The sequence below is a fragment of the Lepeophtheirus salmonis genome, chromosome 14, assembly GCF_016086655.4.
Source record: "Lepeophtheirus salmonis chromosome 14, UVic_Lsal_1.4, whole genome shotgun sequence".
Lineage (NCBI taxonomy): Eukaryota > Metazoa > Arthropoda > Copepoda > Siphonostomatoida > Caligidae > Lepeophtheirus > Lepeophtheirus salmonis.
The window spans coordinates 23,649,012-23,714,823 of NC_052144.2; the positions used below are offsets into that span (position 1 = coordinate 23,649,012).

General features: G+C 30.9%; 2 protein-coding genes and 1 pseudogene across 2 annotated transcripts; all 3 read left to right on the top strand.

The window, feature by feature from the left end:
• Positions 1-28,345: 28,345 nt before the first annotated feature.
• On the top strand, positions 28,346-29,390 carry LOC139907251 (uncharacterized; annotated as a pseudogene).
• A 1,204-nt stretch (positions 29,391-30,594) lies between these two features.
• LOC121129879 (uncharacterized) lies at positions 30,595-43,510 on the top strand. Its single transcript, XM_040725585.2, has 9 exons — positions 30,595-30,679; positions 31,915-31,945; positions 32,869-32,984; positions 33,106-33,244; positions 33,297-33,417; positions 33,480-33,610; positions 34,034-34,162; positions 34,422-34,597; positions 43,164-43,510. Exons 1-9 carry the CDS (start codon positions 30,602-30,604, stop codon positions 43,380-43,382), a joined length of 1,140 nt encoding a protein of 379 aa, XP_040581519.1. The 5' UTR covers positions 30,595-30,601; the 3' UTR covers positions 43,383-43,510.
• Positions 43,511-54,086: 10,576 nt separating this feature from the next.
• Positions 54,087-60,303, top strand: LOC121128944 (ATPase family AAA domain-containing protein 2). The gene is made up of 6 exons (XM_040724566.2): positions 54,087-54,471; positions 54,533-54,646; positions 55,649-56,268; positions 56,478-58,566; positions 58,631-58,700; positions 58,760-60,303. Exons 1-6 carry the CDS (start codon positions 54,263-54,265, stop codon positions 59,528-59,530), a joined length of 3,873 nt encoding a protein of 1,290 aa, XP_040580500.1. The 5' UTR covers positions 54,087-54,262; the 3' UTR covers positions 59,531-60,303.
• Positions 60,304-65,812: the final 5,509 nt, after the last annotated feature.

Genomic DNA, 65,812 nt, shown 5'->3' on the forward strand with positions numbered 1-65,812 from the left:
CCTTATGAATTGAGTGTCTTCAATATATACTTATTGATATGATCATATTTCAATGTGGGTGGGGAAAAAATGTAAAACTCAGTCTTAAATTTTATTAATAATAACAAACAAATAGCCCTAACTAGTCTGATAATAGCTTAATCAAATAATTTCTTGTCTAAATTTTACGTTTTTTAGTAATATGAGTCTAAGAAAATATATAAAATTTATATAATTCTGATTTTTAAATTGGTATTACAGAAATTATTCAAAAATAAGAAACTGAGAGAAATAATCTATCGAAAATATTAATAGCTTTTCCCCAAAATTTAGTTAGATATAAGATAAAATAATATTGAGAGATGGGAACTTATACCATTTTAATACTGATGTTTGTGCAGCTACCTGTTTCTCTTTACCTTCTTTCTTCTAGGCAATCTTGGTACTTACTTATATAGTAAAATATATAAAAAGTATTATTTAGAAATAATCATATTTTGGTTTAATGTATTTTTTTGGTAATCAACCGTGAACAAAAGAGGACAAAGTTAGATCCCTAAAATAATATTTTGGAGCTTCTCACATCTTAGAACATAGAGAAAAAATGTCAAAATATATGTCAAAATTTAAAAAAGTATTATTTTGAAAAGGTCTTACCTATCATATACCTTTTTTAACATTTTTTTCTTTTGTTCCAAAGCCATTTTTTGATACAATCTTCCAAGTTTCCATAGTTCACTTTCGTATAGTTTAGTATTTGAAATCTGTAACAATCATTGAGAGTTTTGAAATTGTTTGGTTTAACATGGGAATACGTTCGAACCCCCAAATGTTTGACAATTTCAAATAAATTTATGCATGTTAGTGAAGTTGAACAGTAGATCGGATCACAAAAGAGTGCTGGATTGTTTGGATTGTTACATGAACATTGCTCCAGAGCAGGTGGAGGAGTATTGTGAGGGACAACTCAAGAACAAATACAACAACGTTCTCTACATCCCCACACAAAAAAAAACTGCAATAACCCTCATCCCATATCTCTTTCTTCTTCTTCACTCAGGATTCATTTCTTTTATCATTTACTAGTATGCATCTTGGCTTGGATGACAACTTTTTATTAATAATTTAACTTCAAAATGAATTTCGAGAATTATTCTCTAATGCCGGGGTCGGGTAGCTTTTTTTAGCGTTACCCCCAAAAGAACTTGTGTATTTAATTTAAATGCCAGAAAGTTTTTGGTACATACCAAATGAATTAATTGAAGTTTTATAGTAACTAACTGATGACGAAAGTATTTCTGAATAATTTATTTGTACTTTGAAGTACGATATAAATGAAAATTAAGAGAGAAATGAAACAAGAGAACTTATGAAAATATTCTCCTTGGTGTCCTATTAAATTATGGAGTGTATTTCAGCGGACTAAGGACATAAATCCACGAACAAATAATGGAATAGAGGGCTTCCAAAATGATCCCAACCATGGGATTGGAAGTTCACATACAAGTTTCTCGGAAATTATAAATGCCTTCAAATTAGAAGAATATTATACAAAGTCCTAAATTATATAAGGTGAAGAGGTGATGTTTTTCCTGAAAAAATAATTAAGAAATTTATACAAGGATCAATAATATTTTTAGTATGTTGGTTATAAAAATTGTGAAAACTTGTGTATAAGTCAATTACATATAATACTTAATCATTGTAGTATGATTGCAATATATTTTTTAAATTAGTAAATGAAAAGAGAGACAAAAGTTATACATAGAAGTAATTAAAAAAAATTCAGTACTTAGATACAAAATAGACTTTCTTTAACAAAGGAACTAAGTTGCATCATTTTATTTTGGATTTCGAAATGCGTAGAAAGAAAACAAAATATATATTTTTTTATGAAGAAGAATATATCTTCGTTTGGTATTTTTCTTTTTTTCCGAAGCTCCCTTAGGATAAAAATTTTAGCGTTCTGCCTTTGGATATTTTCTTTCGGGCAATTTTCATCCTTGACCATTTTAAATTCGAACAATTTTTCTCCTAATGCAATATTCTTACTAGCGCAATGTTCTTAGTACACAATTTATTACATTCTACCGAAAAACTATATTTAATGTATATGCGATGACACATTTTAATTCAAATCTAAAATGAGATTATAGTAAATAGGAATTGTTCCTACTCTCTTATCTTTACTAATTTACTATAAACCAATTCAATTGTTTCATATCATATAGGTAAATTGATTAGTGTTCTTTCGTAGAAAAATATTTTTAATTAATTATATAAACACAATACAGTGGCATATGGTTCAAATGTAGTTCAAATATTTTAATGCTCTATTTTCAAGAACAAATATATTGTATATCCGCTAACCGTTTCCCTTACAAGCTACATACAAATAATTTTTCCAGGGGAAATTGACCTGAAATGTTTTCTTACACCATGAAAACAGAAGAAAATTCAAATGAAGCATCACATCTACCATACACGAACCACCTCCCCATTTTTCCATTTGCAATCTCCCATGTCCTATGTATTTTGGTACATTTACGTAATCAATGCCCATTTGATTCTTTTTCTTGGCAGACTCCTCGTTATATGGTAGACATCTCATAATGTGGGTTATGCTTGGAACTATCATTGTATTCCAATATTTGATTCTGTCAAGTGTTTCAAGCTTATCTTTTCTAATTAATAAGATCATTAATTCTATTTTATTGTCTATTTTTTTTTTTTTTTTTTAGTGTCATTTTCCATAGTGATGATATGGCCTAATATTGCAGGCCTCTTTCATCAGACAGGACTCTTGGAATAGTTTCTCTGGCGCTTCCATATTTATCTTGACTTGAGTCTTTTCGCCATTCATTTTCAAGCCCGATCTTTCTTCAAATGATTTAAGGACTCTGCTGAGGTATCTGCAGTCTGACTCAATGGACTGTTCACTCTCATCATCTTCAAATAATAGATTTGTGACCTTTTTTTGTCCTATTTTTGTTCCCACTAGATGTTTATCTATCATCTTTTGTAGGGTACTGATCACTATGGAGAAGATAGATGTGCTGATAGGATCTCCTTAGCGTAGGCTGTCCCAATATATATTTATGGTTCACTATCAATATCTATCACTGATTTCGCGCTTGTTAACTTATTCCTGACTGCCTCTATAAATACAGGAGCATAATCCCAAAATTATATTTCTCTCCAGAATGCCACATGCTCGAAGGGATCGAATGTTTTTCGGAAATCCAATAAAACAATGGCCAGGGACTTTCTTGCAGCATTTATTTCCTCTATTGCTGCTTTGTGGAATATAACGACATCATCCGTTATCCTACCTGGTCTGAACCCAAAATGTGTTTCAGGATATTTTTATGGCCTCATTTGTTGTGTTAGGATCTCAGAATATATTTTGAATCTTACTTTCTGGATTATTATGGGTCTCCAGTTTTTAATATTCTTATTTTTCTTCGGAAACAAAGATATTCTTCCCCTTCTTTGAGCTTCGTGAAACCCTTTTCCAAAGAACTTTTCGTTAAAAAGTTCTGCTAAAATTCCTGACAACTCTGGCAGAGCTTGTTAGAATTATCCAGTGCACCCTGACAATCCAGGGGCTTTGTCTTTCTTAAACTTTGTTGAAACGTACTCTCATACTTATTTGGCTGTGAATAATTTTGAATGCGTTTATCTATCTTTCAGCTCAATATGATATTTCTCTACTTTCTATGAAAATCCGATCTCTTCGATATACATAATTCCTAAAAATATCCCAAATTTTTGCTTGGAACAATTTCTCCTTCCCATCTACTTCAAATAGTATCCTTTTCGTTGTTCCTCTCTTTCCTTCCAGGCATCTAAGTAAGTTATAATTATTTTAATTTATATCACGTAAATGGCATCGTGTTCTTATTTGAGCTCCTATTATTTTTATATCCATCCTTTCTTCCAACTCCTGATTCCACATGGTGTCTTCTTTTACTGCTAGTTCCTTCCTTATTTCCTTCTCCCTTTACCTTCTTTTCTCCGCCTCACATCTTCCGGCTACAATTAGTATTTTCATGGCCCTCAGGTAAAATATATCCATTGCCTCTCTTACTTGATAACCACCACTTATATACCCTTCGACCCAATCTATGAACTCCTTTAATGCTACCATTACTCTTGTGTGCTTGAGTAGGTCATTATTTAGTTTTCATCTTGTTTTCCAATATGAAGATTTTGTTGAGCATATAGTGCCCAGCAAAAGAAGTGATCCTACAACCCATTTGATGAAATTTTTTGTAAAGAAATATCAAAAAAAAGTACTTTGTCTGAAACATACATGTGGTCAAGTTAACTCATAGTAATTTGATCGTTATATTTTCGGATAAATGTGGGCTTGTAGTTATCTGTAACCTCTGCCCGGTCATTCATACAAATACTTTCAATACATACTACAAGACTTTTTGAATTTTTAACCATTTAATGATGTGTAATCTCTTCCATAAATTTTATATACATTAAAATATCCCACCACTATCGCTTTCTCTTTCCTGGGATTCACTTCTAACTCCTTTAATTTCCCAAGCATTTTCATGTCTCTTGAGGGAACGTACATTACAATAATATAGAACTTTTCTACCATATCTTCTATTGCCAAGATCTTCATAATTCCATCTTGGTCATAAATATTTCCTGAGCGTCCAGAACATTTAGGGTTAAGATTGTCATTCCTCTAGCCGGGAATCCCTTGGCTGTTGTCTTCGCATCTGATTTGTATGCTTGGTAATTTCTTGAGACCAACGGCCCATCCTCGTCTATCTTCATTTTAAGTATTGCATCATACAATATCTGGTAAATCAAAGACTTTTAAATATGTAACCAAACTGTATTTCTTATTTCTATCCGAGAAAGATTTGATGGGCATTTGAATGTTACGAAGCTTCTTCATGTATAATGTAATAGTCCTGTATTGTTAATTACATTGAAATGTTTTATAGTGTGCAAAATCTCTCCCTTGCCTAAAATATAGTCAATTCTGGCTGGAGATGGGTGTATTTATGGAGTTTTTAAATTTCCATCCATCTTTTCTAGGTCATTAATTTCGTTTTTCAGAATTCAAGCCTCGAAAAGGTATGTCTGTGTTGAAATGTTGATACCAACCAATGTAGATTGCAACTTAATGAATTTAATTAATAAAAATTATTATTTGTAAAAATACACAACTGAATTGACTTATATGACATATATATTACATACACAAAATCAAATATGCCTTCGCATACTATAACAATATATTAAAGATAATTTTGGGCCAATTGTCCTAAATTGTCCTTCGGGAAAAAAAAAAAAAAAGATTCGTCAGATATTCCTCTCACGTATAAATTTATATTAAAAAATTTAAGACTCAGAGGAAAATTAATATCACAAGGAGAATTTTTTTTTAAGTAAATTAGTAAAAAATTAGTAAAATTTGAGAATGATTCTTTGTTTCTTCGGCCAGGTCTTTATTCCATTAAATATTATAAGATAGAAATAATTAAAAAAAGAAAATAAACAAAATTTGTGTTATAAAAAAACATAAATAAATATTTTAGTTAAAAATAAATTTCCCTTTGTACGAACTCTTTATCAATGTTACGAACACTTATACAAACTTATGTAAAAACAAATCTTTGCACTTACTAATACAATCTATTTAAAACTTAATGTAGTTAACAATAAAAAAACCACCAAGAACAACTCAAATAAATAAAAAAACTAAAGAAAAAGAAAACTTGATAGTTCTTATACTTACTATCGATGAATAATTCACCAATGAGTACTGTCATACAGAGTGATGCCGACGGAAAATATTTAATTCCCTCGGCGGTATAATTTCACGATAGATCTTGTGATTAGGGAATCCTTACAGGTTAAAGCGGTGTATCTAATTGCAGCCAATATCAAGATAGTCATCAGATTTCTTCTGTCATTCACACTATTTTATGTGAGCTGTTGAGTATTAAACGCTTAACAGTTACTGATAGCTGCAATATATGCTTTTCCCTCATCTGAACTCTGCTTTCTGTAAGACGGAATAACAAATAGCAGAGACGCTTCCCAATAGCTTGGCTCAAAATCTACAATATATTTGAAATTAAGTAATCTAAAATATTTTAGAATTTGAATAACTGGACAGCAAAAATAGGCGAGTTTGATATCTTTATATATTCGTCCACAGTATTTGCAATGTAGTGAAAAACAATTTAAACTAGTTGATATCTGAGCTTTTGGTCATCATTGATGCCTTTCAAAAAAACAAATAATCCTTCTCTCCCATGTTGAGAAAGATCTTTTTATAGTCCTTACGATTTATATATTACTTTTTGCGTTAATTAAGAATCTACAATTATTATTTTTGGTACATACAAAGTACAAAGTATTTAAAGAATATTTTCACGATTCCTTATTTTTACTTTTCAATTTGCAACAAAAATGCGAAAATATATTTTTTTTTCCGGAGAAATTAAATATTATTTCTTTGTATGAGTTATTTTTCATGTAAGACCTAAGTTTTGAAAGGTTTTTGTTCAGGAACAAATAACTTTTTCTTAATTTTTCAACTGTTTAAGAGTAAAAGAAACTCATTTAAAAAATAAACAATTGATTTTTATTTTCTAAATATTGTATAATAGTCTGAAGTGTCTAGTTCAGTAGTAGTGTTGATTTTATTTCAATTTTTTTATGTACAAATTACTTTTGGCTACGTAATGATTTTTTTACTTTGTAACTAGAAAAAAATGTGTGTTTTTCTTCTTCTTTTCTATTCTTACCGTTGGAGCATATGCAACAATTCAGCTGCCCCAAGGTCACGGAAACTCTACTTTAATGTAGCAAACTGAGCGTATAGTATATACCCCAGAAGTTGAGGTATATTTCAAATTGTTACAAATGAATTAAAATGCCAAAGGGAACACTTATATCAAAGCCTTCCTATTTGTCTCAGTCCCTTCATTCACATTTTCTTCCGTCCTTGTCTATAAAGAGTAGCATTGCTAAAATGCATTGAGATTAGTTTCTTTAAGTTTTCTTCTACGGAAAAGTTTCCTGGTTCATTTTTTAGGATGCCCAATCTAGGCTTATTTTTTCCCTTTTGTCGCTTAATTGCCGCCATTATAGCCTGATGTGGGTCCAATTCAGTACATTTCTTTCTCCAGTGATGACGCCTCTCCAAGTCAATTGCTCTCCTATATTATCTCTTTCTTCTATAATAAGCAAACTCTGTGTTTTGCGTACATGTCTTTCAACACTCTTGACAGCCTTCCTCAAATTGCTTAATTCCTTCGTCCACCAAGGAACAGTCTTAATCTGGGACTTTATTCTCAGAGGTGCCACTGTATCAACCGTTATTTTAATAGATTCGGTGACTTCAGATGCAAGTTTTTCTTTTCAAGAAATTTCGTCCTCAGAACCTGTGAGAGTTGTTGTCCTTAAAGGTTGTAGTTTCTTCGACAATTCAGACTATTTCACATTCCTGAGGTTTCTTATTAATACCGGCTCCATTTCTAATTTCATTCAGAGCACGATATGTTTATGGTCCAACATAGTTGACTTATTAGAAACTTCCCATAATGATATATGAGGAAGCATATAATGATTTGTAAAGGTTACATCTATAATCGATTATCTAACCCCTCCAATAAATGTGAATTTTCGACCCTCATTACAAACATTTATTTGTAATGAGGCACACATTTCTTCTATTGGTGCTTCTGAGCCCCACAAAGAACTGTGAGCATTGTTGTCCATACCTACTGTAATGGGTACTTTTTTTCCTTAGGTTTAGTTAAAAGTTTTTCTTGCATAGGGAACCTGCACGTAATTTTTATATCTACATAATACGATACCATTATTACATATTCCAAAAGCTCTATAGCATCCTGATCCTTTGAAGCCATTATGCTCACCTTTGCAGCAGTGCCTATTGGGCACCTGGGAGCAAATACATTATAAAAATGGTTAATTTATTGGAAATTATCATTTTTTCTAGAAGGTTCCGTTATCAATACAATTTTAATGTTTTCTTCATTTAGAAGCTTGAACAGTTTATATCCTTGCAAACTTATTTTCCTTACATTTAATTCCACATAGTTAGCAAATGCAATTTTATATTAAAATATACTGAGAAATTACAAGCTAACTTAAACACTTGTTTACTTTTCATAACTTTTGAAACCGAAAAAAAGAATTGTAGATACAGATTTTAAACTCATTAAATTCAATTATTCCTTGTGAGGAGGTTCTTCTTCAAGGTGCTGTTGATTGATTTCCCGTGTTCCTTTCTTAGATTCCTCTTTTGGGCTCTCCAAAGTTATTCTACTTATTTTTTTGATTGGGTCTTTTTTTCTTGATCCTTATTTTCCAACGGCCTTCTCCTCAATACTTGTTTCCAATCCTCTCTCAAAGGAAGTTCATTTGGGTTTAATTTGTTCTTATTCGTCTTAATTTTGGGTTCTTTGATTATCACTGTAACTTGATCGTCTTCTTTTGCATTTGTGTTTTGACTCAAAATACGATAATACATATTTTGTTGGTCATCCAAATTGCAACTCTCTTGCTCTAGTTCTTCTTGGTGTGTCTCTCTCTCCATCATCAGTCTCTCTTCCAATCCTCCAATTCTCAGCGGTAGACTCAATTCTGTCCTAGAATATTTTTCAAAATCCGTATAAGTAGTTTTACTACTTACTGGGCACTTTGATTTGGTAAGCCCTGACTTAAGACACCTAAGCATTGCACTAGCTGCATATCAGATATTAATTAGACTTTTTTTCCCTCTATCAGGTAGAAAGGTTTGGCAATATTCATTTGGCCTTTAACTTTATTCGCAGTTTACCAGACATTATTTTGCTCAAAACTCTTGAAAATTCAATATTGTCATTCCTTTCAGATGTCACATTGTGTGGCACGTCCTCTATATCGCCAATTTTTTCGCCAAATTCCGTCATGATCTCACAAAGTCCAGGCAAATCAACTTCTGAACCGTTTTTAACAATAACTTCGATTGGGTTTTGGACTTTTCCATTCGTCTAATATTAAGGAAGACTCCATCATCGTTCTCTAATCGAGCCACTACCTCTGAAAATATGGTGAGGATGCTTATAGGTTTTTTAAACGTGAATACTAAATACCTCGCTCTTCTTTTACAGTCATTGACTCTTTACAAGTCATCTTGACTAAGTGATAGTTGCTCAAATATTTTTTATAGTGTTTAATTTTGGATAAAATCCTTTCTAGTTTTTATTTTCAAAAAATTTCCAATTTAAATAAATTTTTCTCCATTCGTACGAACTATACGTCTACATGGAATATCTCTTTTTTTATTCTATTAGAATATAATTCTTCATTATTCTTATTATAATATAGCCCCAGCTTTTCAATCACCGGTCGTTTAAAGTTTTTCCTTTCCTTCATTAACCTTCTTCATACACACACCCTCATCACTCACGGTGTTACCTCGCTAACACAGAAATACTCTGTGTATTTTGTTGTCAGCTATCGATTCCCTCTTCTCCCTTGATACGTCATGGCTATTTCATAATTTATTCTTTTTTATAAATACACAAAGTAATAAGTTATTCCATACTTATGCTCCACTTCTAAAAGAACAGGAATACAATTTCTTGTTGATCCCTCGTCGTTTATATAATATATATATTAGCCATTTTATTATTTCTATGAAGAAATAGCCAAAATGTCTTCATAGAAATAATATAATAATTTATCTTCACTACTCTTTTAATCAAATATTACTAAGCAATATTATAATACAGTATCGAATAAAATACTATGTAGATTTTTATAATATGTAATTTATTTTAAAAATGGGGAAGAAATAATATGAGAGTGATAGTCTGCGAGTATATAAGATAAAATAGCAGTTGGTAAGATTGACTTATTTGGCTAAGTACCATTTAATTTTTGGCCTTTTTTCTATTTCTTTTTGGATGAAAGGTTGCGTGATACAATAAAGATAACGACTTGTACTCCCATCAAGCGGGTTATCTGGTGGGGGCGCTATCATTCTTTCCGAGTCAAGAGAATACTTCCTAACTTTGTTTCCCTTATACTGTCTATAGTATCAATGACGTAAACTTAAATCTTACGTCATGTATTACGTAGGAACCCTTTCCAGCACTCATCCTCATACATGTTGACAAATGTTCCAATTCTAACAAAACTGTGGAACAACAAGATGGTGAATTAAATATCAGAAGCAGATCCAGACGAGCTTATTTTCCCATTGATATCCAATTTCAATACAGTAAGACACTGTTAAATTATTTATTTTGTTTCACGATGAGACCAATAATAAACATTCTCCGTAGCAATACATAAACAAAAGAAGAAAATGTTATTATGTTAAGAAATAAATATATAATTAAAATTCCCGTAGTTTATATATTAAAAACGGAATGTCAAGTATTTTTTCTTAGAGTAGACAACTTTTAATAGAAATTGTAGTCAAAATTAATGATGTGATATTACATATAATAATTGATTATATATGTAATGTTTTATACTGCTATCATAGTATTTGTGTTAAATTTTTAACCACATACATCAGATAATAACGTATAATTTATCATATTTATATTTACTTTCTCTAAAAACCCTTCATTGGATAAAATGATTTATGTATTGGATTTTTAGTGCGACTATTACTGTTTTATTCATAAGTATTATTTATATTTAAAAACCATAAATTACTTTAAGGCTTTAAAGAGAAGAATATGAAAGCAAAAGACCCAATAAATTATGCATACGAAGTATCTTATAAAGAGTCCAAACTTTGTATTCCTTTATTTCTTGTATTTTGTGGCCTAAAAACAATTTTCTGCAAAGATCTTTGGTCATTCTTAAAGTTCAGGTCTCAAATAAAGGGGTTTCTCTTCTTTTTTCACCTGTTCTATGTATGTCTATGTTTGTAATGCGTGCGAACCTGAACTTGAATAGTGTATATTTTTATTTTCTAAAGCTGCTTTAATTATTATTTAATCATTCTTGAGGAGAGATAATTTAAATATAAAGTGTAATCACGAGTCGGTGAGCTCATGAATGACGGAGAGTAACGCTGGTTATTTTGTTGAGGAGTTATAAGTAGTGATGTAAATCATGTGAATTTTTTAAATGGCCCGTTTTTTCGGAGTTCGTAATCTGAAGAATTAATTTTCTGTATATCACCCGTTGTCATTATTACTTAACTCCTAAATAGTGAGCTTCTTTTCCTAATACATGCAATTATATTCAAAACCTGCAAATTTTCAGGGTTACCATGTTCATTTTCGGTTTCTATTTTTTTTAACATGTTTTCATAAAGAGTTTTATTTTCAAATTTTTCGTCCTTTTCTTGGAATATTCTTGATTTCAATCAAAGTAATTACTAATAACTGATAGTTTTTTCCCCTGAATTATTGTAGAAAAAGGAATTTTAATAATTTCTCCTTTATAATTCAGCCAAGCATATAATCCTTTCTTATCATATAAAAATAGGACAAATTTCTAAATTTATATTGTTATGATTTTATCCGATTTGACTGCTCAAATTGAAAGATGGATACCATATTTGGATTCAGTACAAAAAAATGAGTAAGATAAAATAGTTTGTTTTACAAATGCGCAATTGAGCAGTATATCCTTGTATAATCATTCACTATAGCATATCCTCGATTTTGGGCTCGATACTTTAATAATCATGATAGAAAGTTATAATAATTTAGCTGTTTTGTTGTTTTCATAACCACGAAACAACGTCATAATAACTTATGTATGATTGTTCTAAGTTATTATTAAGTTGACTTATGGTTATAAAAATTACGAATCTATTCGTTATAATTATAACCATATAACGTTAGTTTCTGGTAAAGTTATAACAAACGTTTTTTTAACCATATTCTAACGTTAATATTATGTTATGTGTTGGCTGGGAGTAAGCTGAGGAGTTCAACTTGAGACAGTTCTGAAAAATTTGACCCAGCATGGCATTCCTGTCTCTGGTGATGAACCAAACTTGGACAGGAACTTGATCTTCATCACGGGAGGAACATTAACTCTGTCCTCTCATTCTTGGTTTGTAGGTAGAGTCCAAGGTGAGGTTTGACTGAATATCTGTATGATGCCTGGATTGGATTTACAAATCCCCCTGATGTAGAACTTTAAGCCAAGGTAGTCCTTGACGGCCCTGGCCACCGTCCTCCAACTGATAGACCTCCTTTGTGATTGAGCAGCCATTGAGATGCCAAGATTTCCTTTGACCGATCTCTGTAATTTGGAATTTGCGAGACACCTTTTTGGCTTTGCGTGAAACACATGAGGAATGGGAAAGCCCCGTACCCACCTTCAGTCACTTACAGACGTCATAGACGGTGCTCCAGGCATATTTTGTTACTTTTATTTACTTTACAGGTTACCTGTCTCAAACAATTCACAATGACTTTACGTCTTTTCTATTGCTGCTTCATGGTGAAACTAAACAGATTAAGTATAAAAAAGAAAAATAATTGTTTATGGAGAGCTCCTTCAAATGAAGTTAGAGTTCTGCCAATCCCTGTATATATTATATATAAAGTTAATATGTATGTATTTACATCAGCTATCAAACGGGAGATTAACAATCTATGTTGAAAGTTTTGAAAATATTGATATTTTTATGTAAAATATTGTGGAAATCTGAGAAATGCAAAGTATAAAATGTGCTTTGAAGTCTTACAACTTTGATTTAGAGCTATGAAACTTCATTTAATATCGGATTTACAAAATTCAACAGTTGTCTATAAACATCTAAATGAGATAACAGAAACAAACTCCTTTTTTATATTTTATTTCCAAAAAATGATAAAATAATTTAAACATTGAAATTTGAATAATTTAGATATTAGTTTATTCAATTTTAATAGATTTATAAAGTACTTATTTTCACAAATCATTCCAATCATTCTTTTTTCATTAATTTAATTTGTCTAAATATATTGATTAGAGAAATTATATTATTCGTTGATAACTACATCTCAAAAAATTAAATATTCACATTATTTGTGATAAATGCAAATTAATCTATTAATTGAATAAAGCGAAGTGAGTGAAGAGTTATATAAATTTAAAAAAGGATTAATGGGATGAATTGATTTTTAAAAGGCCATTTTATATTCATGCATTGAATAAGAATGCAAACTTTTTTTAATTTTTCAAAGCAATGAAGGATAACATTTTTTTGTGGTAAATGATTAATTTTAGAGATGTACTGATACCCAAAATTCACCCGATTCTGATACCATTTTTTAACGATACCGAACCATTGCGAATCCAATTCCTTATTATGTTAAAATGAATTTCATAAATAAATTCAAAATGATTTACTTTTTTTAATGTTTAACTTTTTTATTAATTAGGGCTAGACAATAAAATACTAAAATATATCAATTCTGAAATACTGCATTGTTATTGATAAATCGTTATCAACTTTAATTTCTATCTACATGGTTCTTCCACGGCAGAATATGGCTATGAATCGTAAAAATATCCTAAACATGCGAATTTTTTGGAACTTAAAGACCAAACCTGGATATGTTACAGGGTTTTAAATGTATTTTCGTGTTTTACAACTAATAATAACAATCATAAATATGATTTCAGACCAAGGACATCCAATGACCTGATTTTTGTTATACATGTCTATTATTATTGAACGTAGTATATGAAGAAATAAAAATAAAGGAAAAAATAATTTTATCTTGGGCGCTACAGGGAGGAGCCCCTAGTCTTAAACCTAGGTTAATCAATACTATGCCCCTTACTTCCTTTTACTGGTTGACCAATTGAAATAATTAATTAGTATTTTTTACTTAACAAAGTGTATAAATAAGCAAGGGAGATGCTAGCTTTAATTATTTGGGGGAGGGGGGGTTAGCCCCAAAAGTTTAGTTATCAACACTGTTATATAACTAATAACCTAATAAATATATTTATTTTATATATATGTTGTGTACAAGTTGTAATGACAAAATTGTATAACAAATTGTACAAGCTACAATTTCTTCGTTTTAAAATGCATTATTTCATTTGAATATTGATCGCTCTAATTACCATATTTTAATTTTTTTTTTGATCGATTAAAATTACATGGTTTTTATGTAATTATAATTAATATAACCTTGGGGAATTGAGCTTTATAATTCTGCTAAAAAATATTTTTGTAGTTTTTATAAAATTACACCATAAATATGTCGATCATCCATGGAATATTCAATTATTGCATGCTTACCATCTGAAGTATTGTAAATCCTTCATTTAAAATTATTCATCTCATTTTTGTTTGAAACTTGTACAATTTGCTTATACAAATAGCAACTTCTACAAAATCGGAAGTGATACAACATATAAAAGGTTGGTCTGAAAAATTTCCGACCTAAAAAGGATACAAGACATTTTTCTACATTGTTTCTTTGTAAACACTTCTCCCAGCAATGCTCCCATCTCTATAACCCATATAAATAGTACTCTTCATTTTTTTCTGCACATAGTACATAGAAAGACTATGCAAATTCGCAGGTTTGTACATGAAATTTACATGAAAGTAACGATTTTGAAGTGGACACTTTTTTAGTGCCCTGTACATTTTAATTGTATCATGAATCGTTCAAAAACTCCACAACGGTAGGAGTGGGATTGAACGGTTTACTCTGAACAATTAACGAACTTTTTCACTAAATAATTATTTTTTTATGACTGATGAATAATAATGTTTATAACAGAACTGAAGTCGAGTCCATATTTTCTGAGTCAAATTCGAGTAATCAGTATCCGTACCGGGTCCATAAAAAAAAAAAGTCCAGAACCTTCATTGATTTATACATATTTCGATTCCTAGGGCAAACAAGTAAAACTCAACTAATAGCTGGACACAGTTCAAGACCATTTGATCTTATGTGGGCAGAACCAGTAAAATAATAGAAAATTGTCTGTGTCACAATTTTTTTTTTTAGTAGCGAGGTAGTTGAAATTAGATCAGAGGCGGAGGGACGAGGAGGTTGACTTTAAATATCGAACAAAGGAAGGACGTCAAACTACTTAATATGAACAAACTGGATATAAATTGACTCCTTAGCATGGTGAGTAGTGACGTTTTTAAAATTAAAATTTATGAAGAACTAATTATGATTGATAAATTAAAGTATTTTTTTTCCTATCTGTAGTTAATAATAAGTTAAACATTAAAAAAAAGTAAGCAATATTGTTATTTTTTTATTAAATTAATTTATACATAATATGGAATCGGAATTGTCCAAAATAATGGTATCAGAATGGGATAAAAATTTGGTATTGGTACATCCCTAGTTTAAATAATTTGTTCATAGAAGTTTGACAAAGTAATCCTGACTCAGTTTTGAGAAAAATCTTTTTTGCTTGCTTTTGTTTTGACGGGCCACAACATAATATGTACCATTAAAAAGTTAGGCAATTAACTAACTGCTATATTTATTTTTTTGCTTGTAAAATAGCAAAGAGACCAGGTGGTAATGCAAACTTTCCTAATTTTTTTTTTAATAGCACTTTCTATCAATGACACCAGGGAGCAATTAGGCTGTCAACATTTCCATCAATGATTTGAATCTAAAAATGAAATTCATCTTTATACACATCATCCGAAACGGATCTCAATTTTTCACTGCGGCATCAGTTTTCAGACAAATCTGGGACTTTAATCCTTCAGAGTCATTTTTACTATTAAGAAAATCGCCAAATTAAAAGTTTAATAAATAAAACTAATGCCAAATTGTTTTTTTATTTTGTATTTTGTTATGAATTCGAAATTTTTTCATTTTTAAGCTGAAAAATGATGAAAATGACTCTCTTCTTTAAGACCCTAATAACTTATTTATCAGTGATAGTCGTAAGAAATATAATAGCTTATATATTTTTTCAAATATCGTAATTTGATTTAAAAAATGTGCATCTATATGTATTTTTGTTCAAATCTGTATTTTTCTAGTGATCCTTTTTTATGGGGGTATATTAGCAAACAGACACCATTATCTTAATACTTTTTACGATTTCAATGTCATATAATGACCTCAAATACACTAATAGTTAATATCATAGTGTAATACTACGCCTCGTAAAAATTCAAATTAAATCGTTATTAATAATTAATTAAATTTAAATTCCCTACAATACGTGAATTTATCCTATGTTTGTTTCGAATCTCATATGCAGGGAAGTAGTGAACCCTACTCTCTTATAAGGCCTGGTAGTTTTCCTTGGAGGAATTTTTATCCCGTCGTTCCTTGTGGAATACACAATTCCAAATTCGAGCATCTCTTGTGACTGTTGATGAAGTTAGATGTATTTCCCTTTGGTTATCTCTATGTTCCTTTGACCCTAAGTCTTGGACAACACAGAAATCCCCTTTTTTTATGAAGAATTATCTTAGGCATATATAATTGTCGAATTAAAGGTACATCTAAATTTTAAATATGTTTCAGTGCTAATTACACCATTTAAAAAAAATGTTTTTAAAAGTTTTTAAGTTTTATGGTTCATATTGTAGTAGTACCTAATTAACATATCTTTATTCTATGTTTTCCAACCAAAACCTTTTATCTGAATCTGACAGAAAATAGACCATTCATAGATTCAGCTCATGAATATATTCATTGCAATACATGAATGAATAGATTATCATCATCAGACGGAGTCTACTCTACTTACTGATGAGGTTTAACTTGGTTAGGTTTTCTTCCTCAAATCAACTTTCATCCAATTATCATCACCGTAGTTATTAAAATTCGAGGATTTCTTGTTGAAGATATCTTTTTTTCGCCCTAATTCTTGGATGAACGAAGATAGATCTAAGCAAATGAAAAGCACATCTAAATTTAAAATATGTTCTTCTATTTACTCAAATGTTTTTGTGTGTCAAATTTAATATGTATAAATTTTAAGACAACATTATATATATCATGTTCTCACAATCCGAAGTAAACATATATACTTTAATATATTTACAAATGCCACATTGCCACATCCATTCTCTTATTTTATTCCATGACCAATTTAAAATATCAACTTTATCCAAATTTATGGATATAACTTTTCTAAATTTTGTAAGTTCTTTTTGGCAACTATATTGGAGTTAATTGGTAAGAAAACCCACATTTCATTATAGTCCTCCATTAGTCTTTGAACTAACTCTTTATAATTTATAGTTTCTTTTGGGTTCCCAGGAAGTTATTTACAACAGCTTTTAAACAAAGCCAAGTACTGATGTATTCAAGCATTCCTATTCGAGGCAAGGATATATAAAATATAGGTTTCCCTTGTATTTGTTTGTGTAGATCACAGAATGTTTCAATCATTTACTTTCTGAGTAGGAACTAAATATACTTTTTGTACAAAGCTAAGTTATCTAAAGAAAAAAATTATATCTTGAATTTCAATGTACTATCACTAATCCCCTTTCAATCAGCTGCTGCATATATTTCTTATGTATTGTTGAATATATTAAGAATATGTTGATTAGTCTGAAAATACTTGATTTTCATTGTACCCCCAATTGAATTTATAACTATGTATTGTCCATATCAAGCCATAAAATTATATATCATTTTCCTGGTATTTAAAATGATTCCCTATCACGCTAATACGTTAATAAAATATATGTATACATTGAAAAAACGAATGAGATAAGTCTTCTTATGGTGCCGTGGTACCTAGTTTATTCATTTTGTAATTAATCAATTAAGCACATTACACGTCCAGTAATTATTATAACTTGACTTACATCTTAAACAACTAAATACATTGCACGTTTTTGCTGAAAGCTTAGAAATTTAGTTTTTAAAAATACAACGTAGGCATAACTATAAATTATAAGAATGAACTCGTCTGTAAAATGTATTGAAGTTGGCAATTTGAATACTGTTTTATTTTCCAACGCTGTTATCATTATTTTTTTCGTTCTTGATAAGAGAACTTTTAAAAATAAAGTAACTACTTGTGTTTCTGTTCATAAATGACGTAGAGTAAGACGGAGGATTTATTTAGGAGTTATAAATATAAGTGTCCAATAAGTATCCTTGTTGGATACAAAGTAAAACTAAGTATCGACATTGGAGTAGTTCAATGTGGAGAGGGATTTGCGTTTTTTCACTTTCTCTCACGCTTGCAGCAGTTCGAATGAAACATAATGACTGCTAAGCTTTTCTCCTTTCAATCATTCTTCAAATTGGCAGGGTTGCCAAGTCAATTCGTGTTGTTGTTTTCTTAACAAACCGACAAGGCTTGGAATTTAAAACTCAAAACATTAATTTTATAATATTATATAATGTATTCCAAATTTAATTTAATTTATGTAACCCTATATATTGTACGTTTATTTCTTATTCATAAAATATGTTTCTTATGTCATAGATATTACTTTTTTTCTAAAATATGTAAAAAAAATATTAACTTAAAAAAGTTCAAAGAAAAAAAAATGCAAATTTTATTTTTTTAAGATTGATATTTATAAATTTTTTTACTATAAATTTCATTTGATTAAATCTATTAAACTTTTATTTAAAAGATGCATGGATTTGAATATTAGTTCTTTACTATGCATATAAATAAAAATAATACTAAACCGTCTTCTTCAGACGATCCCTTTACAGAAATAATATTGTTGTAGATATAAAATTTGGAATTGATAATGAAATGAATATCGTTTGGATTAGCCGATGTGTCACCATTAGAGACAACAATATTATTCTAAAAAATGATTGGCTAAGAATTTATTAAACAGTAGTCATTAAGTGTGTAAAGATAACTGATAATTATTACCGTATTTTTTTACTTATATGAAGTTACATTAATGGTTACATAACTATAATAATAAATTAATATTTATACAAAAATGTTAATAACATACACTATAATATATATAATAACTCACAGATCCTATTAATTATTAAATCATTATTTTATTTGTAATTTTATGTAAATAATATTTTACTTATTTTTTTGTTCTGATCTAAACTACATAAATTGATTCTAGTTTTTTCAAAAAAGAAAATTTATTTTCTTTGTTATTACAATTGTCCAATTTAAAAAGATCACTATCAAATACATTTCAAATGAATACGTTTAAGTAAAATAATAGAGGTTTTACAGAAAACCAAAACCGACAAGTGGTTTATGGGCTAATAAAGTTTGAGAACCTCCGGTGAATACTAGTGTACGACATTCTCAGCAGGCTTTATATTCATTTAATCCTTTATGATAACCGTTTAACGCATTATGACAAATAATTTACTTATTAACTCACCATTAAAAACACATTGTTGTGTTTCCTATTTTTGAATAGGTAATTGTTATAAACATTACACCATGCATTCAAATAGAAGAGCTTATACTATAACATTTAAACTTCGAGGGAGAAAGTATACCTTAAGAAATGATAATCAACCAGCCCGAAGAAGATTTACAATAAATGAAAATCTCCTACGAGATTCCTGAGTTTGGGGAGTTATTCTTTTGTGTTTCTGATGAGGAAGAATTCAATGGTTTAGAATGATTTATTTAGTTTAATCAGGGTGTCCGAAGAGATTGGGCTATAGCCCTTCTCAATTATTTTTTTCTACTTTTTTTTTTAAATGTAAAAATGAGGTCATTTGGTCATTTGTCAAATTCAACCTCTTCACCAAAAAAAAAAATATGTAAAAAGTTTTTTGTTTCTTTTAAAAAAAGACCACCCCCCAAAATAAAATCCTGCGGATGCCCCGGTTGACTTTATTTCTTTTATATGGATTATGAATATATAATTGTTGATGAAAAATACTTTCTTTGTATATTATTTAATTGACGCAACTTATACTGAGGTAGCATTTATAGTAATTAGTTATTTATTAATGAAAAAAATCGTCTTGAACATGTCTTATAATTAGTTCAAGATGATTATCCCATAATATAAATATATTAATATAGATCGTTATAATACAATTAATTATACCCCACACTTATAATAAAACATAAGCGTAATAAATACAAAATTATTATTTAACTAAAGGTGGGTTCACTGAATTACTTACACATACATAATTTCTCCCTTTTTATTATTAGTAGTATTTTTCCCTTCATAATCTTTTTTTTTTTTGAAAATTTAACTGCATAATAATAAAGAGATAAAAGATATACGTGCTAAATGGGTATGTAAGCACTTCAGAAAACCTACCTTGACACCACATTAGTATAAATATAACATACAATAATTAGTGAAGAACAGTGATGCAAATTGGGGGAAATTTGGGTATATTAAAAAAAAAAAAAAAAAAAAATTCAACATGGTAATCATGACAATTTGAATTTTTTTTTTGGAGGAGAGAGCAGTTTACATGGTGGCCCATAAGTTTAGGACAGGAACTTGAAGCTCATATTTCTCCTGTACGGGTGTATATATATTTTTATTCTGTTTGTTTTATATGATGTACAGCAACCTCTATCTTTGTTTCATGTTAACCAAAAATTTTTTTCTATAACGTGTTCTTGAGCCTTAGTTATGCAGTCATAATTTTGGGAATATGACAATTAAAGTTGTTTACTTTTTAGACTAAAATAGATGTCACCTGTTTTAAATGTAGGGTTGATTTTATTTAGTAGAACACATTTTATTTTTTTAAATTTTTCAAGAGGAAAATTTCAACGAGAGGTTTTGTGTAATTTATGTAAAAACCATCTAAAAATAATGACTGGTACAAGTTTTTTTTCAATATTTGAGCCCTCAGCTCTTATAATTGCTTAAAAACGAGACTTAAATCCCTCGAGACCTTGACTATGTAGTAAGAAGGAGCTTGGTCCACTCCTTCTTAATGGAAGGTTCTAGAGACTGGACAGTCCTATGAGGAGTCATGCACACCCTCTCCTCCAGACACACTAATGGAGTAGTCCAAGGGGTTTGCGTATGGAGAGTAAATAAAATCCTCTAGAAATATATAATCAAGATGTGTTTTGCTAAAAAATGAACACAAAATGGCATAACAATAATTAAACTAATTAAGACAGACACACTTACAAATGTTAGGAAGTCTATCAAGGTTAATAGAAATACAAGGTTAGACCATCATGTAATCGGGCTTGCTAGAATATTCAATATGATGTATCGTACCGACTGCTGGGCAAGAGAGGGAGATTTTGACGTCATAGTGAATAGAAAGGGTACCAAATACAAATTCACAAAAGGCCAAAATTAAGAACTGTGACTACGCTGTGGGCCAAGAGAGAGAAGCTTGGTATCCTTGCAGTATATTATTTAGATTTTCCAGTATATATATTATTACTAACTGATTATTATTATGACGATAATAATACCTATTCGCCATTCCGAAAAAGTATAATGTATTCGTGCAATAAAACTGAAAGTTGTGCAGTTGCCATGTGTGATTCTCTTAACAACATAATTTATCATGATTTTCCAAAGGATTCCTCAAGGAGGAAAAAATAAGAAAGTGCTTGTCATCGAAAGTACCCCTTAGGAAAATACCCTAGTATTTGTGAGAATCTTTATAAGGAAAATGCGTATAAAAGAGATTTAAAAGTTGAATTGCTGGGATTACCTTTAAAAAGAAAATTGAAAGAGGATGTTATCCCTTCCAAAAGTATCATACCTGGAGAAGGATTTGAGTAAGCTCCAAGGAAAACGAAATGAATTAAGATAGTAGACCATTTTGAAGAAGGTTCTAATGAAATATATTTTGAGACATTAGACAAATCATCCCAAACCAACGTAAAATCAATGAAAACACTTGTGTTAGGAAAGATAAAACGCATCTAGTAATGCATATGTATCCTGTAGTCGTAGTATCACTAATCCACTAATGTATATATACTAATCCTGCATCTCCTTTTAGGTCTTATTTTGAGAGAAGCAGATTCAGAAGATAACATAAAATTTTATCAAGACTTTGATGATATAATTTATCCTCAAATCATCAAATCAAAGGTGAGATTGAGGAAGATATAAATAATGATGAAAAAACAATAGAACAACCATCTAATGATTTACATCTTCCTAAAATCTGTGAAGATGAAGGATTTATTTATGTTGCTGGATATGTGGCCAAATCGTTACATCAAAAATTTCCCACTCTGGGGTGTAATACTCCCAACATCTAAGTTCCTCCAATGCCATGGCTTAAAACATTGTCAAGAGGGGGACTACTTCAACCATCAGAATCTTTTTTGGAATTTTGCAAAAGAATAGAGAAGCATTTCATTAAGTTTCATAGGATTTTTTTTATACCGAACCATATGTGATGGATCGACTCATCAGCATAATTGTGAAAAAGTATCCTATGGAAGAATATGAAGTTATAAAAAAATTTATTCGCACTCGTACATTCATTAGACTAAAGTATATTAATATTGTAAACAAAAGTAGCATAAAAAGAAAAATTGCAAGTAATGTGCGAAAAACGGCTCATTTCATTCGTTAAAAAATAGAGACGGAAATTATATATATATTTTTTAAGGCTCATTATTTAATTTTAAATAATAAACTTTATATATGTGAGTGTCTGTGGTCTAGCTAAGTCTAAAAACCTTGTCAAGGAATTCCTCAGAAATTGGATAGCCAAGATTTTTTTCAAACACAACTGTAATGCTATTGGGAGCAAAGTTTTCTTCTTGTGTCAAATCCACAAAGAGTCAATATGGGAACTGTTTGACTGTGGATTAATCAGTTCTATTTCAGTAAAGTATTCGTTTGAAGATACTTAAGTTTAAATAAATAATTACATAACAATGCACAGTATGATTTTTTTTTAAATTCATGATCCCTAGTATATGTAATTATGTTGCACTTTAGCACAATGACCTATTCTTTAATGACGGGAGTGACGAAGTAACACGATTCTTCGTTAGATTGAACTCCACACATTCTCCCAGGAGTCTTCATCTAGTATCTTCTATTTAATGAACAATGCTTATGATAATTTATTGTTATCCTAACAAATGACAGACAAAACTAATAACTTATAAGTAATTACAATATATATGGATTGAATATATTGTTCTTGGATTGAATGATAGAATTGATGATGACAAGGGTGAAGAGTTAACACAGAATAACAAATAAGCCTTCAATTTAATTTTCCTAATGGATTTGAGAGAAATCCAACAATCTACTTCGGTCCTCGCTGTATTCCACTATGGCAAAGTGATCTTCTGTAGAAACTGAGACTTAGCTTCATATGCTTCACTACGACGTGGAAGATCCTCAATGGGTTTGAATGTTTTTTTAATAAAATGAAGACCTTGTCAAATTATAGAATCAAGAATATAGATAGTTTATTTTTTTATACGATGGAAAATGGAAACAAAACACGCAACTACTTATACACTATGACGTCACTATTAAAAGCGTGGTGTAAGTCAAACATGAGTCGTAAACACGTTATGGTTAAGGTTGATAATTTTGGTAAGAATAGAAAAGTGTGCGAGGAGAAGAGAAGAAATACTTATGGCATCATTGATTAAATAATACTCATCTTCTTCTATCAATCAAGAACGTTACCATTCCCGCCTTTATTATTCAATATTAATATAATATTAGATGGTGATAGTCGATAGAGAACTGAATAAAATGCCTAAAATAACGTTTCCTTCTGTCTGGATTTCTGGAAATTGAGGCCCAGGAATTTGGAAATACTTACCGGACGAGAAACAGATGGATTCTCGGATTTGTTGATACTAATGTGCATTTAGTCCCCGTCTAGAATTTATCGCCACTCATTATTATCCTCATATATCAAGAGCAGGGATATTCATCTAAAAAATTAAGTTAATGATAATACACCAAGTCAGACTTTAACTCTGATTTCACAAAGATGCTTATTACATGTAATATACCCTTATCTATTGCTAATCACCCTACGTTTAAAAAATTTAAGGAGAAATCACTTCAGCTTCTCCCTTTGAGAAAGAGAAAGAAAGGATAAATTCAGCGTCAAAAGCTTTTCTTGAAAGATAATTCATGAAACTGGTTACCATCTTTGTTTTTCTTTAGAATCACTTATTGATTCAAGAACAGTCTAGTTGAAAGTTACGGTTTTTTTTCTTCATTTCATAAGGGAACATTTCTCTACCCAGCGGATTTCAAATTCTTCAAATCAAACCTTAAAACATAGATACTCTCCAATTTTGTGAGGGTGAAAATGCACTCCCTGTGGTAGAAAAAGGAATCATTGTAAAAGAAAATCTGAGCTTCAAAGCTTTTTTCCAAGGTTCCATTGTACCTACTCATCGTCTTAAGCACATAGTTAAAAAAGATGGAATACGTACAGAGACGTTGCAAATTCCATACATATTGTCTCTTGAAAAGCATAGGACTATAAAAAGAAGAATTTTTTTTATTAAAGATGCATTGAATAACATAGAACAAAAAGTCAAAGTGGCCGTTCTTTCGGCTGCCTGGGGCAAATTATTTCATCTCAATTAGACCATTTCTTCAAGCAGAAAAAGCACTTCACTTTAGAGCTTTTTCAAAATATACCAAAGTTCCAATAACTGAATTGTCCGGAATATTTGTAGACACCAATGAATTGGAATGTGAAGGATACTTAGATTTGGTGTTCAACATCTGTAACACCGAAGTTGGGTTTACCAATGAAGATACCGAACTCAATGCTACTCTGTACTACATCGGTGGTTTCACTGCAAGGTCGGTCTCTAAAATAATTCTTGTTCCAGCTCCAAGAATCATTTAATTAAAGAAAGTTCCTTCGATGGCAATAATATTCAAGCTACCACCGAAGAAGAAGCTGATAAAACTGTTTAATTGAGCTGATTAATAGATGAGGACCCCTTCGAATGTGTTCTTTTGTCAATTCGCTACATAAACAACTTCCTTAGTAGCACTTTGAAGAGCCGAGATTTAATCAAAGAATTGTTGAAATCTTCATCTGGTACTAATATTTTCAATTCTGCGGTAATCCAATGAATTGATGGCGATGAAAGTGCATTCTCACTTCTAGATAAAAAATGTGAATCTGGTTACTAGTAACAGGATTTATTGAGCAAGAGTTCATGCAAAGTATTCAATGTCAATATCAGGAACTTTGTAAGATCAAAATATGATGAAATTCGTTGAAGTCTGGCGCAGAAAAAAGAATCAACATCACATCAATGAAGAAAAGCTGCTAAATTATCCATCTTCGGAAAAAAAAACACTTTATTTTTATATTCTTGATAACCCCCTTTTAAATCCTAAAAATACATTCCACATTTGATTAAGATTAATATTGGTGATTCATTTTTTTTTATTGATAATGCAGAATTATACCTTACGTTGTATTAAAAGGTCTCAATCTAAGGAATATAAAAAAAAAAATACTGCTCAAATATATCAATATGTATTTGGTTATTCATAAATTTTTGATGATATTTCAGCACTATTGACTTTATTAATCTTTTTTTTTTTTAGAACTACACTTGAACAGGTAAAAAATCGGTTGCTATCCCAGTCTATAGCTACCCTTGATTATTATATATTATACAATATATATATGTATATATATTCACGAACTGGGCTCGTATATTATCTTCTGTTTGCTTCTTCTGGACGATTGTCTTCGTACTGTGAACGTTGAGGTGTTTCCTTTTTCTTTGAATCCTTGTTAATTTCGAACAATATCTTCATTTTTGTTATTCAGAGCCCTTATTGGATCATAAATGGACGGTGGAAACGCCTATTCATTAAAGTCAATCTATCTGATCCATCAACCTCCACCGTGTATTTGTAATTATCCCTGACTTCCATTATAGTCCTCGTCCTATCCCATCTTTTAGCATGAAGTCCATATTGATTTTGTAGTATTACTCTATCCCCAACTTCCAACACCCTTCTGCTTTTAGAACCAGTTCCAAAAGTATTAAAAAAGTAATTGCTCTTTCCCTTCATGTTTTTATCTTTCAGGTTCCAGACATATCGCCTTTTTGGATCAATTTTTGGGTTAAAAAAATTATGTTCACATTTATGCAGGTGAAGTAGACAGTCAGTCATTTATGTCCTAAAGATCATCATAGCTTACAATATTCTAGTAACAGGTTCTAGAGTATTTCTCACAATAACTATTGCTCGTAGGAATTCGTCCGTACTTAAGGTTCCATTTCGACCGACATTATCTTGTATCCTTCTTTTCACTTCTTAAGAACTATTTTAGCTCTTATGTTAAATTGAGAGGAATATGTCGACGATGTGTGGTGATTGATGCCCCATTTTCGTAAAAAAACTCTTTTGTTTCGTGGGATGTGAATTCCGGTCCATTATCACACGATATTTTCTTTTGGAACCCCGAACGTAGTAAAAAAAGCATTCTTAAACATGTCAAAAGGCATTTTGACCCAATGAATACATAAACCTCGGTCCACCCTTACAATCTATCAGCAACTACTTTTGTCCTTTAATATCGCAATAATTGGGAACTACGGCTTCAAATGAAGAGCTTAGAATACAAGGCATAACTGGAGGACATTTAGCTTGTGATGGAGCAATTGAATCACACGGTCGGTATCCCTTTCTAGTCTTATTTGAGTTTGAAATCACTGCGTTGATAGGCATAGAGAACAAATGATCGATTGTATTATATTGTTGTAAAACATCCCTAGATAAGTACAAATTTTTAGCCTGGGGACTCACTTATACCATTGCCCTGCTTCTTTCCTAACTGTTCCCATAAAATCACGCCATAAATATCGATCGGGTTCCCATTCCCAACTGTTGCACATTCTTGAACCTTGATCAAGTCTTTGAGTCATAATCCACATTTAAGAAATTATTTCTTCCCCAAAGATAAAACTGAGCACCCGTGTCTGCAATCGTTTCTAATATAACTGGACACATTCGATTGTAATTAACTCCTAAATTTATTTAATCCAACTTTACTTTGAACAACCTGAGTCGTAACTTTGGTTGTCTTGAGGTTTCCCTTTTACCCAAACATACTAGATGCCTCTCTGTATTTATGTGAATACTAGATGCCTCCCTGATGTATGTAGTTTTAAAATATGAAACTCACTACCTTCAAGCTCACGTTTATTGTTTCTGTGTACTCCTGATATAATTTTCCCAGTGGTACTCCTCGATTTCTTCCAACAATCCAAGCACTCGTTATGAGGTATTTTATTCAATCCCTGAAACCCTCAGTAAATATTTTAAATACATTTCCACATTGAGGACATTTTTCTGATTTAATTGACCTTTCCTGGCTCCGATTCATATCCAACTGTTTTTTAAAGTAGATATTCCTGCCCAAAATCGATGTATTACTCATGACACTTTTAGCCCGTTGTCTGCATTCAATCATTTGTATGAGCTCGGATTGTCTTTTGTTATCCACATCCGAAATTGTAATGGTTCCTTTGAAAATTTCTGGGTTTTGAATACCTGTCAATATCACGATACGAATTATTTCTTCTGTATAATCAACGCTTTCTTCACAATGACACTTCATTGAAACCCCCTGCGTATTTGCCTTACTTTGGACCTTCACTGCAAATGATTTTACGGACTCCTCAGGAGATTGCTTTGTAGAGAATATATCTGTCTGTTTCACATATTTTTTCTCTTGTATTACTACAAGTGATTTTATGACATCTAAGAGAATCTCTTCGTCTTTATTTAAGATACCAGGGTTATATTTAAGAACATCAGTACCCAATATCGTTTCACAGCACTGAAATAACTGGTCCACCTTTTCTTCATCCCCGACCTTACTGACTCTCATGAGTAATTCCCATCGGTCCGAAACCCCACTCTTTTCTTCCTCAGAAGTTTCCAACGAGACCACTGGTCCATCATATGGAGGAATCGACTTGCCTTATGACATTTGTCTTTTAGTATTATCAGCACGTGTAGTGGTTTGCTGATAACACAAACTATGTGTAACTGCCTCTCATATTCTACGACAAAAATACAATATGTACATAAACTAACCATGCAATTTAATTCGCAATTATAAATAAGAGTAAAGTAGGAAAAAATTGCGGTTCGAAAATGCATACACTTTATGAAAACAGTTTACTGTTAAATATTTGGAATTCCCTTAAAGATATTTATTTCTTTGAAATATAAATAATTTCAAGAACCAAGCATTGTTTACTAGTGGTTTATCATATTTTCAAAGGTAAACGAGGAGGGAGGGAATCCTCTAACTACACTACATGGAATTCCCTAGGTTATTAAGAAGGAAATAATATATTTTTTTTTTTTTGTAAAAGTGTGCCAGTTTATTTCTGGGACATACCCATTCTGATTATATTAACTTATGTATGTATATAAAAGGAAAGATGATCTTGAACTCATTCATCAAAGCATCTTTAAATTTATCATAGCTTGTATAGACATACATACTTGGGCCGACGAATATATTTTACAAAGGTTCAATAACATTCATCGATATGATTGGAAAGATTTTGGTTGTATCTTTTTTTGTACCCATATCTTCAGCTCAAGACATTACTCTCAATGCACCCTCTTTAGCCGTTAACTGTGGAGGCTAATGCTCTAATTATGCATTTCAAGACATTAATGGAATAAAACAAGGAAATTCCAATTCAGTGGATAAAACAGGGGCAAAAGGGTGTTATGTAGAACCCGGCCACACTTATCAAGACACGAGACGATCCAAAAGGAGAGACAACATTGGTAGACTCCGACAAATTTCTTATGAAGCTTGTGCAACTCCAAGATGTGGAGGAGGAATTTTCGTAGGGTTCGGAAGCAACAACAATAATGGGTTTGGTAATAACAACGGATTGGGAAATGATAACAACGGATCCGGAAATAATCACAAAGGATTCGGGAACAATAACAAAGGATTTGGAAATAGTAACAACGGATTCGGAAACAATAATAACGGGTTTGGAAACAGTAATATCGGATTTGGTAATAACAACAGACGTTTAAGAAAGCCAAGTCGTGGTGGAATTGGAGGTTCCATTATCTTGAGACCAAGAAATAACCAAAAATCTAACTCTAATATTGTTCTATAAACCATCTACCTCTTCATAAGCTGATAGAGTTTTATTTGAGGTTTTATATAATATGTATATTTCTGAAAAATATAAAATACATTCTTGAAAACAAAGAATAAATTCATTTGTCCACATAAGAAAAAATATGACCATTAGTATATGAGATAAAGACGCTTCAAATTTCATTATCAAAGCAGTTTTATTAGCATTGCAAATAACAAAAAATTAGAGGACACTCAAGAATCGATTTTGTTTTAAATAAATTAAAATTAAAATACATTTAAAATATCATCAATTATTATTAAACGTTCTAGCCATTATTCATTTTTTCCTTTTTTAGAGGGCCAGTGTATCGCTGCAATTAGTCTGTTGATGTTGATAGTCTACTAAATTTTGAAAAAAAAGAGGAAAAATAAGTAAATGTGTTGATAAGTTTTACATGCCTATATACTTATATGATTACTTTACATTTGGATATATTATTCACTTTTAAAATCACACAACCTCTTTAATATCACCAAGTACTTTTTTGATTCGATTATTTAAAGGAATATAATATTGTAACTATTTTATGTAGTTAAGAATATATGTATTAATTTTCATCCATGGGTTTCATTCTAATCCATTCCTTTCCGCTTACGTGCTTGTAGGTAAAATATTATTTTTTTTAAATTTTGTTTCCGTAGGGGCGTACAATTTTAGTTTCCCAGGTTGATATAAGAAGGCTAAAACACCATCTATAGAACTATTTAGCTATTTAGTTAAGAATATTCCTCACCAACTAAAATTGATTATATTGATGATATCGAAATTCGATTTAAATTTCAAATACCGCACGATAAAATTGACTGAATTTGTATATAATATGTTTATATAAAAATTGAAACAAGTATCATTCATTATAATAACTTGTTGGACAGTTTTTCAGTGGTTTAATATTGTTTTTGGCTCTTTAAAAATTCCTCTCTGTTTTTCATTGAAGTAAAAAACTTATATTGCGTTTTCTTCTAAAAAATTTCAACCTTCTTTTATGTTATCGGCACATATATGTGCATAACTAAAGTAAAGATAAATGTACTAATCCATTCATTTTCCCCGTCAGTAGTGGTCGAAAATATGAGAAAAAAGGTAAATAATAAAAGTTTAAATATCGACAAATTATTGGGAAACTATTTTGTATCAGTAGTCTATTTTCTATTTCTTTTATCTCTTATTATTATTCAGAACGTTGAATGCTTAAATATGAATCAGCTGTTACTAAGCTTGAAAGCAATTACTTTTTTATTTAAATTAAGGAGAACCCAATAGATGGGAAAAATGGGCTAACTAAAAAAATATAATCCTGCGGACGCCCCTGGTTAAGTATGATTGAGTATGTACGTAGGTATAATTAAGTTATAACATACTCGTATATAGATAATGTTACACATAAATATATATTCAACTAATTAACTTAATTAACATCATTTTAAGATTGATTTATGTATGTATGTTAGTACCAAGAAAATTAAAAATTGTGAAAGTACTTAGCACCTGTTCCCTCTATGAACAGACTATATAAATATACTCATAAAAATAGAGGCTCTACCAATCATTTACACATCTACCTATGTATATGATTCCAAGAATGCTATCCATCTTATATATACTTATGGTATGCTTCACTGTACAAGGAGTTATTATAGAGGTAAGATTGTTTATTATATTTTCTAGAAGCTTACTAAGGATTTCTTTTCACTCGTCTTTCCTAGGACCAGTCATATCTGTCCTTAGGACTGACTGTCCTTGGCAACGATCTTTAAGACTGTTAGTTCTTAGAACTGGTCCTTAACTCTCGGTCTTTCGATTTTTTCCTATAAACTTCGATTATTTATTAAGCCAAATAAGATGTCTTAGATTTTCATGAAGAGTATTCCACATATCTTGTAGAAACATACCATGCAACATAAAACGAATATTTGTACTTACTTATATAATCTATAAATACGAGGTGTGTCAAAATTTTGCGGGCACGGTACATTTGGTATACGTGATTTTTTATGTTAGTACCCTCGCCATGAACATGTATTTACTGTTTCAGCTAAATCATATGTTTAGTTTGTTTGTGAGAGGTATTAGAAATGTCTTGATTTCAAGCAAATTTTCATTCCTGAGTCAATCAAAGAAGTTTAGTCAATCTCACCATAGATAACGCCTATGTAAAAACTACTCTCCTTATGACTATGCAAGGTAATCTAACCCGTTGAATAATTGTAAGGGTCTATAACCTATGTTTATGAGTGATAACTTATAAACATAGAAAAAAAAATTAAAAGGAAATAGGGGAAGGTTTACAAACTTTTCTATCACTTGAAGCGTATGTAGCCAACGTGTTAATATTTACAAATTGTGTTCTTCTTTTTGATTATTTGATTGGGACATTTTAACAGTTTCATTATTTTTACCTTCTTAAAAATATTCGAATATAGTTAATTAATAGAATATGAAGGAAAGATTAGCTCGAGAAATGTCATAAATTGCTTGCGATATCTTTTTGTAACGATATTAAACTTCATTTTGCGGTTCCTGAGGGTGTAAATAACATAAATAATAAATCAATTTTTTTTCTTTTTTAATCTAATTTTTGGTTTTATATATATATAAAAAGTATTTAAGAAATTTATTTCAAGAATATGTATAAGAATAATGTCAATTCGTATACATCTAGCAGCAGTCCAGGTCCCTCCCATAATTTGGAGTACCACCTTATAGATATTAAATATTGTAACGAGATTGCTAGCCATATTCTATTAATATATATATATATTCTTTTTTCATTCAATTAATTAATTGCTCACAAAAACACATAATAAATCGTATTTATTTCCTTCAATGTAATCAATTTGTATAAACATAATATTAATTTTATTTTTATTATTTTAGAATAGGGATGGACAGAAAGATTTGGAGAATGGTAAGTCTTTAAATCAACTCTATTTAATGGTTCATAATATATCAATTCTGAAATAATATCAATACGGATTTTTTTTATTAACACTATTTGCAGCAATGCAATTTATATACAAAAATTTATAGAAGAATGTAGCTCAATGGACAACACGCTTAGGAGAAATTATTATCTTGAATTCAATGTGTGTAGGTTCACACCTTGGTTGTTCCTGGAGAAGATATTTACATTATGTATTTTGAGTTCAAAGAAGAATCCTCGATCAGATGGAGTAATTGTAATACTACATATAATGTTTAAATCAGTGAAACTCCATCTGAGCAATTAAAGGAACATTTAAAAAAAATATATAAAAGTTCTTCACCAGCTCTATATATATTGATTATGTGCTTTTAAAAAAATGAGGATTAGGGTACAGGGGCGTCCGCAGGGGGTGGACAGGAGGAGTGTACCCCCTCCCCACCACCCCCAAAAAAGAAATTTTTGCTTTTTATTCGAATTTTTTTCGTCAGAATGAAAAAATTTTACGCGAAAATAAGTGTAAAATTTTTTAACAATTTTTTTTCTTAGAAAAAAGGCCATTCTGGCAAATTATGCAACAGAACAAAAAAAATTGATTTGTGAAATTTTTTGTGAATACCTATGGATTTTCGAGAAAAAAAACTCAAAAAAAAATAACTTTTGGTGAATATTGAGTAGAAATTCAGGGTGGAATTCTAGTACTGTGCATGTCTAGTTATTGATTAAACTAAGTACCGAAATGCCAAACTTATTCTTATTAAATATATTTTAAATATTACTTTCTAATTCCAACCCAATACGTGTCATTAAATTAAAAGTAATTCTCGTTTGGTTAATCTTTTATTGGAATATGGAATTTTGATTATTTTTGTCAATTTACACTGATTTGATTTCCTTTCTCACTCCAGGTACACATTATAAAGAGTATACATGTGGTTCAACGGTGGATGATAAGATTTTTTTCTTCGTTAATCCCTTATACCCTGATTCCCTACCAAACGAAACTCTTGATTGCCATTTGGTAGTAAGTATTTTTCATATCCTCTAAATAAATTAAATTCGATAATCTCATATCAAATAGATTTTATCAATCAGATAGCATTTATATCAAACTATAAATTCCAATGTTGTATTATATTTTTCAGATTTCTCATGATTGCTCAGAATCAACATGTCAAATAAGATTGGATTTTGAAGAATTTGAAATTAGTCCTCCAGTTCATGGGGATTGCTCTAAAGACAGGTTTGAAATTGACTCTGAAAGTCCAACTCCCATCCTTTGCGGTAAGTAAAGAGCTATATTCTATAATTGTATCATTATTATTAGCTTTTAAAGGATCTAATTCCAAGCATCATTTATATGCTGATGTGCAATCCCGAAAAAAGACACAATTACGTTTTATTATCAAGCCCTTGGCTTCTCCAAAACTAGTGATAGAAAATAATGGAGTCAAGAGGTTTGTTGGATCGTTTTCCTATCATAAAGTAACATTTCATTATCATTTCATTCTACTTGTAGCTTTAAAAGTGAAGAAAATTCGAATAAAAGATTTAAAATCCTTGTGACTCAAATATCATGTGGCTGTGCAAAAACCTTTAACGAAACAAGCTCATTAATTAAGTTTAACAATCCGCATTTAGCTCCAATAGGTAAGATAATTAGTTAAATAAATCAAGGAATATTTTATACATGAAACACGTACACTTTTTTTCTTTCCCTTCTTTAGACCAACAAAAGACTATTTTTCTAATAATAGAATAGTTGGGAAATGAAGGTAGAACTGAAATAAATCAATCGTATATGTAATGATAAAGGAATTAAAAGGACTATTTTTATGAATTAATGTTCTGATAACATAAAATAAATAGATCAAACAAAAAAAAATATTAAATCCTTAAAACACTCATTAAATAACTTTTTTAATGCAAATGCCAGTTTCTTTTGTTACTTATTTTACTTGGGCAAAAAAAAATAATAATAAAGTGAAAAAAGAGAATACGCTTTTGATGTACAAAGTATTTTTTGAGTAAATATGATTTTGTCTTTAAAGTTCAGAGTTATTTTTTGAACAGGGTGTACCCAATATTTCAAAAATCTTCACACGGGTTATATCAAAACATTTAATTATGGTGGAACTATTAGAAATTATGATCCTTGCTTTAATTCTTCCGATCCAATTTGTGGAGAACGAGTTCCTACAGGTAATAATGGCTGTTCCAATGTATATATATATATATACACGTTTTAGTCCATAAACTTCTTTATAATATATGTGCTTATAATATGCTTTAATCAACATAATATATTTAAAAAAATATTCGGATAAAAAATTAAGTGAAATGAAAACATTACCTTTGGTTTGAAAATAGTTGATTTGTAATAAGCAAGTAACTTTTTATTTGATTTGATTCTTATATTCTAATTTTATGTATTTATTTCTTATTGTTATGTCTTTCTCAGGATATTTGAATAATTTGGATTACTCAATTTGTATTGAGTTACCAAAGGATCATTGTGGACTAACATTTACATCTTCGAGTTTTGATGTGGGCATTTTACCAACGGGACGTCGATCAATTATTGAAAAACAATGTGAAAAAGACTATATTTATATTCCCCAAGGAATGCATCCAGAAGTAAATAATTATCATAATATAGTTTTTTAAAGACCAGTTTTCCATTCATGTACATTAAACTTTTTCTTATTTTTATTTTTTCAAAATGTGGGAGATACATAGTAACGCAACCTTACAATTTTATTATATAAATATTACACTTAGTCTAACAAAGTGGTCTATCAGTGGTCCATATGGTTCTGGCGCAACTGAAGCCGTATTAATCAATATTAAAAGGCTACACATAGCCTTTCGAGTTTTAAATTTTACAATTTTATTAAAAAATATATACACTTCTTATCAAAAAAAAAAAAATGAGGAGTAAACATATGTCAAAATTGAACAATTTATACAAAAGCTATTTCAAGGAAAAAAACAATTTTTTAAATGTTTTTTTTTTTAAATCATTTCCTCTGAAAAGATTATTTATTGTACAAAAAAGTCAATTTCTATCGACAAATTATTCTTATTAGCCATTTGGTGGCGCTGCAAATTACACTTGAATTAGCCAAAATTGGTTATCACAATAAAAGAATAATAAATTCACTTAATACATTTGAAAGACCATATAGTGACAGTATAGATTTATATAATCAAATATAAGTCCCAAATCATAGCTTAAGTTCTTGGGTACTTTAAATCATCCCACACATTTGAATACAAGGCCTATAATTGACTCAAATATATTTATGAAATATTGGCCTGTGTATATCAAGTCAAATATACATTGGGTTTTACTCCTTTTTTGATTTTTCAAGATTGTTTTTATTTTGACATGCCACATATGTGTCATTCGTATGATGACAAAATAAGTACTATTATAGATCCCAAAATTTCATTATACATATAACAAAATGAGTATAATATGATGCAATGGCGTCGCTAGCTTCTTTCTGAAGCCCCCCTATATATATAGAAAATCATAATCATGGTGTTATATCTTTTGGGGCTAAGCCCCCCTCTTCTCTTGATATGAAATAACTTTTGTTTATTTTTCTTATATAAAGTATAAATTTTTCAAAAATCATAATATGCAATCTTTTAATATGACCAAGTACTGTTTTGATTCCATTATTCCAAAAATATATAATCTTTTTTTGTGTTTTTTTTTTATGACTTTATTTATTCAAAGAAGTAACATATAAAAAAGGTATATATATAAATAAACATACTAGCTTAAAATTAATTCCCTAAACCAAAGTCAAACATCTTCGAAAATTGCTATAAATGATGTTAGTAATCAATCCATTTACAACAAAACGTTCCTACTATAAAATTTGACGATAAATAAATAAAGCCACAAAATAGCTAAAAATTTAACACAAAAGAATTAGAAGTTGTTACAGAATAAAAAGAATAAAACAATAATTATTCTGTAGATCCGGAATACTTTTTAAATTTCTTATAATTGCACATGGCAAACAATGATTGGTGGTAGTGTTATATGTCCCTAGCATATTTCCATGAAGACTGATACGCCCTTGGAATCCTAACAGAGAAAGCAGAATATCGGGATGAAATCAAAATACCTCTGATATCTTCGACACTGATGAGCTCCACTAGTGCCAACTTCTCTGTAATCATGCTTTTACAGCTTGATAAGACCAACTCTGTAGCTTTGATTTTTGTAGGAGCACTTTGGATTTTTAAGGAGAGACCAAATAAAATTAAAGGCGTTTATAATTTTTTCTGTAATTCCAGTTATAATCAGAGTGATAAAATCTCTCAAAATTTGTAGTGCCAGGCAACTCGCAAATGCCTGCATAAATGTGTTGAAAATTTTGCCGCAGACTTTACTGGGAGTATTAAAAAGTAAACAACCCGAGGATATTTGAAATTGGGCAGTAAATCGCTTTCCATCCCTGATTTTAGATATGGAACTTTTGATCCTCTTCTTCCATGTTTTGGATAAATTCAAACAAATAAAATATCCATCACAGATATTACTGGCCTGTTCTTCAGAGTTCGGAGGAAAATTCATTCTTAAGTGCCAAGGAATTGGAGTGAGATGGATGGATGATTGGAGCTCTTTTTAGTAGGAAGAAAAAAATTAAATTATTGAAGGAAGAATTATGTTCAAGATCATATATATGAGATTATATTCTTATAAAACTTTGTCCATTCCAACTTTTTTGGGTCAATGAGGTTTTTATACAAAAACTTCTAAAACTATTGGGACGCACAATGTCAATAATAGAAGAGGATAAAAAGACTGGTGAACCTTTCCAAATAATCCTCTGGACAGCAGCCCAAGAATGAGAGAATTCATCAATTTTGGCATTAATAAAATCTTTACAAGCATTAACCAATTGAAGGCAGGATGGGACGAAATAAATGCACGCCACTCAGACTCCGAGTTCTGGAAAGGTCAATTAGAATCTTTCGATAAATATTCTGAATAATTATAGAGAGCAAAGTCCATCCTCCACGCAACTGACTTTTGGGTCTTTTTAAGGAATGTAAGTATCTTCGATAAAAAAGATTATTGAGCCACCAATATCCTTCGTCGATGACCTTCTCGGCTAACAATGGAATATAAGTTGCGTTATAAAGAGTAGCAAGAACAATTTGGTAATTAAGAGGTCGATTCTTTTTTGGAGATTAAATTTCTTCCATTTGTAAATCGAAAAATTAATGAAAACGTTTAGATCAGTCCAGTTTGTATACGAGGTTCCTTTACTTTCCCACTTAATTCCTAAAATATTGATATCTCCAAGATCTTTCATCCCTGCTGCAAAAAGTAACAGAGCTGAAGCACGACCCTGGCGACAACTTTTGTTTAAAAGTATGTTGATCACTTTCCAAATCATCCAATACAATAGTCGACGTACCATGGTATAGAAGAACGCTAATTGGGTTGAAAATCTTTTAGGAAGGTGTTTATTTATTGCTCTCAAAATATGTAAAAGGATATCAAAGGCCTTGCAGAAGTCAATGCAATTATTGCACCAAATCTCCCCTTATTTTGTACACTCTCAATTCCAGTTGGAATATTTCTTGATACGTCCGAAATCGTACTCCCCTTCAGGAATCCTTTCTGTTCCAGACCAAGCTTATAATTAAAAATTGGCTCAATTTCGGTTACAAGAATACCAGAAAGGATTCTATAGCTTTCATTAAGCACAGTTATTGGTCTCCTGTTCTTCGTCAACGACTTAGGGAGATGCCCATATATTTTAATGGACTTTCCTATCTCAACCTGGTAAGAAGCAACACCATCAAAGCACTGAGTGAAAAAATTTCCATTAACACCATCAGGCCCCGAAGCTTTCCCATCTTAAAAGTTATTTTTGATAAAAGAAGTTATAGCTTATTTAGTAAAAATCGAGTGCTTAACTAATTAAGGCCGAAGAAAATTAACTCTCTTACTACCAAGAGTATTTTGGAGGCGCAACTGAAAAAGATTCAATATCTCCCGAGAGTCTGTAATCATATTGCCTTCAGTCAGGATTTTCTTGATGATAGATCTAGAAAAAAATTATTTAGGAAAAAGGTTTTTAATCTTTTATAGCGTAATTTTCAGTGTCGATTTTGCTTTAAATTCCAATCCAGCAGTTACTGAGAATCAAAATAAATTTATAATATCTGAAGTAATAGAACGTAAAAATAAGAAACCTTTCCCCAGTATTTCCTCAATATCTTTTTGAAACGACATTTATCTCTTTCTTTCTGTACGAACAAACTCTAAGGGTCTCTAGATTTAACTGTATAAAACAGATGAGGAACAAGTTTTTTTTTAAATTAAATGAAAGGTTAAATTGTTTAAAAAACATTTTTGAAGTTTGTTGATATTTTTTTTGTTTTCCAATACCCATTTAGGGGACTGAAAGCGTTTTTTAGGTCTATAAAATTGGAAACAATTACAATAATGTTTAACTATTTTATGTAGTTAAGTATATTTATATTTCGTTTATGTGTCTCTTACTAATCCATTTCCTTTCTGCTGAGGTTCTTATACGTATAATGTTATATTTCATTTTGCCTCCATTGGTATACATTTGTAGCTTCCCAAGCTGAGACAAAATGCTAAAAAACCTATCTCATTTGCGATTTAAAACATTAAGATAAACCTTAAAAGTTGACTTTCTTCTCAAAATGAGCATATCTTTAAAAATCACTTGTGTACATAAAAAAGTTAAATATAAAGGTACAATTTTATTTATATATATTTACTTTCACACACAGTAGAAATCGAAATTAGGAGAAAAGAGATACATTATAAGAGTCAATAAAACCACTAAAATTCTTGCTTTATAACTTTACACAAATACAGTTTTGCCTTTATTTTAAAGGCGACCATATCTGGCAATGTACACATACGGGTATATGTACATTTAGTAATGAAAATCCTTTGTATTTAGGACATGTTAAAAAAAAAGAAGTTTGTTGTGATCAATTCTTTGATTTCATCATCGACCAAGACTTTCGACTCAACTATAAATGAATACATTTTTTTTTAATTAAAAAATTGATTGCTTCAAGGTTTTGTTATCTAAAATATTTATGTACCTTACATTTCCCATCATCTTCAAAAAATTATAAAAACCATCTCTAAGACCAAAACCTCTTTTTTTCCATTTCATTTTCTCAAATACTTTATGCGCCATTTCAGAATGGACTTCGGCTTTATCCTTCAAGAATGTAGACATATTTCGAGATAACTGGCGAATTATAAGTGGTGCATACCTTTTTCTTCTTCCATTGTAAAATTTTTTTCTTTTTTTTCAAAAATATTTGTTACAAGTATTTAAATCAAGGGCCTTTCTCAAAAATTCGCCAAAACGATTTAAATAACATAATTTCCTAAAAATCTTTAAAGAGCAGCAATCTAGTCTACGTTCCTTTTGGGGGGGATTGATCCGTTTCCATGAGATGGTTTGAGTGCGTCCTTCAGGGAATTTAAAAAAGTCACAAAATTCCTCAACTTTCCTGCATTAAATGTTCTATAGGTGTGTTAATTTTAAAATATGAGTTGTTGTTTTTGTTTTGTTTTTGGTAAAAAAGGATTAATTATATATTTGAACTCTTGCCGGTTTACTTTTTCTTTAAAACAATAATTATGTTTACTGGTAGCCTTTCAAATTTTTTGCTCGGTACTTGTATAATTTTAAGAACATCTCCCTCTCCTTTCACTTTCATAAAATGAGTCACATGTATGCTATCTAAATTAAATAAATTTGAAATTAGCAATTTTATTAGTTATTTAAATTGAGAATTGATCCCGATTCTTTCATGTTGATTTTCAAAGTATTCAATATTTGCCTAAATTCCTGTGTAAATAGTAGCAATATCATACGCTAAACCTTCTAATTTATACACCAGAACAGCTATTTTTATACTTTTATGTATCTATATGAATTTATTTCCTACAGCATAAGATTTCAAGAAATAATAAATAGCATAGGAGAGTTAGGGTCTCCTTGTAGACAGACTCTATTCACTTGAAAAATATTATCATCCCTTTCATAGAAAGTGAAAAGGTCACAAAGACTACTACAATTCGTATAAATTTATCTACTAGGCCTTGTGCCTACAAACTTTTTAAACCCCATTGGTGAGATTTACTGTAGAATTCTTAAATAAAATCAATAACAATTGCTTCCAAATCGGAATATTTCCTTTTTGCTTCCGGAATCGAATCTTTAATTCCTCTGCTCACACCTTCCATAACTATATCAGGAAGAAATCCCTTTCACGATGGATGTAATATGCCGCTAAAATTTGTTTATATTCTTTTTGCTAAGATACCACTATTATATGATGTGTTAAGCACTGTCAAGGGACGGATATTACCGTCAAATCTTGGATCTTTATCTTTCTTGGGAATAAGGGTGAGTTTGCCGATTTAAATGTATTTCTCTAAACAACTATAAGTATTAGCTTTTTCATACAATTTTTCCCCGCTAAGGGAACAATGATAATTATACTTCTAGTAGTAATCTATTAAAAATCCATCCGAACCTGAAGACTTATTTCTTTTATTGTACATCTTAATATAATATATTATTTCTATGCAACTAACAAAGGCTTATATTAGCATCTCAAATTTGAGAAAAAAACATCATTCACACTCCATTTTTCAATCGTACTAAGAAAGTCTGCTGATTTAAAGGAATACAATATTTCGTTTCTCTTAAATGCAACCATCACTTCCACAGTACATAAATAAAAAAAATTAATTTAAAACCCTAGAAATATCAACCAGACTTAAAATGTAGCGTGGCTTCACTTTGAGCTTTGTCACTTTGCACCAAAATGTATGTCTTGGAATGCCCTTCGGATAAAACCTACATTTATTATTGTTATTTCAGTCGCAGAATACGAAAATAACTATTAAAAATTTCAACTGCAATAGATTTGGCTTTTAGAGGCCCTTTTTTTTTAAAAAAAAAAAAAACTCTCATTTTTAGAGTATAATTACGATTCAGATAATCATTTCCATGTAAAATAACTAAAAATATATTTAATCGAAGATAAATGAAATATTTTATTTAATAAATATCTTTTGCATTTCTTTTTTTTTAAATTTGCTTTAAAATAATAATTAAAACTAAAGAATACAAATTATATTACAACTTAAAAAGATTTCCCATCAAAAAAGGTAGATTTGGATTAATTTTTTTAGTTTAACTTTTAATTTTCTTATGGAATATTTAATAAATGAGGAATAAAAAAGTTTGTGTGAAAAGTTCCGTCATTAAGTATCAATAAGTCGAATAGATTACTTAATTTGTAATGAATACAAATCCAATTGCTTAAATATGAAACATATTTAAATTGATTTTAATCTTCTGACCTCTAAAATTACGTATTAGAAATTAGTCAAATAATGGACATAATTATATTCAATTTGGGAACATTTTTTCCTACAAAATTACATAAATTAAAAATAAAAATGTCAAAAACTCAATCAATATCAAACTTTTCTTTACGGCAAATCCTTTAAACTTTTGTTATAGAAAATGGATACAATATAACTTTATAAATAATTTATCGTTCCACAGCATGAAATTTTTGAAATTCAACAACATCTAAATATATATTTTTTACTCAGCTTAATTTTTTTTCATGAATTAATATTACTTTTAATTTTCATTTATATAGTTATTTTATTTCAAAATATGGCTCTGAATCGAATTGGTTATAAACTGGATTTTTATAAAAATAATTTATAGTTTAAATTATTTATAGTCGGCTAGTAAAAATACTGTTGCATACTGTAATGACTTATTTAATTAAATTAGACTAAATATATTCTAATTACACTAATGTTTTTAATGCATAATTTAACTTTAAATTTCCTGAAGTTGATGATATAGAGCCAATTAGAAATTATTTATGCATGCATGTTCAATGTATATCCGTAGTGATGTACAGTGGGCATATTAAAAAAGAAACCGAAATCAACATGGTAACCCTTATAAACCCTTACAATTTGAAGAATGCTTTTGTGTAGAGAAAAAATAATGCTCATTACGTTTCATTAGATCAACTAACTAAAATCAGCTGTGACAAAGGAGGAATGAGATAAGGAAATAAACAAGGGCATTTGGTAGAATTACTGCGATGTCGATCCCTAATTCTACTTTGAGTCGAACAAGAACTTACAATTATAACTCCCCAACAAGTACTCAAGGTTACGCTCCATCTTTTATGAGCACACACGAATATTCAATCAGGTTTTGAATATAATTGAATTTATTTAGGAAATGATGTTCATTACTCAGGAATTAAATAATAATAACATCTGCTAAGGAAAGAAAAACTGATTCTTCAGTTTACCAATTCCAAAAAAGGGACCAGCTAAGTATAGACACAATTTGGAAGTTCAATCAGTATCACAATTTTTTAGCACTTGGATTAATTAGAAATATCATTTTCTAGAGACAATAATAATTTCATAAGAGAATTTCTTCTTCGATACAAGAAATAATATGCATAACTATGAAAAAACTGACAGTTTAATACACATATGGATAGATGTCTCAGTAAGCGGCAAAGCTATTTGATGTATGGATTCTCCCAAATGATTACATTTTGAAAAATATTTAATTTATAATAGTTTTTTTTAATCAAAAAAATCCATATTAATTATTATTTAAGTTATTAAAATTGGAAAGTCCCTAGTTCTGGACTCCTAGTGGAGAAAAATTGTATTTGATTGGGCCTGTTATCTTTTTTTTTTTTTTAGGGCTTTGGTTTAATTTGTGTATACTATATGCGACTTTCTGTATATAATTACATATATAACCATCATAGCTTTATAGAAATCATTTTCTGATATTTCCAGAAGTGTACATTTATAATTATATAACGTATATATATATATATATATTTTTTCCATTTCAAAAACTAAATAAGCCTAATTCAGAAGATCCAATGTTATTATTAGATATTTTCCAACAAACTTATATGACATGCTGTATTAATTATATAATGTTATATTTGCCTTTTGAATCACATAATATAAATGTTTGAAAAATATAATTTATATACGTAAATGTCTTTGGTGGGATATTGCATTCATTATATTTTTCAGAGAAAAAAAGTTCAAACTAAATCTTATGTATTTTTATTATAATTTTAGGATTTTAAATCATCTTTTCCGGCAAGTCGTTTTTGTGGACCATTTCTAGGAATAAAGGAATTAAAATCTCCAATAGTTACATATTCAAAACCATTTGTGATTCATTTTCATTCTGATGGATTTGAAGAAAGATTTGAGTCAACACAAGTTGGGTTTTTGATTAAATTTAATAGCATACCTTGTTATTTATCTCGATTTGAAGTGGGTTCATTTGTGTAATAAATTCTTTGACATATAAGATTGTTATTATTTATATTACATACAAAGTTTAATAGATGCATCAAACATCTAAGGAATAAATATGATATAATACATTATTTTGTAAATTTTTAGAAAGAAAATGGCTTAAAAATATCATGGATGCAATTAAAAATTTGTAGTGTATTGATAATTAACAAACAGAAAATAAAATAATCAAGAACTCATCGTATTTAAAATTTATTCGCTCATCAAACCGGTGCTAAGTCAAAATAATTTTTGAAAAATTACAATACAATAAATAATTTTAGAAGTGATAAATTAAATGTGTTTTTTTTTAAAGAAAATTCACTAGCTTGTTTTGAAAAGAATTAATCATATTTTCTAACCAACATCTCAAAAATCTTGATTTTATAAAGAATCGGAAATCCTCGATATTTATCTTTTTAAATAAAAAAAAATCGAAGGACTATTATTGAAAATATTCATGATGAGTGGAGCAGATGTAATACGTGTCATAGAAGCGACATAAGATAATAGTTCATATTATTAGGACTTCGTAGAGTTCATACTATTCCTTTCCTTAAAATATTAATATTTTTTTAGCTACTCTCAACGACTACTTCAATATGGTTCGTGTTTTTAGGATTCATTTTTTCATACATTCATTTTTTTTTTTAAGATAAACAAGCCTATTAAATCAAAAACTTCTTAGGCGTAACTAAAATAGCCAAAGGCGCAATGTAAACAAAAACTCAAACTGGATGCAATATCCTAATCTTATAATGGATGAAATAAAAAGTTCTAAACATTATTCCGCTTTATTTTGACAATAAAATTAACCTAGTTAGGAGTATCCGATTTAGATCAAATATCTCCGTTTTGTTGGATAACTTTTGTCCATTTTGAAGGCAATTTCATAATTCGAATTCCAAGAAGTCTTCGTCCCTATAGGTTAAAAAACTTGACCAGCTCATTTTCATGAATATCTCTTGAGGGTAGTTTCGTACCATCAAGAAAAGTTTGCAACTGATTTAGAAAGTGATAATTGCTTGACGCCAAGTCTGGACTTAATGGCAGGTCCAATAAAACCTCTCATCTAAGCTCCTAGAGCTTCTGGCGCGTCGCTAAAGATGTATTTGGCCTGGCGTTGTCTTGATGGAATATAACTCCCTTTCTAATAGCCAATTCTGGCGGCTTTTGGTCGATTGCCGGCTTCTATCTGGTAAGTTGTTGACAATGTAAGTCTGAATTGAGTGTTTTGCCCGATGGGAGCAGCTCATAATTCCTTTTCAATCCCACCAAAAACAAAACATAACCTTCCTTGCCTTTAATCCGGGCTGGGCAATATTTTGAGCCACTACACCGTGCTTTAACCAAGATATTTTTGGGCTTTTGTTCTTGTATGTAACCCATTTTTCATTGCCAGGCACCATACGCTTCAAAAATGTATCGATTTCGTTACGTTTCAGCAAAAAGCTGCAAATATCAATTCGATCCAAAAGGTTATTTTGCGTCAATTCGAGTGGCATCTATATATTGAGCTTTTTCTTATGGTTCCAAACGGTTTTCTGGCTAATCTTTAGTTCCTGGGCAATGGAATAAGTGCTCAAATGAAAGTCCAGCTAGAAGATTTCAATTATTCTATGGATATTTTTTATTATTGGCCTACCAGAGCATGCCTCATCTTCGACGTCCATATTGCCAGAACGAAATCATTGGAACCGCCGCTTTGATGTTCCATTTGATACTGTATTGGGTCCATAAACAGCACAACTTTTTTGGCCGTATGCTCTGCCTTTTCATCTTGGTTGTAGTGATACTGAAGAAGGTACCAAATTTCTCTTTTTTACTTACATTTTGGAACGCTGTAAGACTAGCTTTACCAAACAAAAAAAATGAACTCTTTTTAGTGTACACTTAACCCATAAGTATACTTAAGACTTTTTTTAATGCAATTTATTAATCTTGAGATATAACTCACTAAGAAATCTAGCAGAAAAACGCTCAGAAATTTTTATCTTTTAACCTGATATATTGATAGAAATGGAGAGTGAGAAACACCTTTTTCATAGCGACAAAAGAATAAAATGTAGTATTTAAGGAATTTTCACAACTTCATACACCCTCCTTTTTATTCATAAAGGAAGCTATTAATTTGTGAGTTCTCGTTAAAAGGCTAATATTATAGTGAATCATCTCTTTTCTTCCGTATTTAAGATTCAATCTAGTAAGAAGGGAATATATCTTTATTAATTATTATAACAAACTTAAAATTTATCAATATTTGTACTTAAAAATATGCTTGACAGGATCAAAGGGCCGAAGGGTATCATCAAGACTCATATGTAGTACAAGCAAGTATTCAGTGAAGGAAAATCTTATTCATTGTTTCTGGATTTTTTTTTTTTTGTGGGGGGGGGGGGGGGCTATTTTCACAGCAGTCTCATACTAACTGTTGGAATTGGAGGGACCAGTGACCCCCTTTAGGTATAATAAGATAGGGAAATCCCACTGTTAAACATATTACCATTGTACTAATAATTGTACACTGTACAGCTCTGATATCTTGCTTGAATACCTTAAACTATTTTTTAGCAAATTAGTCATGATCGACTTCTACCCGTTTCTACAGAGACCTCTTAAAACTTGAGTTTCATGTTCAGATGAGGGACACATACTAATACAGAACACACTGGCTAAAATCAATTTATATCATGCAGTATTTGATATTGTTTTGACTGAAACAAAGTACGCATACCATTGATTTGACCAATGTTGGTACCTATTGTATCCCAACATAGTGCTCTCACTAAACATTTGGCATCCTATTTTTTGCCTGGCCCTCACCAATACCAGAGGCCAACTTTTTAACACAAACAAGTTCCAAATCCTTATACATACAATGACAGATAGAGTCAACCATTTTTCTTTTTCTTTTTAAAGTTAATAGAAATATAGTACCAAAATTTTATATTAAGTTATTCCATTTTTTTTATGTATGTGTATTCCTCATATTCGACGTCCATATTGCCTGAAAGAAAACATTGAGACTACCGATTTGAACTACTGTATTGAAGTCTTGAACAGTTTTGCTAATACCATCAGCAGTTGGTATCAGATAAAAGTTTACACTTTTATCTGATACCCTTGCATTGCCAAACCAATGCAGCCAATTCAGATCTTTAAATACATTTATTCTTTTTTTTTGTTTTATAATCTTTATCAATATCTTACACCGAGTGGTTCATTAAACTCTGAACACTTTGAATTTTAAACTTCGACAAGATATAATTCATTTATTAATAATAGAATTTCAACAAAATTAATACTATAAATAGATGTGCATCTGAGCTCTCTTAATCATTAATGTAGCTGTGCTTAGTGACAATGATGACTTCTGGGGTGGGGAGGCCTGCCACCCACTGCAGATGTAGTACTCTGTCATGGCGTCCCAGTGCTGGCTGACAGTGGCTTTTGAAGACCTCGGTGTTTGGATGACAGACACTACAAACCTTCCCCTCGACATTAACCCAAAATATGTAGTCTAAAGGGTTGGCATCAGGGCTGTATGTGGTCAAAAGTGTCAAAATAGAGTTCAAAAGAGTCTTGCAACAAAGGAGATGTTTTTTTCATTGCTGGTGTCAAAAGTGGCCTCTTCACCCTCACAAGGTCATTTTCACCCAATTTTTTGATATTTCTCTTAACAGTCTGGTGTGAAATCCAGATCTCTCTTGCATGGGCCCACATGGACTTGAGGGGATTGTCCTGGACTGCTTTTTTTCATTCCTCCAGGTCCAGTTTAGCCTTTTTGAGACTTTCTTCCTCTCCAACGTTTTGGAATTGCTTACGGCGTAGACAGTGGTAGTGGAGACGCCCAACTGTTTAGAGTGCGCAAATTGTACGTAAGCTAGAGAGGTCAAGTTTGTTTTGTTATGTAATTAAATGTTTTTTCTTTAATAAATCGAAATATGAATTAATTGCAATCACTCAATCTTAATTAACTATTTAATTATTGAAATTGGAACATCTGGTACTGTACTTTTCGCATGAATATCATGATAAGTTATCATTATTTTCTCGAATTCATGTTGATAGCTTTTTGAAGTTATAATATCTTTTTCATAAACTATTTAAAAAAATGCATTATATATACATTTTATTTTAAAATACGAACCTTAAATGAAGCATGAAATAATATGTTATATATTTTTTATAATGAAAATTCGGCAATATAGTAGTATGATTTAAAAAACATCATGAGGACTGTTAGTAATGGTTTTAAAAGTTTCCGTTTACTTCTATTCTTTTTTTCCATTGTCATTTCCCAAGGATCATAAACACACGGCACCCTCCATGGGGCATGGTTCGTAGAAACTGCAATTTAATGCAGTAACCTGTGATGCTTATAACCTTGAGGTATGATATATTTCAGTTAAATATTTAATCACCTCGTACACAATAATAAAGGCACATTAATAAAACACACAGGCAATAAAAATGTTGGCCATCCAAAAAAAACAAAATATAAGAAATTAAACAAAGTCCAACGAACGTCCTCACAATTTACCCACTGACTTCTTCTTTCCCTGGCAAGAGCGTCGCATTCTGTCAGGAAATGGATAAGAGACTCTGATCCTTCTTTACATAGCCTGCATGAGTCCTCATCGACTAATCCCATTTTTTTAGATGCATTTTCATTAAAATGTGGCTAGAAACAAAGCTCACAAATTTTTGAGAAATGTTCTAGTATGTGATTGTAATTTCCATCCATGATTAGGACTTGTAAAAAACAGTTTCGTTTGATGGTAACTTGGATCAATTTGCCATTCCTGTTCCCGTTTGGCAGTTACTAATTTTTTAACTTCTACCTCCAACGTTGTCTGTGGATTTTCTATTCATAAGTCATTTGGCACTCATTTTAGTCAGGGCATCCACAAATTCGTTCCCAGTGTTGCCGTCATGACCCCTTACCCATTTTATACTTAAGGCTTGTTTTAAAATTCCAATCTCTTCTAAAATACATCGTTGTTATTCTGTGAAGGACCCTCTTTTCCTTTCTACACATTCAATAGCTGCCATACTGTCAATGTGAAAATGAAAAGGGATTTGAGGTGTCATATCATTTAGGACACGTATTGCTTGATAAACACCTTCCACCTCAGCCTGAAAAACAGTATTAAACAAGCTCAAATTTCCATATCCATCGAATAAACATTCGTCTCCTATGGTAATACACCATCCATAACCAACTTTATCTGCAATCTTCAATCCATCTGTGAAAACATTCAAGCAATACGAATCCAAGAGTGTCTCATTTTTTATCAATACAAACGGAGGTAGAAAATAAGCTTTATGAAATATATTTTCTATGGGGACACTAAATTTGCTGAGGCATACTCTTAATTATTTTTGGAGTATTTCTGCCCCTTCTTTAGATCTGAAGTGGGGCATCCACAATATTGGAACATCATCTATAGTCACCTTGCTCTAAGTGCATTATTTTGTATGCTTAAATGTACTGGTTCCATTTCGAACATAACTTCCATGGCTTTTGTAGGAGTAGACCTCATTGCTCAACACATCAAAAGGCATGCAAGCCTATTAATTCTCCTGATCCTTTGGATAAAAAGGTCTACCTCAATAACTCGAGGTTCCCATATCCCTGCTCCATAACAAATAAAAATTTTTGGCGTTTTGTATAATATATTGAACATGCCCCCCCCCCATCTAAGTCTGATGCCTATAATAACTCCAAGATACTTATATTGCTTTACCCATTCTATTGTTCTCTCATTGATTTTAATGTTTGGGTATATCACTTTGTGGACTCGTGTGCATACCATTCCTCTTGTTTTCGACTCACTCAATTTAAGGCCAGTTTCAGAGACTTGATGTGTCATTTCATTTACTTGTGTTTGGATTATTTCAGCCATAGACCGTAGGTCTATACCTACGGTCTATGGCTGATATAATACGGGGGTATGTCATCATTAAATCCAATTGTAAGCAATGGACCTAGCCCAGGCATAAAAGAATCCCTTACTGAGGACAACCCTTGGTGGGAGTGAAATACATCGTTATTTCCTGTTGCGTACAAACGATTTCCCTGTTCTGTAAAAAATGTTTGTACCATTTAATTGAGGAAAAGTCAATACCATTTTGTTCCAAACGTTTTTCAATTATATCGTATTGGAGGTTGTCAAATGCTCCTTCAATGTCAAAGAAAACAGCAATAGCATTTTTTTTTGTTGAAGACGGCACTCTCTGCTCTATTTACTAATTTCGCAATAGCAGAATCAGTTGATTCCCCTCTTTGAAACCCAAACTGATTGGTCATTGGAATCTTTAGTTGTAAGGATTCGATATGCCAATAAATTATTATCTCTGTTCCTTGGACTATTGTGTTTGCCAATCTTATGAGTCGAAATGCTTTGGGGTTTGAATAATCCTCTTTATTACGTTTTGGTAAAAACAAAACGTTTGCTTCACTCATATCTTGGGAACATAAGAAAATTTCAAGGATAATCTGTATAAAAACGCTATTATATTATAATATTCGTCTAACAAATTCATAAAAATTATTGGGGGAATTTCATCAGGTCCTGGATTTTAAAATTCTTGAAAGATTTAAAATCTTTCAAGATTTTAAATATTTGCAATTTTTCTGTGGAGTAGCGACTGTTCTACTTATTTACCATGGCATCAACGGTGAAAATATTTTTATCAGAAAAGAGCACAACTTTACCTTAATTTTTGTTGGCCTGACCAAAATTTAGAATCTTCTTTGCTCTTTCCAACAGTCTCAGCTTGTTTGTTCGGGGATAAGATGTCTTGTTGCCCTCCTCTATGATTTTGCACTAATCTCATTCCGGATTAAAAATAGTAAAATGTGTACCACTAGATAAGATCAACCCTGTATTTATTATATCAAGTTCACTACCCAGGAATTAAATAATAATAATAACTGTTGAGGAAAAGAATATTCATTCTTCAGATTACCAATTCGAAAAAAACGGACCAGTATCTTTGAATAGTTTTTGTATGTATCCTGGGTTTTCAAACTCAGGACCAAGAAGCAATATTTGATAATTACATTCTATATATTATTTAAAATCTTTCATTAATATATATATATAATGCGAAATAGTTTACTTCCGTTTTTTGCTCCTCAAATCTTCTCTTTATTCTGTTAGCGATTAACTATACAACAAAATGGAGGTCTTGTAACGCCCACCGACTAAAATCCATTTTATTATTGCCATTAAGCCTGTAGTACCCAAAAACGACAATTAGAGCATTCATCCGACTTAGTATTGGCCTTTAAAGTACAATTTCGATTAATTGCCATATATCGACGTGGAGGAACTACGAATATATAGACAAAAATTATTGTTAAAATCAATTGATAAAAAGTTGCTGGATATAAAAGATTAGTATTTATTGGTATTTTGATTACAATGCCTATAAAATGTGTATAATAATAAAAAAACAAATAAAATGAAGGATCTTATTTATAAGCTAATATTTTTTTTAATTGATTTTTATCAAAGTTAAACAAATAATAAGCCGTATATTACAACTTGAAAAGATTTTTTGTCAAAAAACTACTAATTTTTTCAGTATAACTTTTAATTTTCGTATGAAATATTTAATAAATACTCAACGCAAGGTTGCGTGAAAAACATTTCAAATATTGTTTAATAGAAATTAGTCCATTAGATGAAAAGAGATGTAATAGAGACAGATCAAATACCTTGAATATGAGGGACATTTAAATGATAAATTTGCCTTCAAAATATTAATTAATTATTATAATTAGCCAAATAATTGACTTAATTATATAAAACTTCGGAACTTTTTCAGGAATTGCTTATATTATCAAATATTCCATTCAAAAATTAAAAGTTAAACTGAAAAAATTTATCAAAATCTACCTTTGTTGAACAGCAATTTTTTAAAGATGTAATATAAGGGTTATTCAATAGTTTTATCTATAATATAAAGCAATTAAAAAGAAAAATTACCTTCAAAATACAATCCTGAACTTTACTTGACTTTTGAATGATTAAACACATTTTGTAGGCATCATGATAATTAAATAATAAAAATATATAATAAGTTATCAATATTTTATATGATACAATGTTTTTATGAATTGATATTACCTTTTTTTCATCTATAACATGGTTTGAGATTCGACCCCGGTTTTTTGAATTGGGAAAATATCAAAGTTCGAATTCTTATAAGTAATACATGTTTCAAAACCAAAGTTTTAAGTCAAATTAAAATTTACCCTGGGGGTGTACCCCCCACACCCCATCCAGAAAATACAAAACAGTAAAGGTATATCTAATCTGACAGAAATAAAAATATATCTTCAGCATTTTCAAGCTCTACATATGAATCAATTAGTCAGTCAAACATCTGTAGTTTTGAGAACCTGTAGTTGTTCTTTGACAAATTGGACCTAAACTCTGTCAATATCAAGTAGCTGCTAGTTAAATGATTGCACAGCATCACACGTTCTGAAACATGGATATTTTGCTCAAAAATCGAGTTACTGTGACTTTGTAAAGAATAAAATTTCATAATTATCATTTTCATAAAGAAGTAATAATCGTGCATAATCGATTATTAACATTTCAGGAATATCACTCATTCCATAGTTTTGTCACGGCCTCTCATAATGCAAAATTTTACATAAAATTTTAAATGCGTAAGTCGGGAAAATTAATCTGAAATATTACACCTGCTAAGAGAAAATATAATGATATTTTAAATTTACACTGTAGATTATATAGGTCTACAAAATTAGGATTTCAAACTTTTTGTCACACATTCAAATTTCTTGGCATAACGACACCATACAGGATTGAAACTTAAAAAATCATAATATACAGATATTTTTACTCTAGAAAAGACTTATTAAGCAATTCTCAATGCTTATTTTCTACCCTAAATATTTTTTTCACACTTTCGGTCGTGAAACCGGGGTCAAATCTTCCACCATGTCCTATATACTTCTTTAACGTCGAAATATGACTTTAAATCAAAATTATTCTGCAAAAGCGTAATAAAAAAAAAGGCTTTAAAGACCAAACTTATTTATATTGAAGATTTTAATGTTCGTTTTCTTGTTCTACGGCTTAAATAACAATATTAAATATGGTTTTCTACCCTATTCATGCATTTCAGATTGATTAATTAATCTATTCATTTCATTAAAAAGAAGAAAAGAAAAACTAAATAAATCCCCATATTATGATAATTCTATTGATAATTCACTATTATTACTTATTCAAGCCATTTTGCATAGAAGAACACAGTAATCACAAACACATGTTCGAGATTAATTAATCTGTAGAGACGATATTTATGTTCACATAACTCAATAACTGTTTGAATAAGTATCAGACCAAAAAAAATCCATTATCAGTCGAAGTCTAGTAAAGTAGCTTTATAAAAATAAATTGCTGTATTTTTAATCGATAAGATTTATTATAAATATCTATATTATATACCATATATCCGTAAATGCATTCAATTAGCCCTTCTTATTATGACTTACCCGTATGCGCCCTCTTTCATAAAATGTCCACATATTGTATTAATAATATGATATAAATTATAATACAAGGAAGGATAGCTACCCTTGATTCAAATACATGGCCGGGGAGACCTTATAAAAGAGGGCGCTCATTTAATTATTGCCGCCAAAAGTAAAAATAAGTACTGCCACATACCAGAAGCACTCTCAGTACTAGTGATGTAATAATTTCATCGTAATTTTGAATTATGCGAAAAATACATTTTGAAATTCTATATCGAATTTATATCGATAATTATATTAAAAAATAAGTTATATATTGAATATATAACTAATAGATGTCGCTTGCTTCTCTCTCCCTTTATATATATTTAATATATTGAATTTAGCTAGAAAAAAAGGGAAAAGAAAAACAAGGGAGCAAAAGGAGAAAGATAAGAAGAAGAAAGAGTACATCAATTTCATTGTCCACAAAAACCTGGACACAACTTATCTAAAATCGCTAAGCTTATCGCTCTAATTTTAACTTTTATTTGACATCAATTGAAATATAATAACAGTTCAAATACTAAAAATAAGAATCAAATTTGATTCAGTAATAATTTCTTAGTTTGCATCAAGTGATTGGAATTGGGGGAGGGAACAGGGCGTGGCATTTGCCTCCATAAAATCAAGGGGAGGGTAGTCCAAATTGATAAATTGTTATAGTTACCAGCAATAGGGTCGCTAACTCCTTTTTGGGGTAGCCTCAAGATACCCCTTACAAAAAAGTTTCTTTAGCCCCCCAAAAAAAAAAAAAAAATCCTATACATACATCTATGTACATATATATAAAATAAACATAATTATATAAATATTCTTATATTACGGTGTTGATAGTTTTTGGCATTAAACCCCTGGTTACCACTTTATAAAATTATCCTTCTGCCTACAAAAATTTCAATAAGGTTAAAATCCTGCATACGTCCCTGTAAATATGTAAAATATATTATTATTCCACATAAATACTTTTATCACGACCATTAGAATTTTATATCTCATTTCAAAAGATTTAAAATATGCCCTTAAACGATTAAGTGGCCTGATGAAAATATGAGAAAGAGAAAAGACCCGAGGTTGCGTGTTTATTCTACTTTACAGCCCAGGTATTGGAAGACTCGCTACTTGATTTTCTCCCCTCTTTGACTACTAATACACGGTATCTATATAACTGCATCAACTATCATCACAAAAGTAGAGCTAGAAGAAGACTTGTTTCTGTTAGTTCAAAGGTTCAGGGGGAATTTTTGTAGTGGCATAATCATTCAATTTTGTGGGTAGTTAAATTGGATATTCCTCCTGGATTAAGGACATGGGGACAACGCGTCGAGGTTGTGTTTTTTCTACAGAAGAGGATGAAGAAGATGGCGGAGGAATTAGTTCCACTCGAAGAAGTCGTCGTCGCCGACGTCTTCCCGGCATCACTGAGGAAACCCAAGATGAAGAAGAAGGAATTGAGCCCCAAGAGGTAGAGGAGGACGAAGAAGGCGTTGAGTCTCCTCCATTCTACCAGAACAAAAGGTATTAAATAATCATTAATCAATCATTCATGCAAAGAAACTCATTTTTCATTTCTTTCCAGAATTCGACTTTCTCGATCCCATATTCGTCGAATAGCCCGGAGAAAAGAAGAGGAAAAGCATGAGCAAATGGAGTTTGAACTACGTTATTCCAAAGATTTGAGGAGTCGAAGGAGGTACTCATCAGTAACTAATATCATTACCGCCAAAATTCAATTACAATTCCTCTACTTTCATAAAGTTATCAATTACATGCAAAATTATCCATGCCGATTCGAACTATGAACAGTTTTCTATTCCTATGTTTTCACAATCCTACGAAATCTTTATTATGTGTTAAAAACAAGGTTTAGACGTTACATTTTTTTTTTTTTTTTTTTTTTTCAAATTGTATCCCTTTTTATTTAATTCCCTTTTACTTGTATCTTTCATAAGATATTTTTCATTTTTTGGGTTTTTGAAGATTTGTTATGGAAGTTTGGCAAGAGGTTTACTACTAATTATGCAAAACAATATAAATATTTATTTAAAAAAATAGGGAATTAATATAATTCCAGATCAAGGGTGCCTATAATTTAAAATACCTAAAAACATAATTATTGACAATTGAAAGAATGCACTACTAATAAGCCTTGATATTAACTGCTTTTTATATTTATTTACATATTATTAGGGATATATGTTAGTAAATGACATTGTTTATAACACTTTTTGGATAAGTTTGAACTGCCGTTTTATTAGGAAAAAATGAGAGAAATTTATTTTACCTCATCATAAGATTAATTTCAAAATAAACACGAATCTAAGAGCGTATTGTGATACTTATGAAAGATGAATCATTTATGTCTTGCAATGGGAACTTTCTGATATTATCATCATGGTCCAAGAGAGTTAATGAGTAGACATTAACTAAGTCTACTGTATTAACGACATATTTTTATTGTAAGTGTAGCTATACATACATTTACAATGACCCAAAAGTTTATCTTCAAACTTATGATCTACTTTGAATTACGTTCTTACTTATTTTTTATTTATCCGGCTTTGATTGGTATAAATAAAAGAATAACAAATTTATGTATGTGTCACTTTGTTTTGAACAGATGATTATTTCTAGTACATGTGGGTTATTTTAGTCAAACTTTCTTAACAAATGCGATTCATTTTTGTTCCCTTAGGCACAGTTCTTATAGCTGTGTTACAAACTCTGTGTCTCCTCGTAGAAATAACCAGAAGCGCTCATTGGAAGAGAACGATAATGAAGAAGGAACAGCTCATATTCACTCACGTTATCTTCGTACTCGTCATCAAAAAAGTCTTCGTGAAAGTCCTGATGAGGAAGACGAAAGAGAAGAGGAGAGTGAAGAAGAACCAGTTAAATCTTCCAAACGTAAGTTCAAAAGAAAATGTTCCAAGCCTAATGGCATAAAAGCGTTTGAAAGTGAAGATGAGGAAATAAAGGATGAGGAGCCTTTATCTACAAAATATGTGAAATCTTCACGGTCTGAGAGAAATGAGGAGGAAAAAGAGAATTCCAGTTACCTAGAAAATATGTCCAATAAAGAGGCTCTGCTCAATGGAGTATCTGATGATAAAGGATCTCTTTCTTCAGAAAATATTTTAAGAAGAAGCACTCGCTCACGTAGAAGCAATCAAAAATACGAAATTTCTGATGCGTCAGACGGGGATATCGGAAGAAGAAGCTCACTTAGAAATAAGGAAAAGAAGAAATTACCCATAATAGAGAAAAATCCTCCATCCAGTGATCAAGAAGAAGAGGAAGGTGATGATGATACAGGTAATATAGAAACTTTTCTGCATTATTACTAGAACAACAAATTACTATGATATTTATGAATTACTTTACTTTTTTTATTTTGTATGTATATATAAATAACATAGTATTTTTAGTTAACATGGCTTTAATTAATGTTCGATGATCTTAGTATCTAAGAGCATAGTTATAATACGTTTCGAAAATAATATAATTTTAAATCATGTCTACAGAGTTTGAAGAGAAAAATGAAGTTAAAGAAAATCATACAAATGAAGTAAAAAAATCATCTCCTGTACACCAACGTCCACAAAGGAGCCGAATTCCTGTCAATCGCTTAACATATACCAGTAGCAGTAGACGAAGGTTGAATGGTGCACCCAGTAACTTAGCTAGAAGTTCTTCTGAAGATGAAATGAAAGAAGTCAATAAGTCGCAACGAAGAAGTTCCAAATATAATATGAGGGTGAATAGAAGAGCTACTAATCGTTATAGTACAGGAAATGGAGTCTCGACTCGTAATAGTAATAGAATTGCCAAGTCCATTCATAAGAAAAAAATTAGTTATGGTTCAGATTCTGATGACTCTGATAGTTCTACCAGTTCTCCCAGTGCTGATGAAAGTAAATTCGAGAAAAGAAAAGCTAAACGAATGATGATAGAAAAATCAAAAATGATGCCATTGAATATGAAAAAGAAAGATCTTGAAATGGCATTGTTTAAGGATAGGAAAAAAGTTGGCTCATCCATGGCCGATGTGAGTCCTATGGATTTAGATTTAAGTGTTAGCTTTGATTCGGTTAGAGGAATCAATGAGCACATTAACAGTCTCAAGGAAATGGTAATATTCCCTTTGTTGTATCCGGAACTTTTCTCTAAATATGAAATAACTCCTCCAAGAGGAGTATTATTTTATGGACCTCCTGGAACTGGAAAAACTCTAGTAGCCAGAGCATTAGCATCTGAAATATCCAAGGAAGGGAAAAAAGTTGCATTTTTTATGCGAAAAGGGGCCGATTGCTTAAGTAAGTGGATCGGGGAGTCTGAGAGACAATTACGACTTCTTTTTGATCAAGCTTATCTAATGAGGCCTTCTATTATATTTTTTGATGAAATTGATGGTCTTGCTCCGATTCGCTCGTCTCGACAGGATCAAATTCATTCTTCAATTGTATCCACTCTCTTAGCACTAATGGATGGTCTTGATAATCGCGGAGAAATCATTGTCGTTGGTGCAACAAATAGAATTGATTCAATAGATCCTGCTTTACGTAGACCAGGAAGGTTTGATAGAGAACTGAGATTTAGCCTTCCAACTCGAAATGCACGGAAAGAAATATTAGAACTTCACGTTAAAAAATGGGAACCACAACTCAAGGAAGAAGTTTTAGACCATTTGGCTGATAGTACTATTGGATATTGTGGTGCAGATCTCAAGGGGCTTTGTGGAGAGGCTGCATTGATAGCTCTGAGAAGACGTTATCCACAGGTGTATAAAACAACGGAAAAATTAAACGTAGACTTTCAAAAGATACAAGTTGTCAAAGAGGATTTTGATAAAGCAATCAAAAACATGATCCCTTCCTCTCATCGAATTGCTGATCAATTTCAGTCTCCACTTCCACTCCATATTAGACCTCTCTTAAATACGGTTTACGCTAAAATATGTCACGATATTGATATAATATATCCAGTTGATGATGCATTTCGTCCCAGAGTTTTGATTTGTGCTGATGGAGTCGGGCATGGCCAAACAACGTATCTTGGTCCTGCTATTTTACATCACCTTGAAAGACTTCCGGCTCAGAAATTAGATATTCCTGCTCTTTTTTCTAATAGTGCTCGAACTCCTGAAGAAGCTTTATCACAGATTATTCGAGAGGCTAAAAGAGCTCTTCCAGGAATTTTGTACATCCCTCACATTTCTAAGCTTTGGAGCACAGTCTCTGATACTGTTCATAAAACGTTCCTTTCTATGATTCATGATATTCCACCCACTGCTCAACTTTTTATTCTCGCCATTAGTGATGACTGCTACTCAGATCTGCCTATTGAAATTCAGGAACTCTTTTTGAATTCTCATAAGGAAGTGTTTACTATGGAACTGCCAGGAGAGAAAGAAAGATCTGAATTCTTTCAGCCTGTTTTTTCTGGAGCTGTTGCTCCCGTAACTGTTATTCAATCATGCCATGAAGAGGAAGAAGAAGAGACTTTAACAGTTGTTTCTTCACATTCGAAGCAACGAAAGTTGACGGAAAAAGAGGAGAAAAAACTTCGAAAAAAAGAAGAACACCGTCTTCGAGAATTAAGGATATTCATGAGGTAAGCTAATCATATAATTTGTTGACTCAAGTTGTCTTTTATTCTACTTTTTGTGACTAAATAGGGATGTTCATATGAAAATATACCGTGAACAAAAGTTCTTTATGTTCAGATCTCCTGTCGACTTAGATGAGGTAGGTTAATTTTTGATGAAGGTGTCAATAATTAATACTTTTATATTTTAATCTTCTAGGTATATGATTATTTAGATTTAATCACACATCCTATGGACTTTGATGCCATGTTAGTTAAGTTAGATAATGGTGAATATCAATGTGCCAAGGATTTTCTTGATGATATTGATTTGATAGTTGATAATGCAATAAATTATAATAGTGATTTGAACTATGAAACGAATAAGATCATTTGCCATAGAGCTACTGCCCTTCGAGACTTTACTTATGCTCTTGTAAAACAAGAGATGGATACAGACTTTGAGGAAGAATGCCGTGAAATTTCGGAGAGACGCAAAAAGTTAGAAGAGGAGTTAAAGGAATATCCCAAGGATACGAGTGAGCAGCCAAAGCCATTTCATACTACCAGACACCGTACCTCGCGCTGGTCACGTGGTGACTGTCGAAAAACTAAGAAAAAACTTTCCCAGTCCAACGATGCAGAAGAAGCTATATCCTCTCTTGATGCATCGAACAATGCTCCTTGTACAAGTCCTGTAGCATCAACATCGGAAGTCAACCAAAACACTACTTCTACTATGATCGCTGATGACAATAATGATTTAATCACTACCGGTATCAGAATTGATACTCAAAAGCTTCAAGAACGAAAACTTGAACTTGTTAAAGCTACCAAAGGCTTTTCTGTTGAGAGATTGGAACGAGTGTTAGCTAGATGCTTAAATATTATAAATTCCTACATGTCTGAGTCTGATAGAACTCAATTACCTGCGGATCTCCAAGTCCAAATAGATATAATCAAGACTCAGCAACAACGCATTCTTAGATAATAATATTATTTAATTATTTAGTACGCATTTCAATTCCCCTTTTTCACGACGACACAACCCCCAGAAGATAAATAATAATAATGATGTTGTAATTGAGTAGCTTTTTCACACAAAACATACTATTTATTTTTGTAGACTGACCTTTCTTTCACTGCCGCCATTTGTTGATATGCATAATTTAAAGGCTGTAACTATTATTTTTTCATTTTCCAAAATTTTAAAATATTTTTATGTATAAATTAGTTATATATATTTATAATTGTAGGCATTTCACTTATGAAAATAATGTGCTACTGTGTAGTAATAAAATTGACAATGTATTCTATTTAATAGTCGATAAATACTTTTTATTGTGATCATTACTTCATATTTATTATTTTTATCATCTGTTTTTTTAATAAATATAAATGTTGACGAAGTGACATATATAGATTTCTCTACTATGGCATGTTGACTCAGCGATTATAGCTAGTTACTATTCTTGTTCATATTTAAGCTAGGTCATTTATTTTTACCTTCCTCTATTTATTACAGCATCTCATTAAAAACTATTTTATCACATTATACATATTTACAATGTAATGGTATCTATATTTTTATTTTTTTTGTTTGTTTGTTTGTTAGCTTTGTATAACCAATCTTCAATCTAACCGTTCTCTCTCTTGTGTTAGTGAAAATATTCAAATTTGTGTGAGTGTGAAAAAAACATTGTGACAATAATTTGTATAATAAATTATATGCCTTACTTCTTACAAAGGCTTATCAATATCCAATAATTTCATTTTATATACAGAGTGGTCCATTAAAATCTGAGCTTTTAAATTTATACAACATATAATTTATTAATTAACAATAGAATTTTAACTAAATTAATACTAGAAATAGATGTATGTTAGAGCTCTCTTAACCATTAATATAGCCGCTTCTGGTACCTGCTACGAATATGCTCCTCTGTAATGGCGTCTCAGTGCTGGCTGACAGTCAGTGGTTTTGAGGGCCTTGGTGTTTGGATGAAGGACACTGCAGGACTTCCTCTCGACATGGACACAAAAGGAGTAGTTGAGAAGGTTGGCATCAGGACTATAGGGGTTGGGAAGTGTCAAAAATTAGTTCAAAACAACTAAAAACACAGTCTTACAACCGAAGACGTGGGTTTCTTTCATTGCTGGTGTCAAAAGTGGCCTCTCCACCCACTTTTTAGATAGCTCTCTGGACAGTTTACTGTGAAACTCCGAAATCTCTTTCATGGGCCCTTATGGACTTGAGTGGATTGATCTGGGCTGTTTTATTCAACTCCTCCAAGCCCTGTTTGACAGACCCCCTTTTCCTCTCCGACGTTTCGGACTTGCTGAAGGTAGTCCTAGAGACGTCCAACTGCTTGGAGTGCGCGAATGAAAATTCGTCGATCACGTTCAAGTGTCATTTTTTCGACTTTTGCGTAAGCTAAAGAGTTTAGGTTTGTTTTGTAAGTAATTGTTTATACTTTAATATTACGAAATATTAATTAATTTGAATCACTCAACCTTCATTAATTATTGAATTAGTAAGTGTTCAGATTTCAATGGACCACCCGGTACCTACATATATTTAAGATATTAGGAGTGTTACGATATGATATCGGAAGCGGGATTAAATCCTTCTGACTTAAATATTGAACGTAATCCGAGTAAATGAACTTTATTTTATAAGAAAAGTGTTTTTTTTTCTCGGAATGAAGTATTTCATTACTTTCACCAAGGAAATTATGTTTTAGCATCTGTTTGTTTGTTTGTGTATCTGTCGGTCACCAGGAATACGGCAAAAGTTATAGATCGATTTTGATCTAATTTGGTACGAAGCTTATAAATGGTCACAGTGAGAGGCTATTAATTTTTGAGAGTTTTATGTTGCACAAAACGTTAAAAATACATGATCGAAATTAACTTTGAAACATATTGAGGTACAGAGCTCAAATTGGGGTTACGATTTATTATTATATAGATGCTTAATATAACAAAAAATCCCAAGTTTTAAGAATTACGCGTACTAAAAAAAACAAACAACAATAATTTTAACATACCAGAGTTTATATTTAATTTAAATCTTAAAACATATACTCCAAATTCTTTGCATACCATAGAAAATTTAAAAATATATTCTAAAAAGCAAACCTCAAGATTTTCAATATGCCCTTCTTAGAGATATTTAAGAAAGCGTAATCCTAGAATTGATATCACAAGTAGCATAGCATAAGTATATCCATGGATTTCTTAGAAATTTATGGTATATTAGAGGAGAACCTTGATTATCCACATACTTTTGAAAAAAAGCCTGTTCATCCTAGCGTGTAACTATGGTAGAGTCCAACCAATATTTTTGATTTTTGTAGCCGATACCGAATATTTTTCCTGCAAACAGAACATTAAAAGACAAAATATCGAATGGACATAATATTGATAAGGCAAAGTATTAAATTAGTAAAATACTAAATTATTTTGTATTTAGGATAGAATACCTATTTTGTGGTACAATTAATTCAAATTTTAATAAATCAGAAATTTATTAGTCGATTGCCTTCAAACTAGGTGAAAGATAAGTTTTGTCAAGATAACTAGAAATATTTCTAGCTACCTTGGGTTTTGTGAATAAGATTCCCTATGTAAAGTTTCGACTCAATTAAAAAAAAAGAACGAGTAAAATGGAGCAACAAAAGAGTGAAATTTTGAAGCTTCTTTCACGCGGCATCCCCCCCGCCTCATGGTCATATCCAAGGAGCTCGGGTGCAGTCTTGCCAATGTTTACCGTGCCAGGTATTAGGTGTTGTGGCCAGTACAGACAAAGTCGGCCCTCCCATTTTTGTGGAGAAGAAGGAGCTGCTCAATGCCGATGGTTACATCGAACTTCAGCATAAGAGAGTGCTACCTCTAAGTATCTTGGAGGAACCAATGCATTGCTTGAAACTGTTAAACAATAAGTTGATTTTTGCCCTGCTTATACTAACGTCATAACACAAGTTATACTTAAAAGAATCTAATGAAAGGGCAGTTAATGGGAAAATAGTTCAATCAAAAGACAAGGAAGATATGTTTCTAACCCCAATGTTTAATACATTGCTAACACCTACCTATAATATCGTGTTATTGTTATGACATAATCGCCCTTATTCTTCACGGCCTGTTCAAACTGCCTGTGTGTCTGGAGGAACATGTAGCAGCTTCTAATTTTAAGCTAATCAGAATTGAGAACTACTAAATCCTACCTTCCTTGCCTTGAGTGTCCACTCTTTGCCTAGAGTCGTTCAATTATACTTATTGTATTTTTCTCCATGTACAGGACTGATCTTATCTATATAGTAGCACTAGTGCTGTGTAATTCGCGAACGATTCGTTTTTTTAAATGACACTTTTTAGTGAACGTACTGAACAGACTCAGTTGCATGAACGATTCGTTCGTTTATATCGTAAGTTTCCCATATTTAGAATACATCGCTCAACCTCAATCAAATATTTCTATCCACTTTGACTTTTTAGTTAAGTTATTCTTGGATATCTAAAGTTATTATGAAATATGCATATATTCAAATAATTGCACTGTAGTTCATTAGCTTGATACTTTGAGTGCACTCTAATTCGCGCACACAAACGACTACAAAGTCACCGACTGAACTGCTTTAACTAAAGAACTGATTCGCCAAAATACCTATTATACTGCTACTTACAATGACATGTATCGTGTACAACTGAAGCTTAATCGAACGTCATTATTGGCTTTGACAACTCTGACCGGAACGCTAGTAACTGAATAGACACGTTTGGGTCAACTTGGATTTTTTTTAACATGTTATACTTCTAACTATAGATTTAAAGGTCAAACAATTTCTATTTAAGTTTTAAAAAAACTCTGGTTAGCCTATTTGTATAAAAATTTTCTTATGAAAATTATTATTTTTCTATTCAATTTATATTATTAATTAGTGATGGGACGATTAAAAAAAAAAAAAAAAAAAAATCTAATGCCGATACTTTGGTTACTTTTGGAAATAAAAATCCTTGTTTTAATTGATTTTGCCACGAAAACGTTTGAAAGAGATAATTTAGTTAAGATAATAATCGTGTAATCAATATCTTAAGGCAGGGATTTCCAACCAGGGGTCTGCAATACACTGTCCAGGTCTACCAAAATTATAATGTTCATCAATAAAAAATCTTCAAAAAATTCTCAAGAAATTGTCTTTCCAAAAGCAAATCATAAAAAAAAAAAAAAATAAGCAAATCATAGACCCCAATGTTCGACCAAAATTAGATGCTCCATCCAAAATAATAATAAAAAATACACTTATTGGTTTTTTTCAATTTTTGTTTGTCTTATCGTTCATTTTTATAAGTTTTTTATCAAAATAAAGCAAGACATCAATCATTTAGACTTATCTCATAAGTAACATAAGATTTAAAAAAAATTGGAGAAATGGAAGACCCTTTGAAATAAAGAGTAGGTTTCTTGAAGTTTAATTAGAAGTTTCTTCATCTAAGGCACCTAGAGAATAGTTGCAACTAGGCTTGTAAGTGTTCACTTCAATTTTTTTTTTTTTTTCATTCAGCGTTCCCGGTTCACCAATTATTTTTTGTCTGTGTTCCAATAATAAAGTAGTTCCAGATACACTGTACGACAGAAAATCGCAACTTCCACTTTGATAGTCTCAGGAAGGCCTCAATTGAGAACTAAGTTTCAAGATTTTTTAACACAATAATTCGGTGAATATTACCGTTCAAATGAGCTACAACTGACTAAAATCAGTTCATTTTAGTCATTATAGTGGCCAAAGAGCAAAGTATACCATATTTGATTCTCGCCCAGCATAGTAACAAAACAACAACAACTGTACCGTGGACTAGTCGATAAACTCCAGGAACTCCTACGCGGTCTATGAGGTTTTGCTGATCAACCATACTAGGTTCCCAGCCTCTTCAATTATGCTGGAAATCGTAACATTAGACGGGGAAATTATATCCCCGTATTGTTTCCTGAAAGGCCTAAAAATCAGGGACAATGTGTATAGGACGTCCTCAAGGAAGTGATCTTACCCTGAGTTAAGTCAAACTGCCCGGATGTAAACTATGTGCTCCAGCAGGCTTCCACCCCAAGTGAGCAAGGTCAGGACCACGCAGTAATGGCTCTACCTCCCCCCCCCCTGTGCCACTGTCACAAAATAGGTCTCTCAAGTGTTCGTCTTTGCTGTATCATCCCTGTAAATCATATTTAAAAAAGTTTGAATTCTTGAATTTTTTTAAAGTACTATTTGAGCGAAATAGAAGATTTTAGTTTAAAAAAATGCAAAATCATCTTGTAATGTTCTGATTTATTACGTCTGACCCAAAAAAAAAAAAAAAAAAAAAAAATACATACAAAAAATTAGATGAATATTATTTATTAAAGGATTTAAAGTACTTCAGTTGAGGACAGTGGGGCCGGAGCGATTGCCCCCCCCCCCACTGTTGCAAAAATGTTGTAGTTTTAAAAAATAGATAAAAAATGTCGTGTTGACTAAAAAAAAATTTTTAATTCTTCAATATGTCTTTTACCAAAAAAAAAATCCTTATCAATAAAGAGTTTGGCTGTTCACAAAAATTTTAGCTATTAAATTTTTTTTAAGAATGTTTGACTCTTGAAAAAAAGTTATTTCTCTAATTTAGCATAAAAATAATACAAAAACATTACCTCAAAATTGTCAAAAAACCCCAACTCTCCTCCTCCCTAAAATAGTCATGTGAGTACCCCTGATTACGTCATCAATATATAATCTGGCTCCCTCACTTACAAATACATTGTACCGCTGATAGATGAGAATCATGGAATACTCCAAGGATGATCGATGTATTAATTGTGTAATTTTTGACTATTTTAATACAAATGACTAAAATATGAGTATTCTGTGGTATATGTTTAAGTTCAAATGCTCAGTTATATTACTCGTAATTAAATAATGTATTTAAAGATGTAGAAATTGCAACTTGTATAATTTGCTCATATGAGTTGCAAATTGTACACAACACATATAGATAATATATAAACTTGAAAATCAAGAAAAAAATAGGTAACTAATTCAATATAGAACAAATCCCCCACCCAACAATAGCTACAACAGCACCCTCAATTACAATTTCGTCCCCTAATTAAAGGACTCTAAGCAAAGGAGTTTAGGATTTAGTAGTTATCAATTCTGATTGGCTTAATATTAAAAACTGCTACATGTTCCTCCAGCTAGGTACACAGCCAATGAAGGAGAGTCTCCCCCTGAAAAGGGAA

Bases quoted from the DNA above. Each gene is read 5' to 3' on its own strand.
- LOC121129879 (XM_040725585.2), top strand. From the start codon at position 30,602: ATGTATATGATTCCAAGAATGCTATCCATCTTATATATACTTATGGTA. The intron at 33,245-33,296 runs GTAAGTAAAGAG...TAGCTTTTAAAG, and splicing joins TCCAACTCCCATCCTTTGCG to GATCTAATTCCAAGCATCAT. The intron at 33,611-34,033 runs GTAAGATAATTA...TTTTTTGAACAG, and splicing joins TCCGCATTTAGCTCCAATAG to GGTGTACCCAATATTTCAAA.
- LOC121128944 (XM_040724566.2), top strand. From the start codon at position 54,263: ATGGGGACAACGCGTCGAGGTTGTGTTTTTTCTACAGAAGAGGATGAA. The intron at 54,647-55,648 runs GTACTCATCAGT...TTGTTCCCTTAG, and splicing joins GATTTGAGGAGTCGAAGGAG to GCACAGTTCTTATAGCTGTG. The intron at 58,567-58,630 runs GTAAGCTAATCA...GTGACTAAATAG, and splicing joins GAATTAAGGATATTCATGAG to GGATGTTCATATGAAAATAT.